Here is a 72089-nt window from a genome sequence, read left to right on the forward strand (position 1 = left end):
TGAAGATGTTCAGAAAGAAAGGGAATCAGTAAAGATGCTTCCGATGAGAGAAATTCCAGGAGGACAGTTTGTTCATGTCCCATGGCACAGGAGTGATATATTATCATTCACAAATTATTTCCCGAAACTAAGAGAGAAACCGGTTGAGTGGTATCAGCAGACAGACAGGTTTGTGAAACTTTCTAAATGTCTGTGGGAAGACTTAAACACATTGTTTGAGATAGTGGTTCCAGCTGATTTATGGGTCACGTGTAAGAGAATAGTGGATTAGCTGACAAGTGAACCAGAAAGGGATAGAGTTACGGGTACACCATCACCTGAGGTGATGAAAAATTATTATAAGGTGAGTGAGTTCCTGAAAACAAGAATCTCACCTAAAAATATTGACTGGCAGAGAATTGACAGAACAGTGTAAGAGACTAAGGATTTGATACATACCTACTATGAGAGATTGCTGAAAGCGTTTAAAGAGTACAGTGGTAAGGAAGCAATTGAGCCAAAAGACATGCTTCATTTTGTGTTCAGGTTCATTGAAGGGTTGAGACCAGAAGTAGGACAGATGATTAAGAGTCATTTGATTTGCTGGCAGGCAAAGCCGATTGATGAGGTGTTGCAGTATGCAAAATACTGTAGTGATGAGATTGGATTGAAGCAGAAAAAGTTGAAGGAAAAAGCAATGTTGATGCAGATAAGGACAGCTCAGGGAGGAGTGCAGGGAGCTTTACTGCAACAGATGCCGCAGCAGCAGGGAACTGTCATGTCCCAGCCTCAGATGAGAGGTAGAGGTCGCGGAGTTAACATAACTCGTGGTCCGGTCTTGGGTACTGTGGTTGTTCAGAATGACATGCAGGGAATGAAAAAGATGTTACTTTGTCATTTGTGTGGAAAGGTGGGACACTGGAAGCGGGAGTGTACATTGATGGTGCAGGAGGGTGTTTTTCAGCAAGGTGGTGATGTCAGTACATTTCAAACTGTGAAAGTCCCAAGAATGAGAGGATTTATTCCAAATGTTCAGAACCAGGTGCAACATTTCCAACCCATGCAGCAGGTGCAAATGCCTCGTGTACAACTAACACAGTTGCAACTGATACAGCAGCAGGTTTCTATGGTCCCTAGACAGCAAATGCAGATACCTCAAGCCCCGACGGAACAGCAACAGATGATGCTTACTCAGCAGGTCAGAAACAATACAGAAGTAATGAAACAGTACACCAATTCCCATTTTATAGTGAGATGAAATAAACGAAGAATGGATGAGTGACAGTTCAGATGAAGGACCGTGCATGCTTGCAGCGTCCCTAGAAGTAAATCAGAGAGGACCTTTTGTGAAAGGAAAGGTGATGGGTTATAAGGTCTCATTTTTGGTGGATACAGGAGCTACACGCTCTACAGTGAGAAGTACAGAAGTTAAAAATTTACCTCTTTCAGGCAGAACAGTTGTAGTTGTTGGAGTAGACAACAGACAGTTGACAAACCCAATCACAGATCCAGTGCATGTTGAGATTGGTAACTTTCAGGGACTGCATAGGTTTGTGGTCTGCGACTCAAGTCAAGTATCTCTACTAGGAAGGGACTTAGGGCCAGATGTACCAAAGGATTTTACTCATTCTGTGTCCATGGGAAAAAGCTTTCGTACATATGGCCCTTACTGTGTAAGACAAGATGATGAAGAAGAACAGGTGTCTGGGACAATGGTTAACGATGTTAATGAGGAATATCCATTGATCAAGTTTTTCCCAATGTTTACTGTGAGACAATTGCATGCAGATTTACAATGAACAGTGTAGGAAGATGTTTGGGACCTGACAGGAAAGGAAGTGGGTTTGATTAAAGGAGTGGGACTGATTAAGATCACTTTGAAGCCAAACGTTGTATTCCCGCAGCTTCCACAATATAACATGCCACAAGATGTCCTGATGAAAGTGGCACAGATAATTGGAGATTTTCTAAAAACAAGGGGTTTTGAAAGAAGTGTTGAGCAGTCCATGTAATTCACCGATAATGGGTTTGAAAAAGATGTGTGCAAAAGTGTGCATTGTGCCAAAGGTGAATGGCATGGTGGTCAAGTGTTGTCCCGTGGTGCCAAATCCAGCAGTGATACTGTTTCAGATCCTTTGCGATGCAGAGTGGTTCACAGTGGTTGACTTGTCACAAGCTTTCTTTTTTGTGCCTCTTCATGAGGATAGTCAGTTTCTTTTTAGTTTTAAATTCCTAGACAGTTTACAGCCAGTGCAAGCTTGCACAAGGGTATAGAGAGTCACCATAACTGTTTAATCAGATCCTGAAAAATAATTTGGAGTCATTGGAACTACTGTACCAATCGACTCTAGTGCAATACATTGACGATTGCTGATTGCATCCAGAACAAGGGAAGAGTGTAAGTACGACTCATTTGGGACTTCACAAAGAGATGTCAGAATGTTTTTGGGAATGGTAGGCTATTGTCGACAATGGATCCAGAATTTTGCTGAGATTGCCAAACCATTGCAGCAGCTGACACACAAGGATGTCACAGACCCTAGATGAGGATCAGATGAAAGCATTCACTGAACTGAGAGAGAGTTTGTGCAGAGCTCCAGCGTTGGGAATGCCTGATTACACAAAGCCATTCATATTGTTTTGTCATGAATATGATGCTTGTTCTTTGTCTGTTTTGAAACAGGTCCATTGAGGTGCTTATCGCCCAGTAGCCTTTTTTTCAGCTACCTTGGACCCAGTCGCAGCACCTTTACCAGGTTGTCTGCGTGCAGTAGCCGCAGTTGGTCAAAGTCTTTCTCAATGTGAGGGGGTAGTCATGGGATACCCTTTGACGGTAATGGTACCACATTCTATTGAAATCTTACTGACACGGACAAAAACACAATATTTGACTGTTGGAAGACTTACAAGGTATGAGACAAGCATATTGGGTGCTCCAAATGTCACACTGAAAAGATGTACAGTGTTAAATCCAGCGACATTGCTTCCAAGCGATACTGTTGAAATTGAAAAGGAGGAAGACATTGACCATGATTGTCTTGAAGTAACTGAGCTGTGTACAAAACCAAGGCCTGATATTAGGGACACACGATTGGAAGAAAATGACCAAATTGTTACTGTTGATGGCTCATGTCTCAGAGATGGCACAGGGACAGGGACATTGAGAGCAGGATTTGCAGTATGCACAATTACAGGCACATCAGAAGCTTCTTGACTTTGAGGTGTAGCAGAATTGGTGGCTCTTACTAGAGCATGCCATGTATCTGCGAGACTAGACTGAGAGTCACAATCTATACGGACAGTCAATATGGATTTTGAATCGTTCATGATTTTGGTCAATTGTGGTTGCAAAGAGGTTTTCTGACCTCACAAGCAAGAAATGGCGACAAGATAAAAGAGTTTTTGTATGCAATACAGTTACCTGAAGAGATTGCAGTGGTAAACTGCAGTGCACATCAAAAGATGCAAGATTACATTTCATTGGGAAATGGATATGTGGATCAAGTCGCAAGATTTTGCACATTGAATTGTATATCATTCAAAGATAAGTGGGAATTGATGCCTGAAGAAGAGGTTACCTGTACAAGTTTTACACTAAAAGTGATTGATACTTTGGAAGAATGGGAAACATTTCAGGAAAATGCAGACAAGGAGGAGAAATACTTTGGGTGAAATCAAAATGCATCCAAAGACCTGATGAAATTTGTGTTTCTGAGGAAGGTCAGATGGTCTTGCCCAATACCTTATTGTCTCAGAAGGCCAGGTATTCTCATGGTCAGGCACATATTGGAAGGGATGCCATGGTTAGATTGTTTAAAATTGATTGGTTCAATCCTAAATTCAGGCAAACAGCAGAAGCAGTGTTTCATTGATGCATAGTTTGTCAGCAACAAAACATGGGGAAAGGGACTGTGGTGAATTTGAGCCACATTGGAAGAGCAGGAGGTCCATTCAGCAGAATGGAGTTGGATTTCATTGAGATGCCTGCATGTGGTGGTCTGAAATACGTGTTGGTGATTGTGTGTGTTTTTAGTCATTGGATTCAAGCATACCCCACACGAAGGAATGACAGTCTCACAGTAGCAAAGCTGTTACTTAGAGAGTTAATACTACGTTTCGGATTCCTGATCTCTTTAGAATCAGATAGGGGAACTCACTTCAATAACGAGGTGATTAAACTCTTATGTGCAGCCCTAAACATTGAGCAGAAGTTGCATTGTAGCTATCGCCCGAAGCATCAGGAATAGTGGAACAAATGAATGGTACTCTGAAATCAAGAATTGCCAAGATGTGTGCCGCTACAAATCTGAAATGGCCAGACACATTACCATTGGTGTTGACGTCAATGCGAAACATACCTGACAGGAAGACAGGGCTGTCACCCCATTAAATCGTCATGGGCAGAGCAATGAGATTGGCGGCAGTTCCAGCAAATGCACTTGTCAATATTACAGATGATATGGTGTTGGACTATTGTAAGGGTCTGGCTGATATGGTTCGCTCTTTCTCTTAGCAGGTGCAGGCCACTACCCTGCCACCCATCCATGATCAAGGTCACAATCTGAGAGCCGGAGACTGGGTCATCATAAAAAAGCACGTTCGCAAGACCTGTTTGGATCCACGTTGGAAAGTTCCCTACCAGGTGGTGCTAACAACTATGACAGCTGTAAAGTGTGCAGGACTACTGAACTGGATACACGCAAGTCATACAAAGAGAGTGGTGATTCCGCAAGAGCATGAAGAAATGTTGTTGAGAGCACCAACAACAGTGAAACAAGTAGCTACACTTGAACTGGAACAAGAGCAAGCTGAGCATGAGGTTGAACTTGAGCTTGTGGAAGATGGGTCTATCGCTCCTGTAAGAGACAAAGGCGAAGAATTACAGACAGGTAAGCAGGAGCCTATCTCAATGGACACAGCAGGAGAACCGAGCACAGCAGAGGTTCTCCTAGAAGCAGACAGTATTGGAAAGCAAACAGAGTGAGTGCCAGATCAAGAGGGTGAAAGTGTTGAGATGGATCGAAGCCAAGGTGATTCGACTCCTCCTGAACCCATTGCAAGTCCATCAAGAGAAAACACCATAGAGGAGGAAAAGGAAAAGAGTCCAATCTTGAGAAGAATACTGACAGAAGGAACGAGAAAAGTTGATAATTGGCCTGAGTCACAGATTGGAAAGAAGAAAGAATTGGTCATAAATGAAACAATAGAAGAAGAAGTGGACACTACGAGAAAAGAAGGATTGAGTGAGGGAGAATTGGGTGGTGAACGAAGGTTGAAAAGAAAGAGAATAGCAAGTCGAAGATACGCAGATCCTGAGTGGCCATATGAAGCTCCTAATGAATGGCAACACAAGATTATGTCCTTTTGTTTTGATAGATAAGTTCTGAGTCAGTACTTTGATGTAACCTGAAAATGATCAAAAGACTGAGTTGTTGTGTTGATCTAAAGAAAACTAAGAAAGAGACTGTTGAATTAAACCTGGAAGAGATATTAATAACCTGATATGACGATGTGACAAGCTGCTGATCAATTTTTGACAAAGGAAGAAGGGTCCCTAGTTGTGAAACTGAACTGTGAGAAAGTATTTATCTTCATTTTGATTTTTGTGCTGTTATTTTCTAAGAGTTACTTCTGCTTTCTGATTCTTTACAGATCATGACTGAGCTAAATAACCAAGTTAGACATGTTAGGTATTGTAGATATTTGAGTGTTGGGGTAGCAGTCATGTGTGGAATAATGTTCATAATGATGATTGTGGGAATGTCTGTTCATGATATGAAAGAGGCTACTATTGCTTCCGTTCCTGAAACTACTACACTAACAGCTTTAGGAGATGTTTAAGTTAGATGAGAAATATTTGCATGATTATGCTAATGCTCAAGGAGAGCTTTCTTCTAACGTATTCTATCGCTTGTTGAGTGAGTATGTCAAGCCGATGGATGTAAAGGATTGTCTTGTGTGTATGCAAATTCCTTCCTCAGTGGAAGAAGGGGTTACGTACCATAGTCTGCCATTGACAAATGGCATAAGCTGTAGTTTGCTACTAACAAGATTCTTTAACCAAGAGTATATACAATATTGTTATTCCAATTATGATTTAGTGTTTTCATTTGTTCCTATTATTAGATATTTGAGTAAAATAGCTAAAGAACATGATATAGTATTAGTTAGAGGCTTCTTTGAACCAACAATAACGTTTGGTACTGTGTATGCGCACAAGAATGATTTAACATGCTTGCTTACACCTTTAGAGAAAAGCTTTATAGGACATACTGATGACAGGAGAAAATTATTGAAAGAGAAGTTAGAAAAGGTATTAAAGAAAAGGACTTATAAGAATGTTTATGCTTATACTGCTATTAAAACACAAGGGAAGTTAGCTTTAGATGCATTACATGTAGGGAAGCTTTGTACATATAGGCCAAAATCAGGCACGGACACTTCATTTATGGGTACGAGTGACTGTAGGCATGTGTTTTTGTTTCAGAGTAAATGGACTTTTATGCTGAATGGTCAGGACCCTGCAATTCGTGGAATTTACTATATTTGTGGACTTAATGCTTATTGCCGTCTTCCTAGAGGATAGTATGGGACATGTTATTTGGGGATAGTTTTCCCTAAAATGTATCAGATAGATGATCTAAAGAAATTTCTGAAAGTAACTGAATTACATCATAAGTTACAGAGGAGGGGAACCTCTTCTGCAATTGTGGTACACATGTTTGGTGCAGTAATTCCTTCTGTAGGAGTTATTTTGAATGTAATTAAGATACGAAAGTTGTCTACTATTGTGGATAACATGCTCATTAATTTTACAGGGGCAATACTCCTGTTAGATACTGAATTAGATACGGATAGAGCAATGACGCTTCAAAATAGGCTTCCTTTAGACATTCTCTTAGCGAAAGACGGCGGAGTCTGTAGGATGATTAATGCTAGGCATTGCTGCTCTTACATACTTGAACATGATAAGGAGACAAGAGACTTACTCACTAACGTAACTAATTCAAGTAAGGATTTGAGGGAATTGAAGGAACCAGGGGTTTGGGAGAAAGTTGGAAAAGGATTTGCTTCAGTGGGTAATTGGTTTAGTCAAATTTGGAATGGGGTATTATTAAAAATTGTACAAGGAATATTAATTGTGATTGCTTGTATATTAGGATTATGGAGCATATGCAAAATATGGCAAAAGATACAATTTAAAAGGTCCTAAAATATTCAGAGGTGGGAAGAACAACCCAGGGGAAGAATCTATAGGGAAAATTTAGGAAGAAGACGAAATACATCAAAAACAGAATTGTAAAATGTTGGTACAGAGAGGTTTGATGACATATTTAGTCATCAGAGGAGGGACTGTTGAAGCAGATATGCTAATTAGAATTTTGTAATGATGTTTATGTGTTTGAATAATGAAAAGCTCGTAGAGAAATTAATCGTAGAGAAAATAATGTGCACGTATGAAAATGTGCCCTCGCGGCAAGGCAGCCATGTGTACGAGATTATACTAATATAACTGAAATTGTATGAAATAATGAAAATATATGAGAAAAATGTAGTAATATGTCATACTGAAATGTGTAACCTATGTTTTACTTCAATTAGTAGTGTTAACTTAGCTGAACTTAAGGCCTAGTCTTCTTAGGCCTTCAATACAGAGAACAGAACAATAACCGTGTTTGCAAGAAGCTGCTTCAACCTGTCCGTGACTCACCCGATGTTAAAGTTGCCTAGCTAGAATTTTCTGCAATGTACCAGCGGACAGGAGATGATGACAATTCGATACAATTATGTGTAGAGTGCGTTCAATGTAAGTTCCCAGGACTTGAACAATAGAGGCACTGACCGAAGAGGAACATGCAACTATTTTGATACCCAAAGAGCCAAACCATGAGGCCATCGTATGGTGAACCAATCCACATCTTGTGAACGAACTCAAATTGAAATTTGTAGATTTGGTAAACAAATACTATAGGTTAAAGTCATATCTGCTGACTGACTGACCAATGGGGAATTAGGGGGATGGACTGGGAGACCCTAATAAAAAGTCATGACAAGGGACTAAAACTTCAGATGCTAGGGGAGAATTGATGACGCTGTCCGAGGTTCTGTTATTGGGCTCATACTCTGAGAGCCTGATGCGTGGCTGACTAATTGATGACATGAAGATGAAGCCTGACTTTGTTGCTGATCCATTCTGTAGATAGGTAGCTATGAAAATGTGACTGACTAACTTGTGCCTTTTCTTCTAGGTACCAACTGAGCTGTTTTATAGACTTTCACTTAGAAAGATGTTTTTCTAAATTCATATTTTTCTCTAAAGATTTTTTTTTTTGCCTGAAACCTCACATGCTGATGCTAATCTTGGTTAGGTAGGCTTCCTAGGGGAGATGTTGACAGTGAGAAATGACTAACAAACTATTTGCTGAACTCTGCTATTAATGTTGAAATCTATATTGGCTTCTATTCAAGCATATGTTTTCCTTCAAGTTCTGATTGACTATGTCATTCGAGTTACAATTAATACATTGATAATTGAGTGAATTGAATAAAAATTAAGCTAATAGATGAATTAGTATTGTAATCAACAGGGAAATAAAACTTGATTAACTTCTTTACCGAGTTGTGGTTATTCATGGGTAGCTGGACTAGAGTTGTTTTCCATAGAATGTTTTTTGATAATTGATTATTGATTCAGTATTTACTACATGGCTAGTATACTCCATGCGATTCAAAAGGTTCATCGACCTATACGCGTCCCCTTGTAAGTTTACTTACTAAGGACCAGGGGCGCTAGCACTCCTAATTACCACCTGCTCTTAACCACGGTGCAAAGGTGTCTGTGGTGTGGGGGAGATTGTTTTTGTGCAGGAAAAGACACCTCCGTCCACACAATCAATCAGAAGGGACATTTCCTCTTTCTATGTGTGCTGCAGAATGCAGCACACATAGAATAAGGAAAAAACAAGGAGAAATAAAGGAATATTTCCTCATTGTGCCTCCCTTAATCCTCCTTTGGAGAGGTGTAGGCTTTTGACACATTCCCAGGTTCACAAAATCGTGTAAATCTGGAACTGCATCAAAATCAATGGCTGTTGTGTGGGAACACCCATGCAACACCGATGGAACGCCTCTTTGATGCAAAGTAAGACAATGCAGCAACTTTCTCTATGTTGGCTTACTTTACATTTACAAGTTCATGAAAAGTCATGGAAAGTGGCTTTGTGTGACCTTGTAGATATGGGCCTGCACCATCGGTGATAAAAAAAAATGACGTACTGGCAGTGCAAGCAGCTTATAAATATGGGCCGAACTGAGCAACATGTGGATACTGCAAAACAATTAATGTCCCATGTCTGAGTGTCCAGCAAAGAGAAATAGAGGCTTGCTATGTGCCAAGTTCAATTTATTTTAAGAAACAAAATGCAACAGAACACATTCATAGTCATAGGATTGGACTAACAGGCAATGTTACCCCTGTTGAGTACAGTAGTACTCAGCAGGGATAATATTGTTGAGTAGTACTCAACAATATTACCCCATCTTTGTCAAACATCATTCACTCCCTCTCCATACTTGTAATGTGTTGAAACCCTGCTGATTCACAAACAAATGAACAATGATTAAAAAAAAAACATCTTTGCTTCTCCAAGAACTGCATAATCTTTGTCAGACATCATCTTACTCAAGGCCACACAAGCCAGTGTGGGTATCCAGAGCCATGGGAAAGAAATGACTTCAATATAGTCCTTCGAAGTCTATGGATCTGGAAGCCTCAATGACATTTACTCAACAGTAAACCCACACTAGCTCTTCCAGTACCAATGGCATTAAGGAGAGATCATTGATCCTTCTAAAAATTCTATAAGTCATCATCACTTCACTAAAAGTGCAACATTCTTAAGAATCATAACCTTCATCCCTGTTCTATTTCATTGCCCAACATTGGTTATATGTTACACAATTTTCCACTTGGTAAGTGTTCCACTGCTCCTGACAGTTCTCACATAGCCTATGAATTTCCTTTGAACAAAAAACTTCAATTGGATTAAGTAAACTGGAATTGGCAGCACTAAAAGTAGCCAACATAACTGTATTTATGTGTTTGATGTACCTCTGTAGACCAAAAAGAGAGACGAAAAGTTATTAAAAGTGTCAATGTTTACAAAAAAAGTCTGAGAGTGGATGAGAGAAACTGGAATGGGAGTAATGAAGATGAACAAAGGAGGTTAATAGCCAAGATCTCATCTTAAATTGCTTTAAAACAAATGTTTAGGGTTTTAACAGAAGATCCAGAATACCAAAAGTAATTATGGTCTCATGGGTGGAGTTTGTTGTTTGCTGCTCACTCTACATTTGTGGAAAGTAGAACACAGAATGGACAAATAGATTTTTATGACTCAATCAGGCATATCAATCTGAAAATCAGTAACGGGGGAGCTATAACCTGCAAGACGAGTCTATATTTCAGCAAAGAAGCCTGTCATCTACTTGTGGACAGATTATCTTTAAGAAACTAGCAACAAGTGTTACATATCTTAACAAAGCCCATGATGTACCTTTCACTTGTTTGAGGAACTGTAACTATTTGTGAGGCGGCAGATGGAACTCAAGGAAGTGTGCACTAGTTCCTTAATCACTGCCACAAAGGGCTGGACAGGGAACAAGAAGCAGCCTTGGACAAATGTTCAAATCAGTGAAAGAGATCATGTTTTTATTAATGAATTAGTGGTATGGACGTAGCATATGACAGCTAATAAGCCAGCATTTAAAAGGCTTAACAGAGAGTAATTATTGTAGCAATGAAAATGTGCATGTTTAAATGTGATGGACATTTGTGCCTCCCAATCTAATTTTGACATCAAGTTTAACATAAAGATATACATTTGTAACTTGAGTGAACTAGTAATAAACATTAACCGGAAAGTATTAAATGTATTATGAGTAATAACTGAATATTAATCAAACACACTTACATTGAAATTAATGGATTTCATAATGAATTATGTGCTTCTAAAATAAATATATACGTTTAACACTGCATTGACAAAATATGAATATGTTTGAAGACATAGGGGGTCATTCTGACTTTGGCGGGCGGCGGAGGCCGCCCGCCAAAGTTGCCCAGGCAGAATACCGCTGCGCGGTCAAATGACCGCCGCGGTAATTCTGAGTTTCCCGCTGGGCGGGCGGGCGACCGCCAAAAGGCCGCCCGCCCGCCCAGCGGGAAACCCCCTTCCACGAGGATGCCGGCTCCGAATGGAGCCGGCGGAGTGGAATGGGTGCGACGGGTGCAGTTGCACCCGTCGCGATTTTCAGTGTCTGCTATGCAGACACTGAAAATCTTTGTGGGGCCCTGTTAGGGGGCCCCTGCAGTGCCCATGCCATTGGCATGGGCACTGCAGGGGCCCCCAGGGGCCCCACGACACCCGTTCCCGCCAGCAAGGTTCTGGCGGTCAAAACCGCCAGAAGCAGGCTGGCGGGAAGGGGGTCGGAATCCCCATGGCGGCGCTGCCTGCAGCGCCGCCATGGAGGATTCCTCAGGCCAGGGGAAAACCGGCAGGAAACCGCCGGTTTCCCTTTTCTGACTGCGGCTTTACCGCCGCGGTCAGAATTGGCCTGGATGCACCGCCAGCCTGTTGGCGGTGCATCCGCGGTCGCGGGTCGGAATGACCCCCATAATTTGCTTTGCATATTTGATTTGAATTTATGGATGCGCAATAGGTTTTACTAATCTATTCATTGTATTAATGTGCATTTAGGTTTCTTAAATTGACTAGGCCTTAAGATTCATTTTGGAAGCAGTCCTGGAAAATTTGCTTGTTTATTCTGTCCCCTATTACCTGAATTCTTTCCCTGGGCAGCAAATGTGATATTCAATGTACTATGTATTCCAGGAGGAGAGACATGTTTCAGATGCAATAATGGAGCACTATTTGTTCTAGCTGTCAAATGGAGCAGGAAACTACCATACTCATATGAAAGAATATTAGTTTAGTTTATTGTGGCTCGTGTAAAAATAAATGTAAGTTGTAATTCATTGGAAAATCTAATAATTTGCAGAGCCCGGTAAGCAGAGGAAGATTACAATGCACTTTTGCTGAGAAAACTTCTGAAAGTTGCAAACTTGGTGGTGTGATCTACAGTGATTGGATGCTGAAACTGATGCCCAGTATGAGCCCACCAGAAGGACCAATCAAATGGTTTCTGTTTATTTTAATTAGTGAAGAACTTTGAAATTAAAGTCAGTCTGTCCTGAAATGTCTTAGAGTTCCCTTCTGAGCCTTCTTAGAGACAGTTAATGTCTGCTTAAGTCTGCTCTCTCACACTCTGTTTTCCATAAGTTTCCTGAGCAGTTTTTCTCATCATAGTCAACTGCCATATTCTGTTTGTAGTTCAGTACTAATATGCCCAACTAATTCTGAACTGCTGATCTTTCCTATGTGCAGCCTGTGTTCTGCACTGTCCTGATGTTGCTGTCAACCGATGCCGGAAGATGGTGACCATTCTGTCTTGATGAATCAACACTGTCTGCTGTCTCATGAGGAGATGTATAACTAAATGTGGTTCCTTGTTTCCTTTTTCAGTTAGTCACTTACACCAACATATTTTGTTTAGCTAGCTGTCCTAGATGTTTTCCAAATTATTTTTGTCTTCTTTTATTTTTGCTCTTGCCCGCATGTGTTATCCGATTCCCACACATGCTAGTCCCAATTTTGGTTAGTATTAGGAATGGGCCAGCTCAGAGGAATTGACTGTTAAAACTGTATTTTGATGATTTACTGATGTCATCATCATCTGCTTTGAATTCTTATAATATTGTGCATATTATGTTTTTGCTAATTTACATTATTCTTTTGGATTGTCTAACAGGATTGATGTTCAGTAGATTGAATCTTTTCAGATGTTTTGGTCAGCCTATGGTTTTCATGTATGTTTCAAACTTTGCCTTCTACACCATTTATGTGACATTGATTTTGGGCTTGTAATAAAGCTTTGAAACTTTATTTGGTTTGGAGTTTGATTTAGAGTTAAATGTTTATGGTGAAAATTGTCAGGGTATAATGTCACTGATTTGTGATTGAATGATTCTGACTACTACAATCTTCACCAAGTCCAAAGATTCAGTCTACCTCCGTAGGTGAGAAAAGTCATGGTGTTTCACCTGCGTGCTGGTGGTTGTTGAACCCAGAGCAGGAGAGTAAATACTCCTTTCTGGGGGCCCCGGCAGCACTCCAGCAGTTTTGGTAGCAGAATTACAGGTATGTCTTGTGAAGAGTAGAGTCAGAATTCACCCACATTGTAAGTTCTTTTTGGTGTAGTGTAAGAGAGTGGGGAGTTTGCCTTGTCCAAGTGAATGTGGTGCTTTACACTCAAAAATTGCCCATGTGGTTGCTGTTGGTAACGGGTCCTGCAATGCCTAAGACTCTGGAGTATTTTACAAGTGTATAGAGACTTTTGGTAAATTTATTGTCTGCAGGAAAGGTGTTGGTCAAAAACACCAGTAGTATTTCCCTTGAGTGTGAGTATGTTGTTGGTTGGGTGCACATGGAGGATCCGTATGAATCAGAGTGAGGCTTAGGGGTCAAATCTCACTTGTGTTTGTGAGAAAGCCACAGCCCGGAAGAGTAGCTGTTTATGCAAAAGGCCTCAGTCGAAATTACCGGGCAGTTTCTGAAGTGTTTGAGTCCTACCCATAGGTAGAGGACGGGTTTTGGTTTTTGTGCTCGCAATATTTTGCAGTTAGGTTTTGCATGAGAAGTGTGTGAGACGGCTCTGAAGTGAGTTGCAGCTGCTGAACAGAGTGAGTGGGAGGTTATTTGGTCCACGCTGGGATAGGACGGTTGGTGAGAAAAGCCATGCATGGATTTGTGGACAACAATGAGCTGCTGTAGGTTGAGAACAGCTCATAAAAAGGATTGTGAGATTGAACATTACTTCCTGGTTTCATAGATTTTGTGTTTGTGAATTAGATTTGTGTATAAATTAAGTTTTCAAAGCTTTAAAGAGTGCGCTTAGAGGATATTTCTTTATTCCAGTTAGGGAGGGTGAGCCTACTCCACCTGAGGGTACACAAGCATTCGAGGTAATGGAAGAGAGAGGAGTTTTAGCGTGTCTTTGGGTAAATTATGGTGCAAATTAACTGAGAAGGAGGGTACCTTAGCGTTCCTAGTTATTGAACTTTTTATTTGAGAATTTTAGAGAATCTGAGGAGCGTGATGTATGAATCAAAGCCTCTTCCTAGACCTGCACAATTTGAAGCACTTAGTATTTGGGAATGAGTTGCAACACAGAAGAAGAAGAAAGCAGAAAAGACACTAGCAGAAGCTAGATGGACTGCAGAGCAGAGAATGTGGAGAGCAGATACATTACATGTAGTAAGGTTATTTCCAGCAATTACACAGGAAGGTGATTAAAGTATTAAGCTGAAAGCCAAAAAGAAATCTGAGGAAGCTACAGCACCAAATCCCAGTGAACATATAAAGGAAGTAGATGTCAAGAGTGATTCAGAGGATGAATTTATGATTCAATCATTGCAGAACCGTCCCCCACCATATAATGCATTTGAATCAGTAAATCAGAATGTAGTCCTGAATGTTGCCATGACTCCAGTTGCACAAAGCCGGGTTCAGATAATTCCACATGTGCCTACTGCTAATGTTGCACAGGTGCCAGCGGTTTATCCGACAGTTCCAAAGGTTAATACAATTCAGAATGTCCCATTTCAGATTATACCACAGCCAATTCAGAACACAGGAATGACTCAGTTTGAGTCCACAACAAATGTACAGACACCTGCACAATTTGTGAATCAGAGATAGACCATTCCAATGTATTCCCCAGTAACGACACCACAAAATGTTGCCCCAAATCAGTCAAATCAAGCTTTTGATACAATATTGACTGGCCAAAGTAAAGGATTAATGTTCCCTCAAAGTCAGACAAATTTTCAGGACCAGAAGCATTAACAGTTCCTGTAACCATGGGTCCAGTAGTGCTGTTGTATGTTCAGAGTAATAATGAGAATGGTCCCCAGATTTCAATTCCAATATCAGCAATGAATTAACTAATACAGAAATGGAGAGACTGAGCACTACGATGCCAGCCATGACCCCTATGAATTATTTTGGTTCAAACCACACACATAATCAAGTTGGTCCACTAATTGATGTGACATGTCATCCATGCTCAATGGGATCATCTGTGATGGCTCAAGAACAGGGTATAAGAGCCCCATGCAGTAACCCACAGCTTGTGCCCCAAAATAATGGTAATAACATTAGTTTACAAGGATTGACAACACAACCATTGACTGAATGGTTAGACAATTTCAGCTTAAGGAAATACACCTGAGGAACAAAGAACATTGAACATGGCTAGATTAAAGTTGGAATTAAATTAAATGATTGAGGGAACACTTGAATTTAATAGATTAGATTCTTATAATGAAAATGAATTGTGCTTGATGTGCAAGGATGTTACTCTTAGATCAGGACATGCTTATGAGAAATTAACTCATTTGGCTGAGAAATATGAAATCAAAATAGATAAATCTAGAAAGTTGAAGAAGAGTTACAGATTAGAATTTGACTTAAGAGACATTGCAAATATGAGAATATCTCGAATAAAAATTCACATTAGGGAATTGATTCAAAGCATTCAAAGATGGCGAGCATCAGATAAATGGGAAGGCAGATGGGCACAGAAAAGAGATCAGAAGAAAAAGCTGACTGCATCTTCGAATGATATACAGGAGGCTGAAGGAGCTGTAAAAATTATGCTAAGGAGTGAAATTCCGGGAGGAAATCTTGTTTATGCCCCCTGGAGTAGAAGTGACATATTGTTATTTACAAATGATTATCCAAAGTTAAGGTAGAAACCAGCAAACAGAGAGGTTTGTCAAGCTTGCAAAGTGCTTGTGGGAAGATTTGAACACTTTATTTGAGATTGTGGTTCCAGCAGATTTGTGGGTTGAGAGTAAGAGAAGTGTTAATTGGCCAACGCGTGAGCTAACGAGAGATGCAGTAACAGGTGTGCCGTGTGAAGAGATGATGAAGAACTACTACAAACTGATTGAGTTTCTGAAAGCTAGGGTTTCCCCTAAACACATTGATTGGCAAAGAACTGACAGGATATTTCACGAGGCAAGGGAGTCCGTTAGTGCTTATCACGAAAGACTGCTGAAATCATTCAGACAATACAGCGGCACAGAACATATTGATCCGAGAGACATGATTCATTTTGTGTTTAGATTCATTTAGATTCTGTCTCCTCTGTGGCACTCCTCTCACCCTCCGGGCCACTGGGTCCCTCTGTGTCAGTGGTGACATGACTGGAGTGGCCAGATGCTTTCCCACTTGATTGTGCCCTGTCTCAGTTGCTTGCCTCAGATGATGCTGCAAATACAAAGAGGAAAAGGGTCACCACATGTTCCTGATCACACTTGAACAACAGCTGTGATTAGCCAACATTACCATGATGTCAAGTAGCCACCAGCAAAAAAAACAAATTAAAGTGACTCCTACACGTTCCATGCCGTAAGCATGCATTCCACCTGAACTCTCAACAGTTGCTTACAGAAAATCAGGATCTCATACTATTCCAACTGCATGAGTGACCTTGTGCAAACACAGTGACCATTGAAAAAGTATGAGACCACATCACCTTCAAGACTTTGACTCAGGGAGCACACCTCAGTTACCTGTTGTCATTCAATAGTAGGCCAATGACAAGTTCATTCTCACAGATCCCACAAAAGGTCATGCACTCATCTATTTGTCATATGCGCAATAACACAACAATGAGAAATGATGCACCAAAATCCTGGCAAGTTGCTGACAGAAGTAGAGTAGCCCGAAGAAGGTGCCATAGAAATACTCATGTCACGCTGGAGACATATCAACAATGCACACTTCATCATGTGCAATTTGTCCTAATGGAGTCATGGCAGTAGTGATACTGTTGCTCAGATATACTACACATTTGGCATGGAAATGTATACTGTTGACAAAATGTGCAAATTGTCAAAGAGATGTGTCTGTAAAATACATAACTAAATAAATCAGCAAGCCCCAGAGACATCACCACTACTGTCTGGCAGCCCTGACAATGACATACTCTGATTGCATCAGTGAAAGTAATTAGTCCTTTGTATGTTGGAGAGGCCCAGTGATTTGTAGGCAGTTGTAGAAGGCCCTCAACGTGTTGCCCTATGGGAAGCTGCATCACTGTCTCCATTCTGTCCGTGGATGAATGGTTGATTGAGATTGGATGAATGGTTGTATGCAACCACATGTGATTCCAACATAACTGCAAGTCACTCTGTGATGCACAGCAAGAGTCAGGTAAAAAACCTTCCCAGTTACACATGTGCAGTGCACATTTGTATGTGATGCCAGATCAATGGCATGGAAATACACATTGGCCCTCATTACAACCCTGGCGGTCAGTGTTAAAGCGGTGGTAATACCTAGAACAGGCTGGCGGAAAAAAAATGGGATTACGACCGTGGCGGAAACCGCCAACATAGACAGCCACTTTAACAATCCGACCGCCACAGCGGTACAAACAAACAGGGCGGCGGTCACCGCCAACAGACAGGCGGAAGACAATGTACCGCCCACCCTATCACAAGATGCCTATCCACCACCTTTTCCGGGGCAGAACCAACACAAACAAAAATAGGGCGGAAACAGGACTTGGAAGGGAAAACACTCACCTCTCCACACCCCACGAGGAACCAGGACGCCATGATTTATTAGTAAGTCCCTAGTACAATGCACTAGAGGTGCACAGGGCCTGTAAATCAAATGCTACTAGTGGGCCTGCACCACTGGTTGTGCCATCCACAGAAGTAGCTCTGTAATCATGTCTCAGACCTGCCATTGCAGTGTCTGTGTGTGCAGTTCTAACTGTAAATTTGACTTCGTAAGTGTACCCACTTCCCAGGCCTAAACCTTCCCTTTTCCTACATGTCAGAAACCCCTTAGGTAGGCCCTAGGTAGCCCCAAGGGCAGGGTGCAGTGTATGGTTAAGGTAGGACATATGGGCCCTCATTACAACCCTGGCGGTCAGTGTTAAAGCGGCGGAAACCGCCAACATAGACAGCCACTTTAACACTCCGACCCCCATGGCGGTAGAAACAAACACTGCGGCGGTCACCGCCAACAGACAGGCGGAAGACAATGTACCGCCCACCCTATCACAAGATGCCAATCCGCCACCTTTTCTGGGGCAGAACCAATGCGAACAAAAACACGACGGAAACAGGACTTGGAAGAGAAAACACTCACCTCTCCACACCCCACGAGGAACCAGGACGCCATGGAGCCCGAATTGCAGATACTGCCGATGCTGGTCTTCCTTCTCTTCTATCAGGAGCACCAACAATGGTGGCGATGACCACGATGAGTACTGCACCTACAACACAGGGGAGGGAGGAGGGAAAAGAGAGTGACACACACAAGCAACACGCAACACCCCCACCCACACCCACACCCACAACACCATACACACAAATACATGTTGTAACAGTACACATACACCTTCCCACCCCCTGGAAGAACGCAAGGACAAAAGGAATTGATTTGAACAAAGGTAATCATGTGAAATCTCATTATCAAATTTCAAAATCCAGTAAACGCAATTATGTACACCAACTACACAAGTCCGGATAGTGCACCAATCAATGTCCGTGGACCAATGAGCCCAAAATGCATGGGCGAAGCCCACACATGATACCTGACTGGAAACGGAGAGAACACTGGAGGGGCATCAGGTCGAAATGAAACAGGCACCTCAGGGGGAGGAGAACAGGGCACCTCAGCCAGATGAACGCACGACGCCACTGCTGCACGAGGGGGCTCCATGCCCATTGATGTATCCTGGGGAGTGCAAAGCCACAGTCTCTCAAGTCTCTCCAGTGGGTGGTTTGCCCACTGCTTTATCCTGGGGAGTGCAAAGTCACAATCTCTCAAGTCTCTCCAGTATGTGGTTTGTCCACTGATTTATCCTGGGGAGTGCAAAGCCACAGCCTCTCAAGTCTCTCCAGTGCGTGGTTTACCCACTGCTTTATTCTGGGGAGTGCAGAGTCACAGTCTCTCAAGTCTCTCCAGTGTGTGGTTTGCCCCCTGCTTTATCCTGGGGAGTGCAAAGCCACAGTCTCCCAAGTGGATGCCTTTCTCCACTGGTTCTGGAGGGGGCTTTGTGCCCAGAGTGTTTCATCCTGTCAAGGTCTGAGGTAGTGGATGCCTTTCTCCACTGGTTCTGGAGGGGCCCTGGTGCCCAGAGTGCTTCATCCTGCCAAGGACTGAGGTAGTGGATGTGATTCTCCACTGGTTCTAGAGGGGGCTTTGTGCCCAGAGTGTCTCATCCTGCCAAGGACTGAGGTAGTGGATGCCTTTCTCCACTGGTTCTGGAGGGGCTTGTGCCCAGAGTGCTTCATCCTGTCAAGGACTGAGGTAGTGGATGCCTTTCTCCACTGGTTCTGGAGGGGGCCTGTGCCCAGAGTGCTTCATCCTGTCAAGGACTGAGGTAGTGGATGCCTTTCTCCACTGGTTCTGGAGGGGGCTTTGTGCCCAGAGTGCTTCATCCTGCCAAGGACTGAGGTAGTGGATGTGATTCTCAACTAGTTCTGGAGGGGGCCTGGTGCCCAGAGTGCTTCATCCTGCCAAGGACTGAGGTAGTGGATGCCTTTCTCCACTGGTTCTGGAGGGGGCCTGGTGCCCAGAGTGCTCCACGTGCAGTGTGGCCGGTACAATTCCCTCACCTGGGTGTGTGTGCCACGAGATTGCCGAGGTACAGGTAGCATGATACGCCATGGAGGCAACGACATACCCCACACTGCTGCGGCTTCGCATTCCACCTGCAGGTGACAACAGTGATGACAGTAATGCTTCATGGAAGCTGCCCAGGGTCCTGGAACTCACCACCAGCCTCGGACAATTGACCACTGGGGATGGTAGGCATGTCAGCGGTGGTGCCACTGTCCGAGGACGTCACAGGCCGCTGACGGTGTTTGCGGCGGTGTCTGTCGTGGTGGTGCTGGCTGTGGGGTCTGTGGCGGCGGTGCTGGCTGTGGGGTCTGTGGCGGCGGTGCTGGCTGCAGGATCTGTGGCGGCGGTGCTCTCTGCGGGGTCTGTGTTGGCTGCAGGGTCTGGGGTGGCGGTGCTGGTGGCGGTGTCTGTGGCAGTGGTGCTGGCGGCAGTGTCTGTGGCAGCAGTGCTGGCAGCAGTGTCTGTGGCAGCGGTGCTGGCGGCGGTGTCTGTGGCAGCGGTGCTGGCGGCGGGGTCTGTGGCGGCGGGGCATGTGTCAGCACCTGTTGATGGAGAAAGCAGGATGTCTCCTGCAGCCTCGGACAGCTGCCCACTGGGGAAGAGGCTGTGGACTGTTGCAGCGGCTGTAGTCGTGCCGGAGGCAGTGCAGGTGGCAGTGCAGGTGGCGGTGTTCGCCGCTGTACAGGTTGGCATGGACGTGGACAGAAGGTGTGACACTGGTCCCTCAGTCTGTGCCACCATGCCCTCTCCTGACCTGCCCTTCAGTTTTTTGCCCTTCCCCACCTTTGATGGTAGCGCAGTTGTCTTGCCACTATCCCCTTTCGTTTTCGCTGACCCCTTGGTGGCTGGTGTTTTCAGCTTCTCCCTCCGGATGTGGGCACCTTTTTCACCTTGGCAGGTGGTGGAATGTCCTTGCCCTCGCTACGTGGCACACTGGCAGCCCTGATGGTTGGCGCACTCCATGACCCCGCAGTTGCTGGCACCACTGTGCCTGGGGATGTGGTTGCTGAGGTGCTGGGCTGGGACCTGGAAAGCCTGGCCCTAGGGGAAGGACGGGGGGAAAGGTGAAGGGAAAAGGTCAAGGTTTGACAGGAAAAGTTTTTTAAACACACTGGGACGGGTAGATGGAGGGGGTTTGGGAGTGGAGGAAGACGTAGTGGTTGTAGGAGGTGTAGGTCTATTGAATTTGTGTGAAGGTGCATGGGCTGCAGGCTGTTGTGAGGTGGATGGCTGTTGGGTGGGTGTGTGCCTGCGTTTGTGTACTTTGGGAGGAGGGCTCACAGACACACTGTGAGAGGACACAGGGAATGTGTGAATGGTAGTGGGGGTGGTGAGTGCACGTGAGCGGTGTGTGGTGATGGGCGTGCTGGTGATGGAGGTAGTGGCTGAGGAAGTAGTGCATGCAGGTGTGAGTGGAGACAAGACTGGGAGGGAGGAGGGAGACATGGAGGAGGGTGACACAGTGGAGGAAGTGGATGTTGGTATGTGTGCATGGGTATGGTGCTTGTGTGAGTGCCTGTGGGGTGTGTGGTGCTTATGTTTGCCTGAGTCACTCTTGTGTGTTGACGTGTGTGCATGCTGGTCTGATAGTGTGCTTGGGATGGGCTGAGGTACAGGGGATTGGGTCTGGGTGATGGAGGTTGGAGGGGGGAGGCTAGACACAGGGACAATGGCTGCCATCCGTGCTGAGGCCAGAGCCTGAAATGCTCTCTGTTGGGCTGCCTGGCCAGAATGAATGCCCTCCAGGTATGCATTTGTTTGTTGCAAATGCCTCTCAACACCCTGGATGGCATTCAGAATGGTAGACTGCCCAACAGTGAAGGATCTCAGGAGGTCAATAGCCTCCTCACTGAGGGCAGCAGAGCTAACTGGGGCAGGGCCTGAGGTGCCTGGGGTGAAGGAGATGCCCACCCTCCTGGGTGAGTGGGCAAGGGACACACACTGAGGGGCTGCTGGGAGGGTGGTGCTAGTAGGGTGGTGGCGGCTGTACCTGTTAATGCGGTGGGCACAGAGGGGCCCACCACTGCAAGGGAGCTCCCATCAGAGGAGGAGTCACTGTCGCTGGTCTCTGCTCCAGTCCCCGCCGTGGAGCTCCCCTCACCCTCCGTCCCACTGGTGCCTTCAGACTCTGTAGCTTCACCCTCCAGGGCCAAATGGGATGCAGCTCCCTCCTGCTCCGGTGCCAGTGCTCCTCCGCCTGATGATGCTATTGCACACAAGAACAGGGAGACCACAAAAAGTGGGGGGAGACAGAAGAAAAACATGTTCACTGCATGCAACACCACTACCGTTGGAGGACACAACAGACAGTGAGCAGCTCTCTGCACTACGCCATGCACTTATACTTCCTAGATTAATCACTTGGCCATAGGGTGCGAGGCCTAAGCCCAATTGCTGCACACCTGGAAGTCACAGAAGCCTGACTTGGTGTAGATGGCTCTAACCACTAGTGGGGTTGGGGTGCCACATAGCCTGCCTCACAAGGGATCTTTCCTACCAAGATCGCCCTGGCCTGAGGGAACCCACTGTCCACCTCCCCCGCCCAGACACCCATAATGCGTGCAAAGTCAGCTGAATGAGAGTGTACTCACCCCCTTGTGGCTGCTGTGATGCCCTCAAGTGCTCATCCAACTGAGGATAGGCCACCACCAGGATCGGGAACATCAGGGGGGTCATGGTGCGACGGGCACCCCTCCCGTGTTGGGAGGCCATCCCCAGCTGGGCCTCCGCCGTCTTCTTGCTCCAGCGGCGCAGGTCCTCCCATCTTTTCCGGCAGTGGGTGCTCCGTCTGTGGTGGACCTCCAGGGTCCGGACATCCTTGGCGATGGCACGCCAAATACTCTTCTTATGGTGGGCTCTAACCTAGAGGAATGGTACGGGGTAAAGGAAATTACTTACCCGTCTGGACCGTCATACTCATTGCCCCCGTTCCCACCCTTGCCCTGACGCACATACACTCACCATCCGCACATGCAGGCCTCAGACCCCCCATGTATCTTCCATCCACACCACTCAAAACAGGCATTGCCCATGCAGCATACTCACAGTGTACTCACCTGTTTGTCTAGAGGACCGTACAGTTGCGTGTACTGGGGAGGACCCCATCCACTAGTTTCTCCAACTCCTCCGAAGTGAAGGCAGGGGCCCTTTCCCCAGACACATGAGCCATCATCGCTTCCAGACCGAGGTCACAGCAGCACTTGTGGTGTAGATCCTCTCCTGGTGAAGGTCAGGTATTGAGTGAGTGAACCGACAGAAAATGGCGGTCACGTCCGCGGTGGTGCGTACTGTCACCACCGGCGTACATCATCATTGGCTCCTCGGACCCATAGGGCCCAATGTTAACCAATGTAGAATTGCGCCACGGTCTTAGACCGCCCACCTTGACGTGTACAACGCCAGCACTGTTACCTCATATGCCCTTGTCCCACCTTACAGGTCAGGCAGCCGCCATTTCAAGGGGCCACATGGCATTAATTATAACTGCGTCACACCTATGTAGTCCTGGAATACACACATTGTAGATTAATAATTTTGTGCAAATTACATTTTGGGATACCTCAGTGTTGGCTGACTCTCTGCTCGCTGTTCTCCTCCATAGGGCACGTCTGCTGGGGCAGGTGATGAGATGGCGGCATCCTCCGGTGTACCGACCGCTGGTGACCTGTCGACAATGGAAGAGAGACACATAATAGTCACATACAGACTTGATCGTGCAACAATCCATGAACTGTGTGCCCAGTTTGAGCCAGAACTGATGTCAGCTATCTGCCAACCCACAGAGATACCCCCTCTAGTACAGGTCCTGTCAGTACTCAAATTTCCTAGCAGGTCGTTCTTTCAAACAACAGTGGCCATTGCATCAGGGATGTCCCAGCCAATGTTCTCTAACGTGTTGTCCAGAGTGTCATCTGCCCTGCTGAAACAAATGCGCAGCTACATCGTTTTCCCTCAGGTGGAGGATTTGCCCACAGTGAAAGGTGACTTCTATGCCCTGAGAAATATCCCCAACATCATTGGTGCCATTGATGGGACACATGTGGCATTAGTACCCCCCGCAGGAGTGAACAAGTGTACAGAAATAGAAAAAGCTACCATTCGATGAATGTGCAGATGGTGTGTTTGGCAGACCAGTACATCTCCCATTTGAATGCCAAGTTTCCAGGCTCAGTGCATGACGCTTACATTTTGAGGAATAGCAGCATCCCTTATGTGATGGGGCAACTCCAGAGGCACCGTGTGTGGCTAATAGGTGAGGCCAAGGACCCAATACAGTGTGAATAGGTGTCTGGGTATGGGGTTGTCCCTACAGGTTAGTGTGTGTCTAACACTTGTCCCTCGATTTTTGCAGGTGACTCTGGTTACCCCAACCTGTCATGGCTACTGACCCCAGTGAGGAATGCCAGGACAGCGGCAGAGGAACGCTACAATGAGGCACATGGGTGAACTAGGAGGGTGATCGAACGAACCTTCGGCCTCCTGAAGGCCAGATTCCGGTGCCTCCATATGACAGGTGGTTCCCTCTACTACTCACCAAAGAAGGTGTGCCAGATAATCATGGCCTGCTGTATGCTGCACAACCTGGCTTTTCGACGGCAGGTTCCTTTTCTGCAGGAGGATGGGCCAGCTGGTGGTCTTGTGGCAGCTGTGGAGTCTGTGGACAGTGACGAAGAGGAGGCAGAAGAAGAGGATAACGACAACCGAAACAACATAATCATGCAATACGTCCAGTGAGACACAGGTAAGAAGTTGTCACTGCCTCCCACATCTCATACAATTTCAGCAGCTAGCATAAGTCTGCCATTTTCACTCAGTGTATGGACCCTGACATGTCACTTTGCCTTTCCATTTCACAGATGTGGGTCCCACTTTGTGTCCTCTGCTATATTTCCTCCAGGCCTACAGCTGTGTTACATCGGTATGTGCACAAGTAAATTGACATTGCAATATTCCATGGTTATTGCAATTACACGTTTGTGAAAGCACAGACTGACTCCAGATTGTTTTGTGATTGAAGTGTGTTTATTTCTGTGCAAATAAGTGGAGGGTGTTGTGAAATGGGCTGGGGGGATGGTGGAGGAATGTCCATGGCAGAGTCAGGTCTATTTGTTTCACAGGTGCATTGTCCAAAGGGGCATAGAAAGTGGAGCAATGGCAGTTTAAGGATGGACAGGGTGACAAAGTGGGACAGAAGGGTGACTTTCAGGGGGGTCTTATTTCCTGGCGGGGGTCTTGGCAATTATCTCTGGCTTGTTCCTGGATCTGAGGGACCGTTTGCGGGGTGGTTCTCCATCTGCAGGGGGTAGGGTGCTGGTGTTGTGTTCCTCTGGCAGTGCCTCCTGTCCATTAGCGCTGGCGGAGGTGGAGGGCTGTTCATCGTCCAGGCTAGTGTCAGGGGCCCCTTGTTGTGCCACTGTGTCCCTCCTGGTGTTGACAAGGTCTGCCAGCACCCCTGCATTGGTGACCAGGGTGTTGGTAATGGACTTCAACTCCTCCCTGATCCCCAGGTACTGTTCCTCCTGCAGCCGCTGGGTCTCCTGAAACTTGGCCAGTACTGTTGCCATCGTCTCCTGGGAATGATGGTAAGCTCCCATGATGTTGGAGAGTGCCTCGTTGAGAATGAGTTCCCTGTGCCTGTCCTCCCCTTGTCACACAGCAGTCCTCCCAGCTTCTCTGTTGTCCTGTGCCTCTGTCCTCTGATCCGTGAGCCCACTGCCACTGCCCACAGGTCCCTGATCGTCCTGTGTTAGTGGGGTTGCCTGGGTTCCCTGTAGTGGTGGACACACTGCTAATTGATGTGTCCTGGGGACAGAGGGATGGGCCCGCTGGGTGGGTGCTGTGCTGGTGTTTCCTGAAGGGGGAGGCTCTGTGGTGGCTTGTGCCAGTGTCAGAGGAACCGACTGTCCCGAGGTCCCTGATGGGCCGGGCTGGTCATCTTGATCAAGTTGTGCAGAGCTGCTGTCATCACTGTGGGTCTCTTCTGTGGGGGGACTGGATATGTCTGGCACCTCCTGTCTGGTGACGTTGGGTAGGGGTCCTGTAGGGGTGTAAAGGCATGATTATTTCATCTGTGTGTGCCATCGTGTGCAATGGGTGAGTGACCCTGTATTCCAGTGCTTGCATTCTTGGCTTGGTCCTTGTGTGATAGTTGGTTTGGGTTCTGTGTGGGTATCTGTAGTGGACATGCTTTGGTGATGGGTGTCCATGCATTGGTGTTACATGCAGGGCTTGTTTTTGGGATGTGTGGGTTGTGTTGGTGGGGTATCTGTGGGTTGTTGGGGTGATGGGTGTGAGGGTAAGGGTGGGGTATGTGATGGCATGCAGGTAGGGTGGGGGATAAAGTAGTTAAGATTTGCCTTACCAGAGTCCAGTCCTCCTGCTACTCCTGCGAGGCCCTCAGGATGCAGTACTGCCAAGACTTGCTCCTCCCATGTTGTTAGTTGTGGGGGAGGAGGTGGGGGTCCACCACCAGTCCTCTGTACAGCAATCTGGTGTCTGGAGACCACGGAATGCACCTTCCCCCATAGGTTGTTCCACCTCTTCCTGATGTCATCCTGTGTTCTTGGATGCTGTCCCACTGTGTTGACCCTGTCAACAATTCTGTGCCATAGCTCCATCTTCCTTGCAATGGAATTCTGCTGCACCTGTGATCCGAATAGCTGTGTCTCTACCCGGACGATTTCCTCCACCATGACCCTGAGCTCCTCCTCAGAGAACCAGGGGTGACTTTGAGGTGCCATGATGTGGTGTGGGTGATGTGTGAGGTGGTGTCTGTTGTGATGTGTGAGGGGATGTGTTGGTGTGTCTTGTTTGAGGTGCGTGGATGTTGTGTAAGTGATGGTGTTGTGTGTCTGTGGATGCTGGTGTTGTTTAAGGTAGTGTCTCTCTGTGGACTGCTTTCAAGTTTCTCGTAGTAAGGGTTTGTGTGTGATGTGGGTGTGTGCTTTATATTGAATTGGGTGTGTGGGTGTGGTGTGTGTATGTGTAGCAGGTGTGTGTATTTTGAATTGTCCAATGTGGTTGTGTTTTGTATATGTGTGTGTATTTTGAGCACGGCGGTGTGTACTGTCAATGGATTACCGTGGTTGAATGACCGCTGCGTTGATTCGTGGGTCGTGATACTGTGGGCGTATTCCTGTTGGCGTGACAGTGGAGGTTTTGTTATCGCCAGTTTATCACTGACCTTTGGTGTGGCGGACTTGTGTGGGTGTCTGTATTATGGCGGATTCCGAGCTGTGAGTCGTAATACCTGTAGCGGAATTCCGCTGCCGCAGCAGTATGTTGGCGGTCTTCTACATGGCGGTACGTGGCATTTACAGCTAGGGTTGTAATGAGGGCCATTGTGTATAAAAACTTAAGTCCTACCGTTCATGTCCCTCATCGTTACTGCAGTTGTACATGCCAAATGACATGCAATGACGGGTGAGGCTATGTGTGAGCCAGCAACCAATGGTGGCACAGTCCTGTCTGTGGCACCGCATTAAATATAGCCCCATTGCATTCCAAACACATGTTGGCATGCACATATATGTGAGGGAATACAGAAATCATCCCATGAACACAGGTAGACCATGCATGAGACAGCAGTGTACACATTTTGTCAAAAGATAAAGGGACACATGCTAACTTGTATGCACAAGGAATGTTGGCAGCAGTCATGACACATAAATCATGTCAATAGACGTTACCCACTTAACAAGGGAAGGTTTTGATCTATAGCAGCACCTAAGGAACAATGTATGCTCTGTCACGTGTGATGGCCACCTTCACATTTCAGACAGTAGTGTGGCACCAGCACAAGTCACACACTGAAGACAAATGGCCTCTGGGGACAGATGCTGAATTACTGACTTGAGCAGACACATGGCTGAGGACAGTGATCCATCACTTCTTTTTCTTTGGCCTGTAACAATGAGGACTAGTGGTCTGTAGTGTAGAATTTGCACCCACTACAACAACAAACATTACTTGATTGATCAATGTACACAGCCATGTGTTGTCCCTGGAGCACAAATGTTTTGGGAATTGTACCCAGTTGTGTCCTAGCTCCCTGGGCTAATAGGCAAAGCACAGTAGTATGCATCACAATACATATCTACACAAATTTACTCATCTAGTGTGTCACACATGGCCCATCCCCAATCATCAGGGGGACATATCAGAACCTAACACATCAACTTGGCAATGTGACAGGCAGGAATATGCCCTGTACTGACTCCATTGTGGCTGCTGTGCACCCCTGAAATGCCCATCAAGTTCTCAGTATACCACCACCAGAATGCGGGTCATTAGGGAGAGTCATCATCCGACGTGCACCCCACCCATGCTGGGAGGACAGTCCCAGCTGGAACTCCACAAACTTCTAGGCCCAGCCTTCCAGTCCTCCCACCTCTTGCAATAGAGGGCTCTCTGCCAGCTGTGAAAGCCCACAGTCTGCACCTTCTGGGTGATGGCTCTCCAAATCTCCTTCTTCTTATAGTTTACCTATTTGGATGCAGGAGACAAATCAAGCAATTACAAACACAACTTTTTGCCCAAACTGTGTGTCACACACATGTCAGAAACACCCAGCAAACAATGGTTGATTTGTCAACATACCACAAGTATAAAGCACACATGCCAAAAAGTACAGGAACATTACTACACACTTTTGGATTCATCTGTAGACAAACCCACTACCTTGCCCATGGCCTACAATGGCTAAGCAAGCCTACTGACATCAGGTAGCCCATGCTCCAGGACATGTACTATGATGTGAGCCACAATGAAACACTACAGACCAATATGACTGCTAAAGGGTAAACTCCTTGAGCCTGACTGGGCCAACATATTTCCACTCTGGAAGATTGACTCATTGCATACAGTCCCTACAGGCAACTACCATAGTAGAGACTTCATTATTTCACTTGAGTGACAATACAAAGGCTGACATTGTAGGTACGGAAAGTGTCTTCCCTGTGCGTGTGTCGACAAGTGGCCTACCAAATGCAGACTCAGACCACTTCAGGGTGACTTTCTGTGGTATGTACATGGACCAGAGAACACTCCTTTGGACATATGTTTCTAAACTACAGAGATGGCATTCAATATACAAAGGTATGCATTGTGCAATTTCTGCTATGTAAACAAACTACTGAGTTGCATGTCATGGCCTCCCAGGAATCTACACACTGTCTACACTGTGAGCCGGACATGTCTGCAATAAGCCTGAACAGGACAAATATGACTTCTGTGAAGATGACAACAGAGCCATGGGAGTAAACTGTCGCGTGGGCTCTCATTATCCTAAATGAGACTACTGGATTTCTAGGCAGCAGGATCGATAACGGTGTGGGGGACTGAGTCTGACCCACGTGTAAGGAACTCTGTCACCCTAAATCCGTTTTTTTCTCCGGCTAACTAGCAGTGCCTCATTTCTCCCACAGGGAAGAAATGATTAGGCAGCCGAGCGCATGACATCTTTGGAACTTCTCAGGGAAGTCGTGGTCACTCAGATCCAAACCAACTCTCTCATTTACAATATGATCTCATATACAAATGACAAAGACAGTATAAGTTTTATATAATGTTTTAATAAAACGACTGTATTTTAGATAATAAGGCGTGAGCCGCAATAACCAGAACAATACAACACAGTAGGATTGAAATAGTCACCAGGAGAGTAAAACATAAGAACAAAGCTATCATAGTGCCTAACAGTTTCTACTCTCCCTCTGCTTATTCTATTTAGAGCACAGCATGTTAAGCTTCTATCTTGCCTTTCCGAATCACTGGGGAGACATCAGCCCTCATACCTGAGCAAAGGCCTGTGATCTGGTTCAGCATCTGCAACAAGGCAGTCAGCGTCTAGTTGTGGTTCCCTGGTCGGAATCTCCCTCTAGCGTGTATTGGGACAAGGAAGTGATTTTATAACTAATATGTCATCGTGATCACAAAATGTCCCTACGCAGGAATGCCAAATCTAAACTCCTACCACGTCTATCGGCAATGTACCAGACTGTATCCTTGACTGAAGCACAGAGTGAATATGTTATGGAGAACTCCAGTGCTGAAGTAGGCAAAACAGTGTGATATGAATTAAAAAAACAACACCGTAGAACTGGCTATTTGAAAAATAACAGTACGAAGCCTAATAAAAAGCATTTAGAGCAAAGTGCACAGAGGCTCTAAGCTGCCAGCAAATTAATAAAACACATCCAGGGCAAAGTGCACAAAGGCCTAAAGCCTGAAGCGAATGCACAAAGGATACGTTAAACTAACCACACTACACCCTCCCCTTGTCGGTAGCAAGTGGTTCCAATAATATAAAAGTATGCCCCAAATACAAACAATATATAAAACTATATATTTCGACAAGGTCAGAAGACAACAAAGTCATACATTTAGGAAACATGTGACGATAAAGCCAAATTCAATAGAGTGTCAATTTTGCAGGAGAGAAAAAATCCAATTGTCAGACAGAAGCAATAGAACGTAGGAGCTCCTCCACTTCGATATATGTAAATATCGGAAGATCCACGCCACAAAGTACCATGGAGCAGGTGTGTTCCAAAGCCCCAAAACCATCCAGGGCGGCACCCCGTGCAGGGCCTAGGAAAGAGACAACACCATCTTCCTCCAGGAAGGGAATCTCATAAACCGCCTCACGAAGCAAACGCAGCCGTAGTGCACAAGTCTGGGAATGAGCCCTAATCGGGAACATCAACAGATCAGTTTCGACCACTGGATGGCGCTGCAGTGAGAGACAGAAAGCCAGTGCATGTTCAAACGAGCACCAAAGGCACCGAAGCACGGGTTGCACACAATCCAAAACCGGTCTGAATGACAGAGACCAGTCACACTCCAAATGGCCCAGGAGTGTAGCTCCAAAATGCTGCATCATGCGTTCACGACACAGCTGCGCTGACGGGAGCAGCAATATAGGATCTCGTCGCGGCGGGACAGCCATTGCGAAAAAATAGCAACAATAGCAAGACTCCAGCCAACAAAGCCAAAGTAATCGGGAAACCCACAAAAATGCTTCCGAAAATAGAGTGTATAGCCGAAGGTATCAAACCGAATATGGAAGAGAAGGTGTGAGCAAAACCAACACCAACGGCTTTGAAAAAATGAGCAATATCAGCAGTGCTGGATGCATTAAATATACGTCCCACAAGTTCACCGAAGTGACTCAGAAAGTTAGTATTCAAAAGGGACTGTATCTCTGCCGATGACCTTGCCACCCGAAGTGCGTAGGTTTCGCTAGCAGATGTAAGGGCCACATGCTTTTGAAACAATAAAGCTTTTAGCCGACTCAACTTGTCGAAATTAACCTTGGAAGTAGAAATATGAGGCCAGATGTCCCCTACCTCCCTAATTTGAGTGGGGGGAAATAACACATTCCCGCAGCACATAACGGCCTTGTTGACAACGACAACATAAACTATTCCGGCACGCCTGCCACAGCAGCGTTCCCTGTTAAGAACAATGTAACTGCCGTTAGAAAGCACCTGGAAAGTGTTTTTAATAACCGGGACTGGAACTCCCTTCAGATAACAAGCTAAGTTAGCAATCGAAGCGTTACACGCCCAGTGCAAGGACAGCTGTTTACAAACCATGGAATGGCTGACAGAAGCTTCGCATTCGCTACCGCTAAGAAAAACCTCCCTCAAACCATTAACACATCTGTATTGAAAGGGAAACTCCCACACCTCGTGTATGTAACTGTCTCCCAATAGTTCATATCTACCCACTGGAATGTGCTTCAAACAAGAAGTAAATTGCAGAGTGGAGATAGGCAAATTAATAACCCCATGAATCAACCACTCAGCTGACGGAATCTCAGCCACCGTGAAAGGCAGTTTCTCCAATTTCTCAATATTCAACATAATATTTGTCGCTTCCTTTTTAGCCATTAGCTGTTGTTGACGAGTCAAATTAAAGGAGACAAAGATCTCTCTGGCAAGAATGTGCTGCCATGGAACGCGACCTACCTTCAAGGTCTGAAGAGTCCAACCCAGCTGCATGATGGACCCCGTCTGACTCTGCCCATGATATAAAGAAGACATGTCCGATTTAATAATGTCAATAGCAGAGGAAACAATGCTGTCAATCGTGTAAACACGGTCAGAAAGGGTATGCATGCCATTATCAACAACAGACAAAGGGGGTGATTCTAAAATTGGTGGGCGGCGGAGGCCGCCCGCCAATGTTCCCCCGTCAAAATACCGCTCCGCGGTCACAAGACGGCTGAGGGTATTTTGAGATTTGCCCTGGGCTGGCGGGCGGACGCCAAAAGGCCGCCCGCCAGCCCAGGGCAAATCTACCTTCCCACGAGGACGCCGGCTCCGAATGGAGCCGGCGTAGTGGGAAGGTGCGACGGGTGCTTTGCAGACACTGAAATACTTTGTGGGGCCCTCTTACGGGGGCCCCTGCATTGCCCATGCCATTGGCATAGGCACTGCAGGGGCCCCCAGGGGCCCCGCGGCACCCCCTACCGCCATCCTGTTCCTGGCGGGAGACCCGCCAGGAACAGGATGGCGGTAGGGGGTGTCAGAATCCCCATGGCGGCGGAGCGTGCTCCGCCGCCATGGAGGATTCTGTAGGGCAGTGGTAAACCGGCGGGAGACCGCCGGTTTACCCTTTCTGGCCGCGGCTGAACCGCCGCGGTCAGAATGCCCTTGGGAGCACCGCCAGCCTGTTGGCGGTGCTCCCGTGGTCGGTGACCCTGGCGGTCACCGGCCGCCAGGGTCAGAATGACCCCCAAAGTCTGCATCAGGTTTTCCTGGTCAATCTGCCTCAACCGGGCTGCAGCCTCCTGTTGTGAAAGCTTCCAAATCTCATTATAAACTTCGTATAAGAACCTTTTCTTCCGTGGTACCCTCGGACCTGACAAAAAATCTTGTAAATCAGTATCATTAGACAGTAACGTGAGATGTGACTTAACTGCATCCAGCGTGGATGACTTCAACCATTGCTGACAAAGTTTCCCCACGCTGTATGTAGTTATAATATCAGCATGTTCTGGTGAAATGTAACGAGGGTCTGCCCTACTAGTCCTGAACCCCCCTGAATAGGTGACAAAACGTTGATGACACTTATTAGTGTCTATAGGCCATAATAACCACCCGCCTGGATGTATCGATGAAGTGTTAAGCGTACCATTCTGGACCCAATGTGTAAATTCACTAAAAGTAACATTCACATAGTGCTGCCAGTTGTTTAATTTGGAAGGGACAGGTATACTAGGCAAATTTAACTCTCTAATTGTCGCCAAGCCCAAACAGCTAGTCTGTTGTACTGTGTCATTGAGGAAAATCATCTGCACAGGGATAATACATGCTCTAAATAATGTGTCCCTGCCTTGCATCTGCCAATTTTTCGTACCCCAAACACTTTTCAAGTCAACAGTCTTAAACCAGTATTCATACCCCTCGACCGAAAGTTTAGATACAAAAAAAATTGAATACAGTAATTTAGTATCTGTCAATAACATTTGCTTATTAGAATACGGAGTAACTTTAAAATAGTAAGACCTAGCATTTCGTTGATTATGCCCAGAAAAATATGCAAATTTATCATAATATGTTTTCGAACTCCCTTGTGGAGGAGTCGAGCAATGTTCCCATTGCACATAATTAAATATGGACTTAGGGCTACTAGCTTTATGAATAAAGTGGTGTCCATAATAGTTGTAGCAAAACATGTCACCATGATTATCTCTAAATTGGTAAGCATCTTCATCGTCATAGACAGTATAATATTGCAAATCTGTTAGCATAGAATCTACTGTCTTCACATCCCAATCATCAGAAACAATGCCTGGTATAACAATTTCATTCATTGATAACTTGAGGACATACGGTATTTGAATCAATTCAGTGGGACCATATATATCAAACATTACTTTATCCCACACAATCCCATCCAGAATCGGTATTGCAGAAATGTTTACATTGGACAAGTCTCTTCGAACCATATGAGACGAAAAATGTGGTCTTAACAAAGTCTCCACGTGCTCAATGTCAGATCGATCAGGAAGAAAATGACCATGTATTACTAGAAAAAAAGTAACCACAAATCCCAACCATAAAAAAAGTGTCATTACAGCCATAAAAAGCCACAAATAGTTCTAAGGAAAAACAAAATATGTGCGTTTAAGCCAACCCAGCAGCTTACGTGGACCTCGGACAGTAGACATCGAGGACGAGGAGCTGGACACTGCATCATCAGCGTCGTTGAAGCAGCCAGAGGCAGTTCTTGCAAAAGGTGCAATTGTGAACAAAGAAGCAGATGGAGGCTCTCGCCTAGGCACGCTATAAACCACATGTTCAGAAACATCAGTAGAACGTAGAGCAACTTGATCAAAAGATTCCATATTAATCGTCGTCTGTGGAACAATCGCAAGATCATCATCCACCCTCCCCAAGCTCGGAGAGGAAACAGCGTCAGTGTAAATCACCTGCAGCGGGACTTCTTCCCCATTAGTGAGAGGGATTCCGGAACTACTGGGTGTCCCTCTTGGTCTGCTGTGCAGAATCGGCCACATGTTGTAACTTGACATTATCAATGGAAACAAAGCGATTTGTTTTGGCCCCTTGCAGCGGCGGTAAAATCACAGTTCTCGTGCCGCTAACCCCTAACACAGGGACAGGTGCTCGATAAGAAGGACCAAATTCTTTCTTTACTGCAACCTTTTCACGCACTAAATCCCCAATCCTGGGTATCCAACCAGTAGGAGTTACTGGCTCATCCTTAATTCCTGAGGAGGCAGCACTTGCAGAAGAGTTATCTTCACGGAATTGTTGTAAATCCTGCAAAACAGTGACACGATCATTTATGTCAAAGGGCGTATCCGCTGCCTCCACACCAGGACCATCTAGATCAGGAACATACATTCGTGTTCCAAACAGGCACTCATATGAAGTACGACCCCCCAGTGACCTTCTAGGCAAGTTATTAAGTGCTCTCTGTACTCCGTACAGGTGGGCTAGCCAACCACGACCCGTACCTATAACTCTGGCCGTTAAGGATTGCTTTAAATCACGATTTAAATGCTCCATGACAGAATTTCCCTCGGGATGAAATGGAGAAGAGAATTGGAGTTGGACCCCCAACGAAGCCATGGTGTCCCTGAATGCCTTAGAGGCAAAAGCAGGGCCCCGGTCCGAATGAAAAGCCGCAACTGCAAATGTATCGACAAAGATGCGCAAATCTTTAATAACAGTCCGAGCGTCAGCTGAGCGTTGTGGCCATACCCACACAAATCTGGAGCACGAATCTACAGCAACCAATATATATTTGTATGCACTATCTGGTGTCAGCGGACCACAACGATCCAAGTACACACACTGTAAAGGTTTATTTGAAATCAGAAGGGGCGTCTGCTGCGGGCGTCTAGCCGACAAAGCTTTAATTTGTTGACAAACGTCACAACAAAGGACATACTGCTTTGTCTCTTTATAGAGACCAGGCCACCAGTAACGAGCCTGTAAAAGTGAAATCGTGGCAGCCAGACCAGCATGTGCAGATGCCACCCCCTCATGTGCTGCAGAAATTAATCGAGGTCTCTCAATTTTATTGGGTAGTTCACGTATACCAATGCTTGGAATATTAACAACAGCATTTACTACTCAAGCAGTAACCAGGCTCAATGGTTAGAGCGGCAGACCCTGAAGCAGAGATCTGGCTCAAGACCAGGGTTCAAGTCCCGTTTCGGCAGGTCTTGGGCTCAATTCCCCTTGACCAGATAATTCTCGCCTCGGTGCCTAATCTAATTCATGGGTCCCACTCTGCAACTCTGGGCAATAGCTTGCTTAATCTCCACAATGGCCCCAACAGTGCTTGGATGCCTGGCTTCACCCTGGGGGTGCTCAGGAGTGGGCGCCTCACAGGGAAAAGCCAGGAGGGGTTCCATAGCGGTATGAGTACAGCGCCTTGAGACCCTAACGGGTGAGTAGTGTGCTATACAAGTGCTAATTTACATTTACATTTTTACCATATTTAGAAGGAAATCCTTTAGGAAACGGCGTGCCATCAGCCGTAGTTTTTATGGCAGCCGAAATCTCTGTGTCTGGTTTGGAACTCGAACGAGTCACTGCGGCCACAGTGGCGACAGCCACTGCCGACTTTGCGGCTTCATCAGCCAAAGTATTCCCAGCAACGTATATTCCAACGCGCTGGTGTCCAAGTGTATGCACAACATGGACCTTAGGAAGCGTTTCTTTCAGATCCGCAACCTTACCCCACAACAATTTATGTTTAATGGTGTTGCCTTTAGAATCTCTGAACCCATTCATCTTCCAATAGTGCAGATATTCATTGAAAGGCTGAACACAGTAGTAGGAGTCACAGACCAGCAAAGTCAAAATCGCCGGATCCGCATGCTCCAACGCTAACAATAGAGCTTTGAGCTCAGCCAGCTGTGCTGTGCAATCCCCCAAGGTTTTAGTGTAAGTATGTCGGGGGCAGAACACTTCCCCCTCCATAGTGCCGCTCACCACCGCACATGCAGCAGAATACTGTTGTTTAGTCCCAACCGCTGGTTGCGCAGAGCCATCGGTATACATGACCACCTGATATTGGTCAATAGGCAACGTACCAGCAGGAACTGGGTACTCCATTTCATATTGAAGAAATTCTTGAGTCTGCAGTTTAGGGTCAAATAAGTAATCTACATCAGTGGCTGTCAAAGATGTAGCCCATTGTATCCATCGCGGGTGTAAAGCTTTCGAATTAGGAACACTCGCTTTTGCAACAGCCTCTAAGGCCAGAATCGGGGAAACGACAATGATGCGTTGGCCCTGGGCAAGCGGTCTTTCTTTAATCACAGCCATCTGTACTGCAGTGAGTATTTTCTCAGTCTGTGCAAATCGTTGTTCTGCAGCAGAATACAAGTGGGACTTGTATGCAATCGGGACTGTTTCACCCTCATTAAAGGTGACATACGTAAACCCAACAGCCCCAGGTATCACCCTGATGACTAAGGGGGTGATTCTGATATTGGCGGGCGGCGGGAGCCGCCCGCCAAGCGGGAACCGCCAGAAGACCGTACCGCGGTCGAAAGACCGCGGCGGGCATTCTGGGTTTCCCACTGGGCTGGCAGGTGACCGCCAAAAGGCCGCCCGCCAGCCCAGTGGGAAACAGCCTTCCCACGAGGACGCCGGCTCAGAATTGAGCCGGCGGAGTGGGAAGGTGCGACGGGTGCAGTGGCACCCGTCGCGTATTTCAGTGTCTGCATAGCAGACACTGAAATACTTTGTGGGGCCCTCTTACGGGGGCCCCTGCAGTGCCCATGCCATTGGCATGGGCACTGCAGGGGCCCCGCGGCACCCCCTACCGCCATCCTGTTCCTGGCGGGAGACCCGCCAGGAACAGGATGGCGGTAGGGGGTGTCAGAATCCCCATGGCGGCGGAGCGGATTCTCAAGGGCAGCGGAAAGTCGGCGGTACACCGCCGACTTTCCGTTTCTGGCCGCGGCTGAACCGCCGCGGTCAGAATGCCCAGCGGTGCACCGCCAGCCTGTTGGCGGTGCTACCGCCAACCTCCGCCATGGCGGTAATTACCGCCAGGGTCAGAATGACCCCCTAAATGTGTCTTATTGTCCCGTGTGTGTAAGTGTTTAACCGCTAAGAGATCAGTCTGTAACTCTCGTAGTATGTGTGTATGCTCAATTGTCCAAAATCTACTCGAAAAATTTGGCCGAATCAAGTCGTATAAGTGTTTTATACGCGTAGCATAATCAGGAATGTAAGTTCTGCCAAAATTCAGAAACCCCAACAATGACTGGAGCTTCCGAACCGTATTAGGAGGCTGCAATAAAGCACATTTCTCCAAAAAATGTGGCGCTAAGCTCTTGCCCTCACTCGACAACTCATATCCCAGGAAAATTACACTGAGGAAGGCAATCTTTGATTTCTTAGAATTAAACTTATAGCCAATATCAGCAAACCCCACAACAATGCGCGATACACGCCTTAGATGTTGCAGAATCTCATCGTCTGTCAGATATATGTCATCAACAAATGATAACGCCTCAGGGTCCAACTCGTGTAGCATTTCAGTCACACAAGCCGAAAACAGTCCTGGGCTATTTTTATACCCCTGAGGCAAACGACAAAACTTTTTCTGAGAGCCAAACGCACTAAAACTGGTATAGTCCCGACTTTCGGGCGCTATATTTTGGCAGAAAAATCCATTCGAGATATCTAACGTTGTTTTGTATTTCTTACGTACTATATTATTCATGAGCGCTGCGCTATGTGAATTCTGTATTGCATATGTGCGTGTATGACTATTCAAATGTCTGTAATCCACCACTATCCTATATGAATGGTCCGGTTTAGCAACCGGAAATAAGGGATTATTCATCGGCGAGACACAGGGCTCAATAACACCCTGGTACTCCAATTGTGTAAGAATTTTCCTAACCGATGCCCTTGCCTCAAAGTTGATAGGATACTGCGGCTGTGGCTGAGGTTCGCCCTTTATTGGAATTACATGATAAGGTGATTGTCTATCCCACCCCACGTTATTTCTATATAGGGCGGGGGCCTGTGCTAGAGCCCATGATTTACTATAGGACTCCGCTAGTTCTCTCGGAACAAGTGGTGAGAAGGAAGGTGCAATAACCTCCTTCTCAACCGGACAGTCGCGAACAAAGTCAGGTGGCCAATCCTGTTCGGCCAGCAGAACATCATATGATTTTACCACATGGTCCCAAAATATGGCGTGTACAATGCGGTCAATGTCCCCTTCTAATCTTAGAGTCACTTGATAAACACTATCAGGATCAGAGACTCGCATATCCGCCGTTTCGACTTGTATGAAGTCATCAGTTGCTTTCACCTCCAGATGCTCTAGAAGACTCCGGCGAAATATTGTGACCTCTGCCGTGCTGTCTAACAGTGCTAACGCCCATGTCTTGTTCATCAAGAGAACTCTCTTCTTGAGCGGCATGTCTAACTGAGACTGCTGCCACTTTCTTCTTCTTAAATTGCTGCTTCTGTTGCAGCGGTTTCTCTTCTTGTTTAATAGAAACCTCAGTTGAGCGTTGTGAATCCTGTCTTGGTTTCACGTACTCCGTCCTCCGCTCTGACCACACACCTCTCTCACTTCTCTTCTCTGAGGAGTCCTGAAAGGAAAGAGATTGGCGTGTATCAGTAAACTGATATCTATCAGGCGTCTTCAAATTATCCCTATTCCTGAGATTATACTTATTCTGTGGGGTCTCCGGTTGCGGAGAGTGTCCCCCATCTTTCTTAGGTGTTTGCTGTTTCTTTTCCCAGCGCTTTTTAGTACCCTCAGGCTGCTGCTGTTTAGCATTCTCTTTATTATTTTTACCCTGTAATTGGGGTTTTTGTGGTCTAGCCCCTAGGCTATCGCGACCAATACTGGAATATGTTTCTGCTATTATTCTCGGAAGTTCCCGCTCCTGATCAATCTGCGGAACATCCCGAAGACGCATTCGCACTGCTAGTGCTACTGCCTCTTCCTTGAGATTACTCAAAATAATAGAAGAAACCACGGCAAAATTGCCCATTAACTGCATGCCCAAATCTAAGGCAGGGTTCAGCCCCATATTCATCTTGAATTTGTTTAAGCAATTCCGGTAAATTAGCTAATGTCGGTGTACCGTGTGCCGTAGTGTAGAGCGCGGCAAACACCGTGCCCCAGGTATTACAAAGGTCCACCGGAGGAACCATGCCATAAGGCAAACACATCGTCAATATTCTATGTTTATCCTGAGGTCCCGTATGGGGAAATACTGCTTCCAGCGTATTAATTTTTTGCGCCAGCCAAAATGGAGTCTCCTCACGTTTAGCCGGTACCTTACCCATAACTGAGTGTACAGTGGCTGGATTGATACCCGGAACCACTGCTTGTGGGTGAGCCGGAGCAGCACGCGCTGCATTAGTATTTAATGCCTGCATTACAAACTGAACCAGTCTTCTGTATGTAGTTGCTAAGTCTATATATAAACGACGCACGTCAGCCACTGCTAAATTTGCAACCGCAGGATATGGTGTGTAAGTAGCTAATAAAGGCCAGGTCGGACAAATCATTACTCAGTGGACCTAACCTCACTTGTGCTACTGTGTGTGGGAGGGCGCCATCAAGCCAATTATGGTGTTCTTGATAAGATAAAGGTATCTCTAAGTATGCGTAAGCCCTGTACTGTCCAGGGACATTCGCAACAGTGTATTCATGAAAAGTATTTGTACCCCCATCAACTGCCGGAAATACGACCCAAGAATAAAAAAGTTCTGTTCTATAGGCTGCATGGGCGTCCACCACAAAAGTGACCGGACCCCCCTGGACGGTCAGTCCATGTGCTACCAGATGTCCTGTGAGCGGGTGACGCATATTGATTGCTATATTCACTTCATTAGGATTCGCCATTTATAAAAAAAATAATAGCTCTAGGTCAGAGAAGGCACACCAAGATCGGGGTTTTTCCTTTCAAAGTTCAAGCTTAAACAACCAACCACTAAGCAATAGGACGTACCGATCCCGTGGTGGCGGAAACCCACAGCCCCACGGACGTCTCCGCGTACGGAACCGAGGAGTCAAAATATATATGAGACCGAGAGAGTCAGTCGGACCTAAATATTAGAGCCAGACCAAACATTGGCGGCGCCATGTCGCGTGGGCTCTCATTATCCTAAATTAGACTACTGGATTTCTAGGCAGCAGGATCGATAACGGTGTGGGGGACTGAGTCTGACCCACATGTAAGGAACTCTGTCACCCTAAATACGGTTTTTGCTCCGGCTAACTAGCAGTGCCTCATTTCTCCCACGGGGAAGAAATGATTAGGCAGCCGAGCGCATGACATCTTTGGAACTTCTCAGGGAAGTCGTGGTCATTCAGATCCAAACCAACTCTCTCATTTACAATATGATCTCATATACAAATGACAAAGACAGTATAAGTTTTATATAATGTTTTAATAAAACGACTGTATTTTAGATAATAAGGCGTGAGCCGCAATAACCAGAACAATACAACACAGTAGGATTGAAATAGTCACCAGGAGAGTAAAACATAAGAACAAAGCTATCATAGTGCCTAACAGTTTCTACTCTCCCTCTGCATGTTCTATTTAGAGCACAGCATGTTAAGCTTCTAGCTTGCCTTTCCGAATCACTGGGGAGACATCAGCCCTCATACCTGAGCAAAGGCTGTGATCTGGTTCAGCATCTGCAACGAGGCAGTCAGCGTCTAGTTGTGGTTCCCTGGTCGGAATCTCCCTCTTGCGTGTATTGGGACAAGGAAGTGATTTTATAACTAATATGTCATCGTGATCACAAAATGTCCCTACGCAGGAATGCCAAATCTAAACTCCTACCACGTCTATCGGCAATGTACCAGACTGTATCCTTGACTGAAGCACAGAGTGAATATGTTATGGAGAACTCCAGTGCTGAAGTAGGCAAAACAGTGTGATATGAATAAAAAAAACAACACCGTAGAACTGGCTATTTGAAAAATAACAGTACGAAGTCTAATAAAAAGCATTTAGAGCAAAGTGCACAGAGGCTCTAAGCTGCCAGCAAATGAATAAAACACATCCAGGGCAAAGTGCACAAAGGCCTAAAGCCTGAAGCTAATGCGCAAAGGATACGTAAAACTAACCACACTACAAAACCACCTGTCATGAATCAAAGAAATACATTTACAACTATGCAAAATGTGCATATGGACTAGTTCTTGGATTTACCTCAGTACCCATTCCTAATCTAGTCAATGGACTGAGGCATTCAGGGCAAGTTTTGCCACTAGACCCTCATATTGGCCACATGACAAGATCTGCAGGTCTACAGGGAGTGGGCACAGTGCCACAGTTGCATAGCCACAGTGACTCTCCCACAGCCTGGACTATGGGAAATACATTTGACAGTCCCAAGTCCCTGCACGATGAGCATATAGAACCTGCATGAGACTCACATTTCCATCACTTCAATGAATGGCAGTCCATCATGTGGTCATCAGCAATGTGGCTTTTGTGGCAACCTCAAGGGCACAGTGAGTAATGGTGTGCCTTCCAGACAACAGTTTGGCAAGGCCAGATGTGTGAAGAAAGATCTGTAGCACAATACAAATTGCTTGCAAGATCCTCAAATGACTCAAACAAGATGCATACACAGCTCATGCTGCCATGCACACAAATAGGCCCTCATTATGATGCTTACCGCCACACTGACGGCCTCCAACTTACTGCGACAGCGGTAGATATCCGTTTACCATATTATGACAAACACACACCAAACCGACAGAATTCAGCCACAGACACAAATCCGCCAGACCAAAGGTCAATAATAAAGTGGCGGTATCAAAACCCACACCGTTACGCCAACAGAACAACGCCCACCACATTATGACCCACAAATCACCACAGCGAACATTCAATGGCAGTAAACCATTGGCAGTACATACCGTCGCACTCACAATAGACACCCACATACAAAACACTACATTGGATAAACACACACATGACACCCATACACACACCACACCCACACAGCCACACCACTATAAAACACACACCCACATTACCCACAGCCCCGTATGAATACAAATCATTGGCACAAGACTGACACCAAGACCACTGACACAACTACATACACCCACCACATACACCCATACATCCCTCACGCACCCCACTTCACACACCCCAACACACTACCCAACACACCTTCATCAACCCACATCACATAACACCCATGGCACCACAAAGGCACCCCCGTTTAACTGAGGAGAAGTTAAGGGTCATGGTGGAGGAAATTGTCAGGGTAAAGCCACAGCTATTTGGAGCACAGGTGCAGCAGATATCAATAGCCAGGAAGATGGAGCTATGGCGGAGAATTGTTGACAGAGTCAATGCCGTAGGACAGGAAGAGGTGGAATGACCTACAGGGGAAGGTACGTTCTATAGCAGCAAGACACCAGCTCACTATCCAGAGGACTGGCGGTGGACCCCCACCTCTTCCCCCACAACTCACAGCATGGTAGGAGCAAGTCTTGGCAATACTGCATCCTGAGGGCCTGGCCGGAGTTGGAGGAGGACTGGACTCTGGTTAGTCAACTCTCTACTATTATCACCCCCTACCTGCATGCCATCACATACCCTCACCCTCACACCCATCACTCCACTACTTCCCACACCCTCAGCCAACACATCTCTTCAATCCCAATGCCAAGCCCTGCATGCTGTACCAATGCATGGACACCCCTCACAGCCCTGCATGGACACTCATCACTAAGGCATGCACAGGATAGAGAATTCACAATCCCACCATACAGCAACATATACAAGTAAAAGCTGGCAGGGCAACACCAACCATAGAGGGGAAGCCAGGGATGTACAATATGTCATAAACATTAACCATAACACATCATTTACATCCCCAAAGGTACCCCAGACAATGTCACAGAAGAGGTGGTGCCATCACTATCCTGGTCCCCAACTGAAGAGGCCCACAGTGATGACAGTAACTCTGGTCTTCAGGATCTAGACTATCTACCTGGCCCATTAGGGACCACTGGACAGCCGTTTACCCAAGCCCAGTCACATACCACCACAGAGCCTCCACCATCAGGAAATAACACCACAGCACCCACCCAGCATCCCCAAACCTCTGTCTCCAGGACACGTCAATCAGCAGTGTGCCCACCTGTTCAGTGATCCCAGGCTACACCTTGCACACAAGACAATCAGGGACCTGATGGCAGTGGCAATGGCACATGGTTCAGGGGACAGAGGCACAGGCCAACAGGGACAATTGGAGGACTGCTGTGCACCAGGGGGAGGACAGGAGAAGGGAACGGACTATCCAGGAGGCACTCTCCAAGATCCTGGGATCCTACCAACATTCCCAAGACATGATGGGCCTGATTCTAGACAACATGCAGGAGAACAGGCGCCCGCAGGAGGGACAGTACCAGGGAATTAGGGAGGGCTTGCAGGCTATCAACAACACCCTGATCTCCATAACAGGGGTGCTGGCAGACATGGCCAACATTATGAGGGAGGTAGTGTCACACCAGCGGGCCCCTGCCACTAGCCAGTCATCTGAACAACCTTCCACTTCCGCTGCCGCTGGTGGCCAGGAGGTCCCGTCACAGGACTCACCAGGACTCACCAGCACCCCTCCCCTTGCAGAAGATGAACCATCCTGCAAACGTTCCCTGCGATCCAGACAGAAGCCAGAGACACTTTCCAAGACCCACACCAGAAAATGATTGTCCCCCTTGTATCCCACTCAGTCACCCTGTCCACCTTGAACTGCCATTGCTCCCCTTCCTAGGTCCCCATGGACAATGCACCTGTGCTACACACAAACTGGATTAATACCCTGGACATTCCTCCATCATCACCCCATCCCGTTGCACATTCCCCTTTATATATTAGCACTACAATAAACACCCTTTGATATAATCGATTTCAAGTATGTCATGTATTTCAAATATGTATTGATTGAAATAGGTACAACCATTGCAAATGAACTGTACATAGAATGAGCATAGAATTAATGATCCGTAGCTGGCTGTTGTGATCACACCAGGAGTATTTGTCAAATCACCAACATCTGCAAAATGAATATCCAGAAGGAACAGTAAGTGGACATAGAAGTGGGAAATAACAGAATGCCAATGCCACACAGAATACAACCAAAGTCATTGAAATGTAAAGTTGCACTGTCTCACCTGTGTGTCATTGGAAGTACTGGCGGATTACAGAAGTTCTGTTGCCCACATCCTTATTCTCTGGCTCATCATCCTCACTGTCTACAGGGTCTATTGATGCCACAGGGGCATCTCCAGTCTCCTCCTCCTGCAGAAAAGGGACATGACGTCTGAGGGCCAGGTTATGCAAAGTGCAGCATGTCACCACTATCTGGCAGACCTTCTTGGGTGAGTAGCACAGGGATCCACTTATTAGATGGGGCCACCGGAACCTGGCCTTCAGGAGGCCAAAAGTCCTTTCAATTATCCTTCTCGTTTACCCATGTGCCTCATTATAACGTTCTTCTGCCCTTGTCATGGCATTCCTCACAGGGATCAGCAGCTGTGATAGGTTTGGGTAACCAGAGTCACCTGCAATTATTGAAGGACAACATTTAGCCACACACTATCCCATATGGCCAACACCATAGGCATACAACAACATATACTGGGTAGGAAACAGGGCTCACCTATTAGCCACACCGTATGCTTCTGTAGTTGGGCCATCACATTTGGGATGCTGCTATTCCTTAGGACAAAGGCATCATGCACCAACCCAAGATACTTAGCATTGACGTGGGAGATATACTAGTCTGCCAAGCACACCATCTGCACATTCATAGAGTGGAAACTCTTACGATTCCTGAATGCCAATTCATTCGGGGGAGGGGGGACAAATGCAATATGTGTTCTGTCAATCGCCCCTATTATATTGGGGATATGTTCCATGGCAGAAAATCCGGCCTACACAGTGGCCAAATCCTCAACCTGGGTGAATGCAATCTAGCTGCTCATGTGTTTTCTCAGGGCAGACAACACTCTTGTCAGCCCGGTTGAGAACATTGGCAGTGAGATTCCTGCTGCCAAGCCCACTGTCACTGGGAAAGAACCAGTTGCCTGGAAATGGAGAACTGATAGCACTTGCACAAGAGGGGTGATCCCAGTGGTATGACGGATAGCAGATGTCAGGTCAGGCTCCAATTGGGCACACAGCTCTGTGATCGTAGCCCTGTCCAGTCTATAGGTGAGGATAATGTGCCTGTCCTCCAGTGTAGCTAAGTCCACCAGGTGTCTGCTCACAGGGGTATGTCTCCATCTCCTACTCATCCACAGCTGTAGGTATCTAAGGGACAAAAGAGTGAGGAGGCTGTCACAAACTGAATAATGGAGCCCCAACAGTAGTTTGCAATCTGTAAACATGTTATGGGATAGTGTGATTTGTCAAGAATGTGCCTTTTGATCCTGTGACGCAGCATTATTCCATAGGCCTGCAATTCCTCATTGGTTAATATTGGCCCCTATGGGGTACAGTGGCCAATGGTGATCTACGCCGGCGGTGACGGTATGCACCGCCGCAGACGTGACCACCATTTCCTATCTGATTCCTCATTGTTTCCTGACCTTCCATAGGAGAGCACCTACACTGCATATGCTGCTGTGACCTGTGTCTGGAACCTACCATGGCCTGTGTGACTGGGGAAAGAGCCCCTTCCTTTACTTCAGAGGAATTGGAGAGACTGGAGAATGGGGTCCTACCCCAGTACCGACTGCGGTATGGCCCTCCAGACCCACAGGTGAGTACATTGTGGGCATGATGCATATGGCATGAATGTATGGAGGTGTGTGTGAAGGCATCGTGTAAGGGGGGAGGGATGTCCTCTTGGCTGGGTACACGTTGAGTGCTGGGCTATGTGTGTGCCAATGGTGATGGAAACAGGTATGGTGAGTCATTCATGTTACAGGCTGGACTGTTTGTCTAATGGTGTTCTCCTGTCTGTATTGCCTCTGCAGTTCAGCGGCCATCAAAAAAAGGGTATATGGCTTGCCATCGCCAAGGAGGTGCGGACCCTGGGGTCTATGGTAGACAGAGCACCCACTGTCGCAAATGATGGAGGACCTAAGACACTTGGCATGTAAGACCGCGGAGGCCCAGCTGGGGATGGCCTCCCAACAAGGAAGGGGTGCTCGTCGTACCCTGCCCCCCAGTTGGCCGCATACTGGTGGGGGCCTATCCAGAGCTGGATGGTCGTTTAAGGGACTCACAGCAGCCACAAGGGGGGTGAGTACAGTGGTGATCATTGAAGGAAACGGCTGGAGGGGTGGTATCCGGGTGGTGGGTGTTTTTTCAGCGGGTGCCCCAAGGCCAGGCCTGAGATAGCATCATAGGTCCTCTGTTGGCTAAGGGTCTGACAGGGAAATACTGCGTACCTAGCATCCACTACTGGTCAGGGCTGCGTGCGTCCCAGGTGTGCTGCAGTTGGCGGTGTGTGCTCCTCCTCATGCCTTGGTGGCTAGCAATATCACTGGTAGTGCACTGCATAGTGCGTAGGCCTGTACCCTGTGTGTGAGGGTGCTGTGTACACCAATGGTGGTGTTGTTGGTGCAGTCAATGACCCAGTGTATCCTTTGTTTCTCTCTCCCCCTTTCTTGCTTTGTCATCATGTTCGTATGTGCATTAGCATCATCTGGTGGAGGAGCAGAGGCACCGGCGACAGAGAGAGCTGCATCCCACAGGACCCAGGAGGCAGAGTCCATCGACGCTGAGGGCACCAGTGGGACGGAGGGCGAGGGGAGCACCACGGTGGAGACTGGAGGGGACGATACAGACTCTGGTACCTCCTTCGATAGGAGAGCCCTGGTGGTGGCGGACACCTATGTGACTACCCCAACTACAGGTTCAGTCGCCACCCCCGTATCAGCACCACCCTCCCAGCAACCCCTCAGCGAGTTGCCCATGCCTGCTCACCTTGGAGGGTGGGCATCTCCTTCGCTCCAGGCACCTCAGGCCCTGCCCCAGTGAGCCCTGCTTCCCTGAGTGAGGGGGCTATTGACCTCCTGAGATCCATCTCTGTTGGGCAATGAACCATTGTGAAAGCCATCCAGGGACTGGGCGCCCAGGTGCAGCAATCCCATGCCCCTTCCTGGAGGGCATTTACAGTGGATTGGCGGCCCAACAGAGATCAATCCAGGCTCTGGCCTCTTCTCTGATGGCAGCTATTGTCCCTGTTTCAACCGTCCCCCCACCACTTCCTAGTCCCATTCTCCTCAACCCCAACACATCCCAAGCACACAGAAAGAAGAGCATGCACACAGGACAACACCCATGAGTCTCACAGTCAAACACAAGCACTACACTTCACCTCACAGGTACTCACACAAACACCATTCATTTGCAGACACTACAACATCCACTATTTCCACTGTCTCCCTTTCCTCCTCCCCCCACCTCCCACCCAGTTACGTCCACACTCACGCCTGCATGACCTGCATCACCATCCACCAAGCAGAACACACACCTCACTGGCAGACACCTCCACAACATCCATGCACATGTCCCCTGTGTCTTCTCCCACAGTGTCTGCCCCCCTCCTAAAGTACACAAACGCAAGCACTCAGACACCCAACAGCCATCCACCTCACAACTGCATACAACCCATGCACCTGCACCCAAATCCAGCAAACACCTCCACCAACCACTCCCTCATCCTCCACTCCCATTACTTCTCCCTCTTTCCGCCCCAATGTCCCTAAAAAGCTTTTCCTTTCCCAATTTGACTTCTTCCCTACCCCTTCCCCCATCCTGCACGTATGGCCATGGTATGAAGGACCCAGCCAAGCACCTCAGCCAAACAGTCTACAGGCCCAGTATCATCAGCACCTACTCGTGGTGGAAAGGATTTCAGGCCACAAATACTGAAGGGGAGGGAGCCTGCAGCAGCCAGCAAAAAGGGGAAGGAGCCTGCACCAGCCAGCAAGAAGGGGAAGGAGCCTGCGCCAGACAGCAAGAAGGGGAAGGAGCCTGCGCCAGTAGCTGTCACGGATCTCCCACTGCCAGTGACTGCAGGGGCTGAGCAGGACCCTCCAACAACAACCAGCACAGTGCAGCCTTCAGAGGGTGCAGGGGCTGAGCAGGAGCCTCCCACGACCACCACCACAGTGCAGTCGCCACAGCTGGCCGACGCCATATTTTTCAGGATCCATGGGCTGCTGTGCGGCCTGCCACCACTAAAACCAATGAGCAAGTCACCCACTCCACAAACTGTGGCCTTGCACTCCCCAAGACCAAGCACAGGGCATGTTGCCCCCTCCAGAACCAGTGGCCAAGTCACCCACTTCAGAGACTGTGGCCCATCACTCCCCTCGACAAAGCACAAGGCATGTTGCCCCCTCCAGAACCAGTGGGCAAGTCACCAACTCGAGAGACTGTGGCCCATCACTCCCCAGGACAAAGCACAGGGCATGTTGCCCCCTCCAGAACCAGTGGGCAAGTCACCCACTCGAGAGACTGTGGCCTTGCACTCCCCAGGAGCAAGCACAGGGCATGTTGCCCCCTCCAAAACCAGTGGGCAAGTCTCCCACCTGAGAGACTGTGGCCTTGCACTCCCCAGGACCAAGCACAGGGCATGTTGCCCCCTCTAGAACCAATGGACAAATCACCCACTTGAGAGACTGTGGCCTTGCACTCCCCAGGACCAGGCACAGGACATGTTGCCCCCTCCAGAACCAGTGGTCTTGTTTCTGCATCCGGCTGAGGTGCCTCCCTCTCCCCTTGAGGTGCCTGCCTATTTGTCAACTGAAGCCCCTGAAGTGTTCTCTCCATATTGGTGCAGGGATCAAGTGGGGCCTTGGACTATGCCCTGTGGTCATGTGGCACCGGTGAACTGAGGGCTGGGCAGTGTCCCTTTTTTGTACATTTGTACATATCTGTTGCATTGCCACACTGACTTATTATTTTTGATGATGATCCTATCACAATCCTTGTAGTCAATTCCTTGCATTATTCAGTCAATTTTCAGGGATAAATTGTTTTCTTGTGCAGCTGGTTGTATGTATGGTGTGTGTGTATGGGGGGGGTGTTGTGCGTGTGTGTGTCACTGTCGTTTTCCTCCCACCCTCCCTTGTGTACTAGGCGGCTGTACTCACCGTCGTCGTCTTTGCCGGCGTTGGTGTTCGTGGTGGAGCACAACGTAGATTATCATTGGAAAGACTTGCTGTTCTGGTTCCATGGCGTTGTGGTTCTTCCCTGTGTCTCCAATGGTGAGTCTTTTGACTTTTGAGCTCTCTTTTCACCAGGCTTTTGATGGCATTGGTACCGCCCCAGAAAAGGTGGCAGATTGCCATGTCACAATATGGTGGGCGGTACTTTGTCTTTCGCCTAGCTGTAGGCGGCTACCGTGTGGTGACTGTTGATTCCGCCCTGGCAGTCGGTGTGGTACATTGGCTGTCTTTCAGAGATATCACCGCCATGGTCATAATTTGGCGGTAGTTACCGCCAGCCTGTTGGTGGTATTACTGCCACGTTATCACCAACTGCCAGGGTCGTAATAAGGGCCATAGTGTCTAACATGTACAACCATCATAAACAAAGAAATGTCATTGGATGGTAGTGAAGTCTCCTTGCCTAGGTATGTGCATCACATACAAAGAGGATCTAGGACCCCAAAAAACATGGCACAACACAATGTGAATGAGCACAAAATATAGGACTGGTCATCAATACCTGCACCTATACATCCAATTGATACCACACAGACTGCAACAACAGGCACTCAAGAAATCTAGCTGGCACACAGGGGCACATTGTAGCCTGTGAGGAGGGGAAGGATGGTGTTGAACAGAGTCAATTGTACTATTGAGCTACTTACCTGCTCCTCTGGTGAGCCATAAAGCTGTCCATACAAGGGAAGGACCTCACTCACAAGCCTCTCCAGTTCCTCTGGAGAGAAGGTAGGGGCACGTTCACCTGCTGGACATGGCATGATTGCTCCCAGAGGTGGCACACAGCAGCTGAAGTAGTAGAGATGTTCCTGGCAGCAGTGTCAGGAGTCAAGTGGCTGATTTTGTAAAACCTGGTGTACAAGCACCCACGTACGTAGTCAACAATGCTGACAGACTCAGCCATTGGGCCATGTACGCCTCAGGTAACAACGTTAGCCTATGATTGTGGCTGTTGTGTTTGGAACTGCTTCTTCTGCGACTTCTGCCAGCAGGTGGTTCCTGAAGTCCAGTGGAGTAGGTCAGGCATCCACCATTTTGGCAACCTTGAAATTATCTACCTGGTTCTGTAAAATGTGTCACAACAACAATACAATTTTCATATCATTACAAACATCCTAAATCTGTCTTGTTGTGTAGGTCTGACTACACAACCACCAGTGAACTGTGTTGCAGGGCACAGATGGCATATGATGGCGGTGCATGTTCCACCACAGCCAATGGTATTTTTGGCAGTCAGAAAATACAGTAACATTTCAAGTGGCAATTGTGTAGCAGATAGTTGGGTGTACCTGAATCCATGTTATGAACACATATGTTGACAACTATGGGGCTGACATTTGACCCTTTTGTAGTTACCAGCTGTGATGTGTGCTGGGTGTTCTGCCTATCCAGTCAGAAATGCTTTGCAACATGATATTGTTGGCATGCATCTTGTATGTTGCTGTGGACACTGTGTTCCAAACCATGGGGGTCATTACAACCCTGGCGGAAGGCGGAGAACCGTCGGTAAGACCGCCAACAGGCTGGTGGTCTCACTCTGTGGAATTATGACCATGGCGGTTACCGCCATGGTCATCCGCCGGTTCTCCATTCCGGCCGCCAGGGGGGAGACGACCGCCGGGCTGGAGACCTGGGTCTCCAGCCCGGCGGCCGTCACTATACCGCCGGCGGTATTTGGACCTGGCTTACCGCCGTGGATTTCCAGCAGTTTGAACCTCCATCAAATCCATGGCGGTAAGCACAATCAGTGCCAGGGAATACCTTCCCTGGCACTGATAGGGATCTTCCCCACCCCTCACCCCCACCCCGACTCCCTCCCCTACCCCCCACCACCCCTGCCACCCCCCAAAGGTGGCAGGGCCCACCTCCCCACCCCGACCCCCAACATCACTCCACCCATACCCACACGACACACACGCAGGCACCACCTACATACTTACACGCACACACGCCGACATACATGCCTACGTCCACACACACAGTCAGACACGCAAACCCACATTCAAACATACACACACACATCCATACAGACATACCCACAGACATACACGCACTCATTCCCATACACACAACACCCCCGCAGGCATACCCGCACTCACACACCCCCTCTACATACACACACGCACACCCCCATGCACCCACACAACACACAACACCCCCCACCACCCTCCCCTCACGGACGATCGACTTACCTGGTCCGACGATCCTCCGGGAGGGGACGGGAGCCCTGGGGGCAGCTCCGTCGACACCACACTGCCAACAGAACACCGCCACGGCGAATCACAGGACGTGATTCGCTGGGCGGTGTTCTGTTGGCGTGGCGGTGGCGGTGGAGGTGGAGCAACCTCCACTTCCCCGCCTGCCGCCAGTATGGCTGTTGGCGGCTCTCCGTCCGTAAAAGGACGGAGAGCTGCCAACGGTCATTATAGGCCGAGCGGCAAACTGCCACCAATGGCGGTCTTCCGCACGGCGGTCCCTCAGCGGTCTTCGAAAAAGACCGCTGAGGTCAAAATGACCCCCCATGTCTTTTCACACATAGGTACCCTGGGAGAGGGAGGATGCGACAACCTCCTGTCTACCATCCATTGCCAGACCTTCAGACCAAGGAGGAAAGTCACTTTATCCAGTTATACCTATACCATCTGAAAAGTCAAACAATGGTGGTCTTAAGCCATCAGTTTGGAGCCAGATCTGATGCCAGCATTTTTGCTTATGCAGGGTCATCTCCAATCTTTTTGCCTCCTGCCTCCTATTTGTTCTGACCTGTTGATGCTGGCTTTTAAACTCTGAGCACTTTACCACTGCTAACCAGTGCTAAAGTGCATGTGCTCTTTGTGTAAATTATATTGTTTATTGGTTTGTCCATCATTGGCATATTTGATTTACTAGTAAGTCCCTAGTAAAGTGCACTAGAAGTGTCCACGGCCTGTAAATCAAATGCTGCAAGTGGGCCTGTAGCACTGGTTGTGCCACCCACATAAGTAGCGCTGTAATCATGTCTCAGACCTGCCACTGCAGTGTCTGTGTGTGCCGTTTTAGCTGTAAATTCGACTTGGCAAGTGTACTCACTAGCAAGGCATAAACCTTCCCTTTCCTTACATGTCAGACACCCCTAAGGAAGGCCCTAGGTAGTCCCAAGGGCAGTGTGCAGTGTATGGTTAAGGTAGGACATATAGGCCCTCATTCTGACCTTGGCGGGCGGCGGAGGCCGCCCGCCAAAGTCCCGCCGTCAGCTTACCGTTCCGCGGTCGAAAGACCGCGGCGGTAATTCTGACTTTCCCGCTGGGCTGGCGGGCGGTCGCCTTCAGGCCGCCCGCCAGCCCAGCGGGAAAGAGGCTTCCACGATGAAGCCGGCTCGGAATCGAGCCGGCGGAGTGGAAGCTGTGCGACGGGTGCAGTTGCACCCGTCGCGTATTTCACTGTCTGCGCAGCAGACAGTGAAATACATTTAGGGGCCCTCTTACGGGGGCCCCTGCAATGCCCATGCCAGTGGCATGGGCACTGCAGGGGCCCCCAGGGGCCCCGCGACCCCCCCCTACCGCCATCCGGATCCCGGCGGTCGGACCGCCGGGATCTGGATGGCGGTAGGGGGGGTCGGAATCCCCTCGGCGGCGCAGCAAGCTGCGCCGCCGTGGAGGATTCAATGGGGCGGCGGTACACTGGCGGGAGCCCGCCAGTGGTGCCGGTCCGACCGCGGCTTTACCGCCGCGGTCGGAATCCCCATTGGAGCACCGCCGGCCTGTCGGCGGTGCTCCCGCGGTCCTCCGCCCTGGCGGTCTTTGACCGCCAGGGTCAGAATGACCGCCATAGTAATATGTTTTATATGTCCTGACAGTGAAATATTGCTAAGTTTGTTTTTCACTGTTTCAAGGCCTGTCCCTCTCCCAGGTTAACTTGAAGGCTACCTTTAAATCTGATTAAAGAGTAGATTCCCTTTGGGAGCAGATGGACATTTGGATTTTGGGGTCTCTGAGCTCACAATTTAAAAATTACATCTTTTAGTAAAGTTGATTTTAAAATTATGGCCCTCATTATGAACACGGCGGTGTTAAACGCCATGTTCAGGCCGGCGGTCATTTCATTTACCACCAGCCCCGCTGGGATCCCGTTGGCTGCATAATAACAATTTTGCAAACAATGTTTCCGCCCGGCGGCCCAGCAGAACGCCTGGCAGGGACATTAGCCGCCGTCAACGCCTCTTTGCAGCGTGTGCAGCTGCACCCATCGTGCAGATCACTGCCCGTAAATCGGGCAGTGACTGGCGCGATGGGGCACTGCATAGGGGCCCCTGAACTGCCCATGTCAAGTGCATGGGCAGTGCAGCGGCCCCAGGGATCACAGGAGCACCCCTTCCACCAGCCTTTCCTTGGTGGGAGAACCCTCCAGGGAAAGGCTGGGGGCAGTAGGGATTATTATCTGAAGAACAGCAGCGCTGCCCAGTCGGATAATGATTCCTTCCATTGTCAAGCTGCCTGTCGGAGGCAGCCTGGCGGTGGAGAAGGGCCACCTATGGTGGCCCTCCATGTGTACATTATGTGGCGGTTCAGCCCCCCATGCCAGTGGCGGGCTTCTCACCCGCCGCCGCCATGGCAGGCTGAACCGCCGGGGTTCATTATGACCCCCTATGTGTTTGAAAATGCCACTTTTAGAAAGTGAGCATTTTCTTGCGTATACCATTTCTGTGACTCTGCTGAGGGCTGGTTGCACCTCACAGTAGACAGTGACACGAAGGGAGCTGGGGTGTAGTCTGCATTTCCTGATAGCCATCTGTGCTGGGAGGGAGGGGAGGAGTGGTCACACACACCTGAAAGGGCTGTGCCTGCCCTCACACAATGCAGTCTCCAACCCCCTGGTGAGTGTCTGAGGCCTGGCCTGGGCAAGGAAGGATTTCACATTCAAGAGAGACTTTGCTTTGAAGTAGGCCTACTTCAAAGGAGAAATTGGGTATAAGAAGGGTAACCAAAACCACTTTAGAACACTTCTGGAAACCAAGAGGAACCCACCACTAGATGAGCCTGAGGAGGAGGACTTCTCTGAGGAGGAGGACTACTCTGAGGAGGAGGGAACAGAAAGAGATGAATGGCTCCAAGCTCAAATCCGGAGTCTGGAAGAGCTAGATGTAGAGCTTGAGAGGGCTGAGGAGAAGAGAGCCTTAGCCCTGGAAAAATAAAGGCTGGCAGCTCAAGAGCTGAGCTGTGAAGAGCTGAAGCTGGAAGCCATGAGGGCTGAGTCCAGTTCAGATGGTGGCAGCACAAATCTTGCATCCAGTACTGCTGAAGAAGTGCACATGCCCAGAGATGTGGTGCCCTACTTGAAGGAGGGAGTTAACACACACTAGGAGGTTTAGGGTTATGAGGTTGCTTCAGTGATGCACAGGGTCCCTGAGGTGGATTGGGGAACTGGCATGGGGAGTCATATTCCTACTAGTGGGAGGGACACTCTGCTGGCTCTAGGTGAGAGTGACAGGGAGAGGGGTTCCCCCCAGGTAGAAGTCCTGGTGATGGAGTGTGAAGACAGCCCAGAAGAGTGTGGGTTGAGTTTCAGGGACAGTCAGGTACTGTTTCACCAGTCTCAGGAGGGTGATGTGGGATACTTTTTCAAGGCTGAGTCACTGGATGGGTGGGTGAAGGGTAATTTGGTTAATTCATGTGAGGGGCTGAGTGATGTAATTGCTGGAGAGCATATGTCTAGTTCTTATTTTACAGAGCAACGCCAACACCAGGTGGAGTGTGAGTTTTCTGACCCCAGGGAGTACCAAAGAGTCTGAAGAGGCATTTGGGGGTGCTCCTGAGAGGAGTGGTCTAGGTATTTCCCAACCAGGTGAGGTAGGGAAGGATTGTGGTGTCCCAGGTAGGTCCCAGTGTAGTGGGACGGGTGAGGGACCCCATGTCCAGTCTGAGAGGAGAGGGAATGGGATAGGCTGAGGCCCAAGATTCCCGAGATCTGGCCCCAGGTCCTGGAGGTTTCCATGAGCGAACACCAGGAGGGGAGCCTAGCCTGTACCGTAGGGCCATCTTTTGAGGGAGAACCAACAGTGTCAGGAGAGCTTGGGGGGGAGGCTGTAGCCAGCATCCCACCAGTTCTGGTGTCTGGCGGTACCACTCCTATTGAAGGGGTGCAGAAGTCCAGACAGAGGGTTGAGAGGGGGTTGTGGACCCCAGTGGAGAACCTGGAGGGTCAGGGGTCAGCTTTGAGAGCAGAGCCCCCAATGAATGACCTTGGTGAGACCATTTCTGGGTTGGGGGGAATCCAGACTCTGTCAGATGGACAGAGGTCAGGAGACCTGTGCCAGCCAGACTCTTATGTGGCCCTTGGGGACGGTGTGTCCCTAGAGGGGGGTAAGTGTGCTGCGCTGGAAGTCCTGGTGTGCCAGGCAATGGTTCAACCGCAGGGTGGTGACTCTGGGTTGAATGATCAGGTTCAGGGGTAAACTCTGACTTGTTTGGGGGTAGGTGTGCTCCCAAGGAAGTCCTGGTGCGCCAGGCTGTGGTTCAACCACAGGGTGGTGACTCTGGGTTGGATGACCAGTTTCAGAGGGTAAACCCAGACCTGGTGGGGGGTAGGTATGCCCCCCAGGAAGTCCTGGGTTGCCAGGCGGTGGTCCAGTCTGTGGGTACAGACCCTACACTGGAGAATCAGGTGTGGGGGGTAAACCCTGACCTGAAGGGGGGGCGGTTTGCCCAATCACCCCCGATGTAATTTCTAGGGGTACTCTCCTCGAGGGAGGGTGCAGAACCCTGAGAGTGGGGGTAGGGGAGAGAGAGACTCACCCATGATCCCAGTGCAATCTAATGGTACAGACCCTGGATAGGAAGGCCAGGTTCAGGGTGTCCACCCTGAACTGGAGGAAGGGGCTACTGCTAACGGTGCCCCTACCATGTTGTATTCTGGGGGGGACACTCCTAGTTGAGGGGTGCAGGTCCCCAGAGGGGAGGGAAGCCTCACCCTTGGCCCTGGCCCTACCTGAAAGTACAGACCCTAGGTTGGAGGACCAGTTGCAGGGTAACATCTCTGCACTGGTGGAAGAATTGTGCAGGACTGGTACTACAAGCACCATGACAATTTTTGACTCTGGGGGTGCCGCTCCAGGATGGAGGGTACAGAGCCCCAGAGGGGAGGACGAGGGTCAGGCTGTCATCCCTGACCTGGTGGAAGGGAGAGTGGTCAAAGGGTGCCAGGCATCTGGGACTACCGCCCCCCACTCTCCACAGTCACTGTGGTTGGAGAGGCCTGAGGTCTGGCTCTCATTCCTGAATGCTGTCAAGAACCACTGTTGCTTGCTGTCCTGGTGGACAGAGTTGCCCATGGGGTGGAGGACAAGAGTCACACCCCGGGGGTGGAGTGGCCTGGTGGTACTGTCTGCCCATTAGGATACATCTGTGAGCAAAGTAAAGTTAGGTGCTGCACAGATGGTATCTGCAAATGTGGAGAAGGGTTCCCCATGGGTTAGCTTAGTGGGCCCTGAGAGTATGGACAGGGGAATCCAACTGGGGTCAGGATTGCGTAGACCTGGAACATGCCCCTGCTGTTGTGGTCTAGGTCCTTGTTCTATCGCCCCAAATAGGGAAGAACATCAAGGTACTGATTGTTCTCCCTGGCTTTAGGCTGGTAGGGGGTCGTGTTGGACTTTTTTGCTTATGCAGGGTCATCCCCAATCTTTTTGCCTTCTGCTTCCTATTTTTTCTGACCTTTTGCTGTTGGCTTTTGAACTCGGAGCACTTTACCACTGCTAACCAGTGTTAAAGTGCATATGCTCTCTGTGTAAATGATATTTTTGATTGGGTATCCATGATTAGCATATTTGATTTACTAGTAAGTCCCTAGTAAAGTGTACTAGAGGTGACCAAGGCCTATAAATCAAATGCTACTAATGGGCCTGAGGCACTGGTTCTGCCACCCACATAAATAGCTCTGTAATCATGTCTCAGATCTGCCACTGCAGTATCTGTGTGTGCAGTTTTAGCTGCAAATTCGACTTGGCAAGTGTACCCACTTGCCAGGCCTAAACCTTCCCTTTACTTACATTTCAGACACCCCTAAGTTAGGCCCTAGGTAGCCCCAAGGGCAGGGTAGAGTGCATGGTTAAGGTAGGACATGTAGTAATGTGTTTTACATGTCCTGACAATTAAATATTGCTAAATTCGTTTTTCACAGTTTCAAGGCCTGTCCCTTTCAGAGGTTAACATGGGGGCTACCTTTAAATCTGATTAAAGTGTAGATTCCCTTTGGGAGCAAATGTGCATTTGGAGTTTGGGGTCTCTGAGTTCACAATTTAAAAATACATCTTTTAGTAAAGTTGATTTTAAGATTGTGTGTTTAAAAATGCCACATTTAGAAAGTGATCATTTTCTTGCATATACCATTTCTGTGACTCTGCCTGTTTGTGGATTCCCTGTCTGGGTCAGTTTGACAGTTGGGCTGGTTGCACCTCACACTAGACAGTGACGCAAAGGGAGCTGGGGTGTAGTCTGCATTTCCTGATAGCCATCTGTGCTAGGTGGGAGGGAAGGAGTGGTCACTCACACCTGAAAGGGCTGTGCCTGCCCTCACACAATGCAGTCTCCAACCCCCTGGTGAGTGTCTGAGGCCTGGCCTGGGCAAGGCAGGATTTCACATTCAAGAGAGACTTTGCTTTGAAGTAGGCCTACTTCAAAGGAGAAATTGGGTATAGGAAGGGTGCACAAAACCACAGACTTTAGAACACTTCTGGAAACCAAGAGGAACCTCTGCCTGGAGAAGAGCTGAAGAGCTGAGGAAGAAGAGCTGCCCTACCTGTGACTGTGCTTTGTGGAGCTATCCTGCAGCTTCTGCCAGAGTAAGAGGGCAAAGACTGGACTTTGTGAGCCTTCCATCTTGAGAAGAAATCTCCAAGGGCTTGATTTAGAGCTTGCCTCCTGTTGTTTGCAGTCTCAGGGACAGCAAAGACTTCTCTTTGCCAGCACCTGGAGTGTCTGGAGAGACTCCTACTCTGCCCTGTGGAGCCCATCCAGTTCCTGGGACCCTGAAAGGAGAAGCTGACAGCTTAAGAGGAGGAAATCCACGCTCAGAGCGCCGTGCGGGGGGAAAAGATCAATGCAACTCCGATCTGTGGCTGAAGAAACAACGCTCTGTCGGGTCCGCGGCTGAAAATCGACGCATCGCAAGCCCCTTTTTGACGCACACTCCCCCGTGCTAGGTTATTTTTGAAGCACCCAAGGTACATTTCAACGCTAACAGTGTTAGTGTGTGTTTAAAACTACTTAAAGACTCATTTCAATTTTTAATTGCTAACTTGACTTATGTATTGTGGATTTTTGTCGTTTTGGTCTTGTTTTGTTTAGATAAATATTTCCTATTTTTCTAAACTGGTTTTGTGTCATTTTGTGGTGTTTTCATTGAGTTACTATGTGTGTTGGTACAAATACTTTACAAATGCTTTACACCTAGCACTCTGAAGTTAAGCCTACTGCTCGTGCCAAGCTACTAAGGGAGTAAGCAGAGGTTAGCTGGGGTGATTCTCTTTTACCCTGACTAGAGTGAGGGTCCTTGCTTGGACAGGGGGTAACCTGACTGCCAAACAAAGACCCCATTGTACAAGACATGTCAGTATTGCATTTCTTGGCCACAGGGTCCTTTCAATATACAGTGGCCCTATCTGCTGGTATGTCCTAATCTATGGGCAGTCTGGTGTTGAAGCATTTCCTCTCAGCAATGGTGAAACACATTGACAGCTATATCAGGTTCCCCTGACATGAGGATTTAGTCAATGTGAAGGCTGACTTATATGGTTTTTTCTGCCTCCTACATGTGGTGGAGGCCATTGATGACACACATGTCTTGGTGCCACCGCAGGCCACTGAACAAGTCTAACGCAACAGAAAGAACTTCCATTCCATCAATGTGCAAGTTTTCTGGTGGATCTCTGCATTTCAAAGTTTGTGCCCGTTATCCAGGATCAGCACATGATTTCTTTGTAATGCGGAACAGCGCCATACCCCAGCTGATGTCACAACTACAACCAGAGAGAGCCTGGTTGGTTGGTAAGTCATGTATGTACTGTGAGTGAGCAATGTCAGGGGCTACAATTCCCTGACCCATACCTTAACTGGAGACTCAGCGTTTCCAAACCATACATGGTTATTGACGTTGCTGAGTAATCCATCTGTGCCAGGGGAAGTCTGCTTCAATGAGGCCCATGGACGAAGACGACGGGCAGTGGGGTGGCTATTGGTCTCCTGAAGGCCAGATTTCTGTGGCTGGACAGGACTAGGGAGCCCCCCTCTATTCAACTGGGAAAGTGTGTCAGATCACTGTGGCATGCTGCATGCTCCACAGCATCGCCATGCAGAGAAATATTCCTTACATCCCAGAGGAGGGGGAGCATACAGTGCCACCTGGTGAGAATAATGAAATTCCAAATGAGGATAACAGTGGTGAAGAGGAAGGAGCTGACTAGCGAGAAGATCTCATCTACAGCTACTTCTCATTAGTGTAAGAATGCCACTGTGATTTTATATTGAGCTGTAGTTTTGAAAATGTGTGGAGATGAGTTTTTTGGAAACGGCTACTGAGCTGATACTCTTTAATAATCAGTCAAAGGCTGATTGATAAGATAGCTTTTGACACATACCCACCTTGATAATGTTGCTTTGTTTGTGTCAGTTTCCTTGCAACGTACTTTGTTTTTCCAGATGCTTGCTATGTGACTTGTGTCATATGTATGGTTTCAAATCTATACTCCTTGTTCTGTTCGTTGTACAACTACCTTCACCAGAACATCTTCATGAGAGCATTTAAAAGTTGTGACATTGGCAGGTGTGAGAAAGTAGCCTCTTTCTAGCATGGTTACCCCCACTCTTGGCCTGTTTGTGAGTGTGTATCAGTGTGTTTTTACTGTGTCACTGGGATCCTGCTAGTCAGGACCCCAGTGCCAGACCTATTTTCTCCCATTGCAATCTATAGCATTTCCTATTGTTTTCATTGTTCTATGACTATTTACTTGTCTAATTTTGGTGTCTAGTGTATATATTGTGTATACTGCTTACCTCCAGAAGGAGTATTGTCTCTAAGATATTTTTGGTACTGTGTCACCCAAATAAATACCTTTATTTTTGGTAAGACCAAGTATTGTCTTTACTTGTGTATAAGTACTGTAGAACTATAAGTAGTATTGCATGAGCTTTGCATGTCTCCTAGTTCAGCCTACGCTGCTCTGCTATAGCTACTTCTATCAGCCTAAGCTGCTAGAACACTACTACATTTCACTAATAAGGGATAACTGGACCTGGTGTAAGGTATAAGTACCCAAGGTACTCACTACAATCCAGGAGAGCCTCATACAGCAGGTATGTGATGCTGTTCTGATATACAAAGTGGACATGGATTGGTCCAGGTAATGTGGGTCACAGAGTTTGGGTATATGAGACCTGCGCCAAGACAGCTTGCACACTATTTGGGTGGAAGGTCAGAAGTGTCCATTGGACCTGTTTTGTGTGTTGTGGTGGGTCTGATGCATCATGCGTGGCATCATCTGGTCATAAGATATGTAGTCTTTGCTTATGACCAAGTCATATTCCCTTCACATTAGCTAAACACTATTTTTGTATGACCCCTATATAGCTGTAGATGTGTTTCATCATTGTGGGCCACAGTGCCTGTGCCACAACACTGACATATGTTTGTGTCATACCACCAGATGCCTGAGCATTGGATTATAATGGCCCTGTGATCAGTGACTTTTGTACTGCCATCTGTCTGTATCCTGGATTATGTGATGTTTAATTTATTTGGTGTGGTATGTGGTAAGGTTCAAGCTGATGCAACTACCAACTCAGTGTTTGCCTATTCTACAGGACAATGTCTGGCAAATTCCTTTCTTCCATGGTCTACAAGGCTGTACCTGTAAGTATGTTCATTTACTCAGTATGAGTCAATCATTTATGATTTCCAATAGTTCAGCTGTATTGAAAGCCTATGTGCTGAACACTCCAGTAAAGGTTTTAATTAGACCAGACACTTGTATATATGTGTTTGTGTGGGATGGTTGCAATCCTGAGCTGGACACTGTGTACATGCAACATATCCCAACTTGAACAAGTACCTTGATTTCATCATCATATGGTTCACTTGGTCTGACATATATATATGGTTAAATATGAAAATTAAAATAAGCAGATAATGAGTTAGTGAAGGGTGATTTTATTGTGAAGCTACGACTAACATAAAGTGGACGTTACATGAATCAACATAAAAAGAAATGTGATTGGTTCAGTCATTGTGAATGAAATCATTGGAGTAAATACCACACCATGGGAGCCCAAAGTCAAGAGTGCTCCACCCATTGGAAATGGTAGGTGGTTCAGGATAAGTCCGGAGTGAATGTGTAATACACAAAGGAGGTCTTTAAAGAAGAGGGTTATTGCTGGCAGTGGTGGGTGTCTTGACATCCGTACCGCCTGGATTCTTTCCTGGATGTCCCCGCTTGCAGGGTAGAGGGGATTAACTGCTAAATAGGCTGTGGCTTGTTGTTCCCCTGGCAGGGCCTCCCTTCCCGTGGCTGAAGCTCATGATGATAGGCCTTCTGTTGATGAGCCAAAGGAAGGAGTAGACTGATTTTGAAAAGTGCTGTCATGGTGGTGTGTATTTTCCTAAACACCCCTGTTAAGGAGGCCATGTTTTAATTGCGGGCCTCCATCTGTTCACGTATGTCCCTATGCATGTCCCTCTGTATCAATCAATCAATCAATCAATCAATCAAAAAATGTATTAAGGAGCTGTAGGGGTGGGGAGGATGCCGTATTACTACTCAAAAAGCCAGTTTTTATCAGCTTTCTGAAGGTCAGGAGCTCCTGGGTCTTGCATAGTTTGGTGGGGAGGGAGTTCCAGGTCTTGGAGGTGAGGTTGGAGAAGGATCTGCCTCCGGAGGTGGTACGTTGGATGCGTGGGACTGTGGCGAGGGTGAGGTCAGCAGAGCGGAGGAGACGAGTGGGTGTGTGGAAGTTCACTCGTTCGTTGAGGTAGGCTGGTCCAGTTTTGTGGAGGGATTTGTGAGCATGGATGAGGACTATGAAGACGATCCTTTTCCTGATGGGCAGCCAGTGAAGGGATCTGAGGTGAGCGGGGATGTGTTTGTGGCATGGAAGGGTGAGGATGAGACGTGCGGCTGCGTTCTGGATATGCTGGAGTTTCTGCTGAAGCTTTGCTGTCGTACCAGCATAGAGGGTGTTTCCGTAGTCTAATCTGCTGCTGATGAGTGTCTGGGTGACGGTTTTTCTGGTTTCTATGGGAATCCATTTGAAGGTCTTCCGTAGCATGCAAAGGGTGTTGAGACAGGCGGATGATATTGTGTTGATTTGCTGGGCCATGGAGAAAGATGAGTCTAGGATGATGCTGAGGTTGCGTGCCTGGGTGGAGGGTGTTGGGGGTGATCCGAAGGCGGTGGGCCACCAGGAGTCGTCCCATAATGTCTTGTTTGGGCCAAAGATGATGATCTCTGTTTTGTTGGAGTTGAGTTTGAAGTGGCTTGCTGTCATCCATTTGGCGGTGTCGAGGAGTCCAGCGTGGAGATTTGTCTTGGCAATGGAAGGGTTCCTGGTGAGGGAGATGACGAGCTGGGTGTCGTCTTCGTACAAGATGATGGTGATTCCGTGGGGACGGAGGATGTTGGCGAGCGGGGCCATGTAAATGTTGAAGAGGATAGTGCTGACGGAGGACCCTTGGGGGACCCCGCAGATGATCTTGGTTGCTGTGGACTGGAAGGGTGGGAGGCTGACTTTCTGGGTTCTTTCGGCAAGAAAGGAGGTGAGCCAGTCTAGTGCCTTGTGCCTGATTCCTGCGTCGGAAAAGGCATGCACCGAGGATTTGGTGGCAAACAGTGTTGAACACTGTCGAGAGGTCCAGGAGGATGAGGGCGACGGTCTCGCCCTTGTCGGCTCTGGTTCTGATGTCGTCGGTGCAGGCGATGAGGGCAGTCTCAGTGCAGTGCTTCTTGCGAAATCCAGACTGGGAGGCGTTGAGTGCGTTGTTTTCCTCTAGGAAGTGAGACAGTTGGGCGTTCACTATCTTCTTAGCGACCTTGGTGGTGAAGGGGAGAAGAGAGATGGGGCGGTAGTTGGTGAGATCTTTCTGGTCTGCTTTGAGTTTTTTGAGGAGTGCAGTGAATTCGGAGTGCTTCCAGGTCTCTGAGAAGGTTGAGGCATTGAAGGAGCTGTTGATTACGGTGCGGAGCTGGGAAGAGATGATTAGGCTGGCTTTGTTGAAGATGTGGTGGGGGCAGGGGTCTGTGGGGGAGCCTGAGTGGATGGAGTTCATGTTTTTTTTGGTTTCTTTGTCGTTGGTAAGGGTCCAGGTGAGGAGTAGGATGGGGTGGGGGGGTGTTGTGTTGTCAGTCATGTCTGTGGTGGTGATGGTGGGAGCGGATGGTGTGAAACTGTTGTGCATGTCTAAGATTTTGTGATGAAGTAGTTGGAGAGGGAGTTGCAGAGGTTTTGTTTGTGTGGGGGGTTGATGGTGCAGGATTTGGGTTTGGTGAGCTCTTTGATGATGGTAAAGAGTTCCTTGCTGGTATGCGAGTTATCATCTATGCGTTCTTTGTAGTAAGTCCTTTTGGTGGTCCGGATGAGTTGGTGGTGTTTGCGTATGGCAGTTTGGAGGGTGGAGAAGTTGTTCGTGGAGGGCTCTTGGCGCCATGCTTTCTCAATTTTGCGGCATTCACGCTTGGTGGCTTGGAGTTCAGTGGTGAACTAGGGGGCGGTCTTGATGATGCAGTTGTTGCGGGTGTTGCGGGTAGCTGCTTTATAATCCGGAGTGCGGTCAACTCCTGGCCCATTATGCCTTCGGACTCCTGATAGATGCCAAGAAGTGGCTGATGGTTTCCTGGCCAAGGGCAGCCCCAGTGGTCTCACCCCACTGGCCCACAGCATCCCTCCACTACACCCTACCCCCGCAGGCACTGGCCCCTGCCACAGGATGTCCACTCCAACTTGTTCCTGGACCCTCACTGTCTGAAGTATTACACTGCAACTCAGGATCCAGGACTGGGGGGCATGAGATGGTAGACACAGTGCTAGGGACACAAGCTTGGGGTGAATGGTTTTCTGTGATGCTGATGGTACAGGGCTGCGAGGTGATGTTGTGGGCACAGCAAGACTCACTCTTGCCATCTGACCAGGTTGCCCAGATGTCCAGGAGTGTTGTCGCCACTGATTGCTTCATAAGATTACAAAATAGCGGAGCACACCATGTATAACAAAAACACAATTAACTCATATCAAATTAAATCTAGATAAGAAACATTGGTAAATCCCATATTTGTGGGAAAGTTTATCCAAAAGCAAAAAGCGTGTTTATGTTACGACTCGGTCGTCCCATTTCCAGGGGGCGCTGTAAGGGGACTGTCAGAAGCCTGGGAATCACCTTAAACACCTATCTAGAGTCCCTTGCTGACTCCTGTTTGTTTCTCTTTTCTGCATGGCACACTTGTGTAGGACTACATTTGTTTCTTGGGACTGCAAATCCCATAATGCACAGCTTGGTAGTCAGGAAAACCCGGATTCTGTTTCCCATTGTTTTCAATGGGAGAAGTCCTTTTGCTCCTTTTCACTGGATCCTCTCCTCCAGGACTTGCAATTGTCCGAAACCACACACACCTGAAACCTCTCCTGTGCAGCCCAGTTTGGAACTGCTTATAAGCAGCCATTTCCTCAAGCTCCCCGTCGTGCATCGGACTTCAATTCCTTTGTGTTACAGACCCCTTGTCGGATGGTGTTCCAGTTTTGTTCCTGTTCTGTTCCAGCCTGATCCTGTTTCCTGTTTCTCTGCCCTGCTCCTGATTGTTCCAGCCAGAGTCTGCTCCCTACTTCTAAGCCTTGTACCTGTTTGTTTCTTCCAAAGCCTGCTCCCTGTTTCTCTGCCCTGCTCCTGCCTTGTTTCAGCCTGAACCTTCTCTCCGTTTCCCAGTCCTGTTTACTGCTCATTTCCTACTCCCTGTATTCCAGTCCTGTCCTTGCCTGTTCCTGCCAGAGCCTGTTCTCAGTTTCCCAGTCCTGTCTCTGTCTGTCCCAGCCAGAAGTTTGCGCCCTGTTTTCAAGTCCTAGACCCGCCTTTGCTTCAGCCTGAGCCTATTCCTAGTTCTTGCCTCTGCCTCTTTGTTTGTTCCCTTCTGTTTCTGTTTCTTCTTGGTTCTTTGTGTCTGGTAAGTGTTCTATCAGTCTTCACCAGTATATACGTGTCCTCCTGTGTACTGGGGTTGGCTCCTGGTTTCCAGGAGGCAATTCCAGCCCCCGTCCTTGTCCAGTGTTATACGTTGTATTTCCTGCCTAACAGTGACAGTGTGCTATTGCTGTTTTCTCAGGAATCGCCACTGTGTTTCCAGCTGGACCCACAAGAGCGTGTCCTGTATATGTAAGTACTATCCTTGTTTGTGCTCTAGGGTCCAGAGACAGAATCACTTCTGCTGCCTCCTTTCTATGGGGCTGACAGGGTGACTATCTGTAAGAGCAAACTGCACAGAGGCATTGAGATTCCCTGTCACTGTGGGAGGTTCTGCGCCTTACTCTGTGTACAACCCCAGCGTGTTTGTCCACTGGTAATCCGTTTCCTGTTTGTTCACACAAGGGTTGCTCTGCTTTTACTTTCCTGTTTCCTGTGCCTATCCATAGCTGTCCTTTCCGTGTATGCCTTTAGCTGCTCCTCTGCCCGAGTACACTACCTCTTTAGGATATTCAGTGACCTCAAGGGGTGTCCCAACCAAAGTCCTGATCAGCCCCGTCCGAAACCGTGACAGAATGCACGACCCAAAAAGTTCAAGCTCCCCTGGCAGTAAAGGCACACACAGACCTAAAATGTTTTCCTATCATGTTAAGACACCCCTTTCTAAACCTATACATTCTCTGAAGACCTCTAAAAAAGGCCTTAGTTTAAAGGATAGACTTGTTAAAGAAAACCATAACTTGCAAGTTCAGTACTACACTGAGGCCCTCATTCTGACCCTGGCGGTCGGCGGAGAGACGGCGGTCGGACCGCGAACAGACCGGCGGTATTAAAAATGGCATTCTGACCGCGGCGGTCCCCGCCGCGACCGACCGCCACTTCTCCACTCCGACCGCCGCGGCGGTCATGACCGCGGGGCTGGAGTTTGCGCACTCCGGCCCGGCGGTCATCCCAAGACCGCCAAGGGTATTATGACCCTGCCTACCGCCGCGGTTTCTTGCGGGCGGGAACCGCCGTGCGAACCATGGCGGTAAGCACTATCGGGGCCAGGGAATTCCTTCCCTGGCACTGATAGGGGTCTCCCCCACCCCCCACTACCCACCCGAGTCCTCCCCCCACACCCTCCACCCCCCTGCCACCCCCCAGAGGTGGTACGAACCCCCTCCCCACCCCCACCCCGACATGCACATACATGCACCCCGACATGCACACACCCCCAACATGCACATATACACACCCCCTACACACACATACACAACGGGGACACATACCCGCACACATACATGCAGACATGCGCACCTGCCGAACAGCACACATTACCCATAGACACAGCAGCACCCCCCGCCCGCATACACGCACTCACACACCCCCTCTACACACTCACACGCACACCCCCATGCACGCCCACATCACACAACACCCCCCCACCCCCTCCCCTCACGGACGGTCAACTTACCTTGTGCGTTGGTCCTCCGGGAGGCGACGGGAGCCATGGGGAGGTGACCGCCAACAGAAGACCGCCAACAGAAGACCGCCACACAGAAATGTGGGTCGTAATTCTGTGGGCGGTGTTCTGCTGGCGTGGCGGTGGAGGTTGACCAGTCTCCACTTTCCCGCCGACCGCCAGTGTGGCTGCTGGCGGTTTTCCGGCGGAACGCTCCCAGCGGTCAGAATGCGCACAGCGGCATACCGCCGCGGTCGGCGGTCTTCACCGCGGCGGTAACTCGGCGGTCTTGCGAAAAGACCGCCAAGGTCAGAATGAGGGCCTGAGTGGCTTGCTAATCTTTCAATGATAGACTATTATGTTATTTGTGGCTATGACCCCCAGTCCCTGTCTGTAGAAGAATTACAAGGACGTAATGAGTTTTTGCAGTATCTATTAGCTGAAGCCAGTAAGAATGTTCATAACCGTGGAAGTGCTTTTGCTACCTCTGCACAAGATATTTACTCTCAAGAAAAGATGGTTAATTCCTCGCCTCATGCTAGTGCATCCCAAATTCACTTCCAGGACTCTGTCAAAACAAAGAACCCTGACACTGTTCAAGAAGCCACACTAGGGAATCTCTTGTTTTCTGTTGAGTGCTTCAGCCCATCTAGGCCATTTTCTCAGAATTCAAAGTGCAGTGCTGACTCTTATAAAGATCTATCAGTCCCTCAGAGCTTTCAAGTCAGCAGGCTAGACCCTGTATCTAAGGGATCAGTAAAAACTGTGGGATTCCTTAGTTCAACTCAAATGGCTTGTGCTCCTCCCAAATTGGATGACAGTACATCAGTCTCAATTCCTAAGTGTTGTGCTGACTCTTGTAAGGATCTACCAGTCCCCCAGTGCTTTCAAGTCAGCAAGATAGAACCTGTATCAAAGGGATCAGTAAAGACTGTGGGATTCCTTAGTTCAACTCAAAAGGCTTGTGCTCTTCCCAAACTGGATGATAATACACCAGTCTCAATCCCTAAAAGCTCTGTTAAACCCTTTTCTATTCTGAGTGGGTTTGATAACAATATGGACATACACACACTAAAAGAGCAGTTTTGGCAGATTAAAAGGCAGATATCGGACTTCTATGATGAATATGTTGTAACATACACAAGAAATCTTGCACATGGGCTCTTTTCATCAATACATATTTCACTGTTGCCAGAACCAGACATTCTGTTTATCTGTAAGGTAGAAAAAGTAACAGAGCAGCTGATGGAAACTACTGCAAGGCAATTTGAAAACCTGAAAAAAGAAAATGATCACCAGCTTTGGCTTAAAGAACAGTATGCTACTTTGTGTGCCTCTCCAAAGACTTCTATAGAGCAGATTGTCCCTTCTATTAATGACAGTCAAAAGACAGCTCCAGTTATAAATATATCAGCCTCTTCTTCAGACTCTCTCTCAGCTTGTAGTTTTCCAGAGAATATCCCTGTGCAGTTGACTGAATCTCTGACATCTCTGAGAGATTTGACACCTCTTGATTCAAGGGATGGATCAGAGTCTTCAGAAGGAAGTGTCTCAGCCCCTCTATCAGAACAAATAAAGCCAAAGGAAGAAGAGAGTTCTGATGCAGACTCCACTAGCTGCACCTTAGGAAACCAAGATATGACTTTACTGGAGATTAATGGCAAGTTGTGCAACAGTGTTGAAGAATCTGAATCTAGTGATGACAGTGGTTCCTGCCTTGCAGTGAACAAACCTGCAGATAGTGCTGTTCAAATGGCGCACACACCAGAATTTTCAGATTGTGGGGATACTCCTGCCCTTTCAAACAATATCATAGAATTTTCAGATAATGAAGAGACAGTTCCTGTTTCAAGTGAATTAATGGATTTTTCTGACCGTGAAGAAATACCCGCAGTTACTAAGATTGTAATGGACTTCTCAGAAAGTTTAAAAATCTCTTCTGTGTCAAAGCAAACCGTGGAGATTTCAGAAAAGGAAGAAAGCCAGCAATCTGAAACTAAACAGCCTGTCAAAAGAAATGAGAGCCTTCTCCTAGAACTGGACACAGTTGCAGCCTCAACCACTGACCTGCTGATCCCTGTCAATGTGTATCCTGTTTCCAGCTCCACAATTAGTGAAGAACAGATCTCTGAGCTACCGGTATCTGATCTTGATGTAAAATCAGCCACACCAACGTCACCTGCTGTGTCCCTGAAACTAAAGACTCCTGAAAACCAGCAATCTGAAACCGAAGCTCAAGTGCTGAAAGATGTAATATTTCCCACTAAAACTAAAGACTTGAATTTGAATCTTGTATTCGAAGATCTGATGATAAGTACTGTTCTTAGTGTTTTATTGCAAGAAACCATCATCAATTCAAAGGCAAGAGCTGAAAATGTAGATACCAATGTAAAGGCGATTTCTGAAGAGACTCCGGTTCCATTTCTTTCCAAAGAACAACCTTTCAGTGTTAACAGAGTTGAAGATCAACTAACTGTAGGAGAAACGCCTTGCGAAGAAACCATTTCTGATACCACGAACACACCACAGAGCACTTGCAATGAAGAAATCCCAGTCTTGTCTGAAGATCACCCTAAAGAATTAGTTTGTGGAACTTCTACATTTTCAGATGTTAATCAAGTTTCTAAAGACTTAAAAACTCTTGTTGCTCCTGAATTTGATACTCCGAAGTCATCCAAGACGAAAGAAAATTCTGACTTTTTCATGTTTACTTTGAGAACACCAGTTACCCATGTTTCCCAAGTCTCTATGCTTTGCAAGCCTCAGACCACAATCAATGTAAATACTGCTGCAGAAACAGACAAATCCTGCTTGTCAGAAGGTGTTACAGACCTGACAGTTACTAATACACCAATCAGCTCCTCCAAAGAGGAAAGTATTGAACAGGAAACGAATGTCATAAAGATAACTGCCCGTAATGCCATTCCAGATCTCCTTGCTCCTGAATCTACTTCACCAGAAACCAACTCCATGCACTCCTCCCATATCAATCGAACAATAGAGAGGAAAGACATCGGAGCCCATATGGGTATTAATACATGCTTTGCTCATTGGATGATTCATCTGTGGCAGGACTGTAAACTTATCAACCAAGGTTGGTGTTGGATTTACTTGCTTTGGCTTTTCCTCTTCAACTTTTTTCAGCCAAAGGATCGCCTTCTCTTCTTGAGCAGACTGGTGGGAGGGGGTATACTGTTACGACTCGGTCGTCCCATTTCCAGGGGGCGCTGTAAGGGGACTGTCAGAAGCCTGGGAATCACCTTAAACACCTATCTAGAGTCCCTTGCTGACTCCTGTTTGTTTCTCTTTTCTCCATGGTACACTTGTGTAGGACTACATTTGTTTCTTGGGACTGCAAATCCCATAATGCACAGCTTGGTAGTCAGGAAAACCCGGATTCTGTTTCCCATTGTTTTCAATGGGAGAAGTCCAGTTGCTCCTTTTCACTGGATCCTCTCCTTCAGGATTTGCAAGTGTCCGAAACCACACACACCTGAAACCTCTCCTGTGCAGCCCAGTTTGGAACTGCTTATAAGCAGCCATTTCCTCAAGCTCCCCGTCGTGCATCGGACTTCAATTCCTTTGTGTTACAGACCCCTTGTCGGATGGTGTTCCAGTTTTGTTCCTGTTCTGTTCCAGCCTGATCCTGTTTCCTGTTTCTCTGCCCTGCTCCTGATTGTTCCAGCCAGAGTCTGCTCCCTACTTCTAAGCCTTGTACCTGTTTGTTTCTTCCAAAGCCTGCTCCCTGTTTCTCTGCCCTGCTCCTGCCTTGTTTCAGCCTGAACCTTCTCTCCGTTTCCCAATCCTGTTTACTGCTCATTTCCTACTCCCTGTATTCCAGTCCTGTCCTTGCCTGTTCCAGCCAGAGCCTGTTCTCAGTTTCCCAGTCCTGTCTCTGTCTGTCCCAGCCAGAAGTTTGCGCCCTGTTTTCAAGTCCTAGACCCGCCTTTGCTTCAGCCTGAGCCTGTTCCTAGTTCTTGCCTCTGCCTCTTTGTTTGTTCCCTTCTGTTTCTGTTTCTTCTTGGTTCTTTGTGTCTGGTAAGTGTTCTATCAGTCTTCACCAGTATATACGTGTCCTCCTGTGTACTGGGGTTGGCTCCTGGTTTCCAGGAGGCAATTCCAGCCCCCGTCCTTGTCCAGTGTTATACGTTGTATTTCCTGCCTAACAGTGACAGTGTGCTATTGCTGTTTTCTCAGGAATCGCCACTGTGTTTCCAGCTGGACCCACAAGAGTGTGTCCTGTGTATGTAAGTACTATCCTTGTTTGTGCTCTAGGGTCCAGAGACAGAATCACTTCTGCTGCCTCCTTTTCAATGGGGCTGGCAGGGTGACTATCTGTAAGAGCAAACTGCACAGAGGCATTGAGATTCCCTGTCACTGTGGGAGGTTCTGCGCCTTACTCTGTGTACAACCCCAGCGTGTTTGTCCACTGGTAATCCGTTTCCTGTTTGTTCACACAAGGGTTGCTCTGCTTTTACTTTCCTGTTTCCTGTGCCTATCCATAGCTGTCCTTTCCGTGTATGCCTTTAGCTGCTCCTCTGCCCCAGTACACTACCTCTTTAGGATATTCGGTGACCTCAAGGGGTGTCCCAACCAAAGTCCTGATCAGCCCCGTCCGAAACCGTGACAGTTTATTGTTCTCTTTTAACAACCAAACTCACATTATGATATAAAACTTAAAAAGTTTAATATAACCATACAAAGAATAAAAATAAAATACAATACAAACATATGACACACATAATACAAATATGTAATACATACAATACAACATAAACACATAAATCGTGATCTATGAACAGTTCTCAAATATCCCAATTGTTTGGACAAGGGCAAAATGATGTATAATTCAACCCCTTTGTAGCAGTGCTTCAGCCGACACGAGTTTCAACCACAAATGGACTTTTTCAAGGTTGATAAATCACAATGAGGAAACATCATATTAGTTACAGCAATCCACACAGTAAACAATTTATCTCCACTTATAGAATTCATTATTATAA

The sequence above is a fragment of the Pleurodeles waltl genome, chromosome 8 (assembly GCF_031143425.1).
Source record: "Pleurodeles waltl isolate 20211129_DDA chromosome 8, aPleWal1.hap1.20221129, whole genome shotgun sequence".
Taxonomy (NCBI): domain Eukaryota; kingdom Metazoa; phylum Chordata; class Amphibia; order Caudata; family Salamandridae; genus Pleurodeles; species Pleurodeles waltl.